This window comes from Somniosus microcephalus, chromosome 21 (genome assembly GCF_052327205.1).
Source record: "Somniosus microcephalus isolate GS21.2 chromosome 21, FLI_Smic_1.0, whole genome shotgun sequence".
NCBI lineage: Eukaryota > Metazoa > Chordata > Chondrichthyes > Squaliformes > Somniosidae > Somniosus > Somniosus microcephalus.
In genome coordinates, this window is record NC_141007.1 from 8,293,837 (window position 1) to 8,365,925 (window position 72,089).

The window sequence follows — 72,089 nt, forward strand, 5'->3', positions numbered from 1 at the left end:
AGAGAGAGTCACATCGAGGGAGAGAGAGTCACATCGAGAGAGGGAGAGTCACATCAAGTGAGAGAGTCACATCGAGGGAGAGAGAGTCACATCGAGGGAGAGAGAGTCACATCAAGAGAGAGAGTCACATTGAGGGAGAGAGAGTCACTTCGAGAGAGAGTTCGTCACATCGAGAGAGAGAGAGTCACATCGAGGGAGAGAGAGTCACATCGAGAGAGAGAGAGTCACATCGAGGGAGAGAGTGTCACATCGAGGGAGAGAGTCACTTCGAGAGAGACTTCGTCATATCGAGAGAGAGAGAGTCACATCGAGGGAGAGAGAGTCACATCGAGAGAGATAGAGTCACATCGAGGGCGAGAGAGTCACATCGAGGGAGAGAGTCACATCGACGGAGAGGTTCACATCGAGAGAGAGTCACATCGAGGGAGAGAGAGTCACATCGAGAGAGAGAGAATCACATCGAGGCAGAGAGAGTCACATCGAGGGAGAAAGAGTCACATCGAGGGAGAGAGAGTCACATCGAGGGAGAGAGAGTTACATCGAGGTAGAGAGAGTCACATCGAGGGAGAGAGAGTCACATCGAGAGAGAGAGAGTCAAAGCGAGGGAGAGAGAGTCACATCAAGAGAGAGCGAGTCACATCAAGAGGGAGCGAGTCACATCGAGGGAGAGGGAGTCACATCGATGGAGAGAGAGAATCACATCGAGGGAAAGAGACTCACAGCGAGAGAGAGAGTCACATCGAGGGAGAGAGAGTCACATTGAGGGAGAGAGCGTCACATCGAGGGAGAGAGACTCACAGCGAGAGAGAGAGTCACATCGAGGGAGAGAGAGTCACATTGAGGGAGAGGGATTCACATCGAGGGAGAGAGACTCACAGCGAGAGAGAGAGTCACATCGATGGAGAGAGAGCCACATTGAGGGAGAGAGCGTCACATCGAGGGAGAGAGAGTCACATCGAGGGAGAGGGAATCACATCGAGGGAGAGAGTCACATCGAGGGACAAAGAATCACATCGAGAGCGAGAGAGTCACATCGAGGGAGAAAGAGTCACATCGAGAGCGAGAGAGTCACATCGAGGGAGAGAGATTCATATCGAGGGAGAGAGAGTAACATCGAGGGAGAGAGATTCACATCGAGGGAAAGATAGTCACATCGAGAGAGAGAGTCACATTGAGGGAGAGAGAGAATGACATTGAGAGAGAGAGAGTCACATCGAGGGAGAGAGAGTCACATCGAGGGAGAGAGTCACATCGAGAGAGAGAATCACATCGAGAGAGAGACAGGGAGAGTCAGATCGAGAGCGAGAGAGAGAGAGTCACATCGAGGTAGAGAGAGTAACGTCGAGGGAGAGAGCGTCACATCGAGTGAGAGACTGTCACATCAAGGGAGAGAGAGTCACGTCGAGGGAGAGAGAGTCACATCGAGACAGAGAGTCACATCGAGGGAGAGAGAGTCACATCGAGGGAGAGAGTCACATCGACGGAGAGAGTCACATCGAGAGCGAGAGAGTCACATCGAGGGAGAGAGAGTCACATCCAGGGAGAGAGAATCACATCGAGGGAGAGAGAGTTACTTCGAGGGAGAGAGAGTCACATCGAGGGAGAGAGAGTCACATCGAGGGAGAGAGTCACCTCGAGGAAAGGAGTCACATCGAGGGAGAGAGAATCACATTGAGAGAGAGAGAGTCACATCGAGAGAGAGAGTCACATTGAGGGAGAGGGAGTCATATCGAGAGAGAGAGTCACATCGAGAGAGAGAGTCACATCGAGAGAGAGAGTCTCTCACGACCATCAGAGACACAAAACAGAGACAGACCCTCACCAGGTACAGACTAAGCGACCACCAACTGGAAATTGAAAAAGGCAGATACAAGAAATCCTGGCAGCCTAGAGAGAATAGAATATGCGATCAATGTCTGGCTGGCGAGGTTGAAACAGAAATGCATTTCCTCCTAAAATGCGAAAAATTCAACACATCAAGAAACATATTATTCAACAAGCTAAGCCAAACAACCCCAGATTTCAAGGAATTGGATGATCTGTCAAAATTGAGATTAGTCCTAGGAGAAGGAGACAGACCATACCTTGGGGCTAAATATGTAACAACATGTCACAACCTGAGGACTGTTTAAAAGTAAGACTGTTTAAAATTAATATTGAACGTACCAAATGAAGTAGAAAGACTGTTTAAAATTAATATTGTTTAAAAGTAATATTGTATATACCCAACAAATGTCAAATCGATTGACACCTACAGAATGTTGGAAAACTGTACCTTTTTGCTATGTAAGCTTTGGCAATATGGTTCTCTGTAAACTTTCATGCCAATAAAGCATTTGAACTGAACTGAACTGAACTGAACTGAACTGAGTCACATCGAGAGAGAGAGTCACATCGAGGGAGAGAGAGTCACATCAAGGGAGAGAGAGTCACATCGAGGGATAGAGAATCACATCGAAAGCGAAAAAGTCACATCGAGGGAGAGAGAGTCACATCGAGGGAGAGAGTCACATCGAGGGAGTGAGGGTCACATTGAGGGAGAGAGAGTCACATTGAGAGAGAGAGAGTCACATCGAGGGAGAGAGAGTCACATCGAGGGAGAAAGAGTCACATCGAGAGCGAGAGCGTAACATCGAGGAAAAGGGAGTCACATCGAGAGAGAGAGAGTGACATCGAGGGAGAAAGAGACACATCGAGAGCGAGAGAGTAACATCGAGTAAAAGGGAGTCACATCGAGAGAGAGAGAGTCACATCGAGGGAGAGAGAGGCACATCGAGGAAGAGAGAGTCACATCGACAGAGAGAGTCACATCGAGAGAGAGAGTCACGTCGAGAGACAGAGTCACATCGAGAGAGAGAGTTTCACGTCGAGGGAGAGAGATTCAAATCGAGGGAGAGAGAGTCACATCAAGGGAGAGAGAGTCACATCGAGGGAGAGAGTCACATCGAGGGAGAGAGAATCACATCGAAAGCGAGACAGTCACATCGAGGGAGAGAGAGAGACATCGAGGGAGAGAGGGTCACATTGAGGAAGGGAGAGTCAAATCGAGGGAGAGAGAGTCACATCGAGGGAGAAACAGTCACATCGAGAGCGAGGGAGTAACATCGAGGGAGAGAGAGTCACGTCGAGGGAGAGAGTCACATCGAGGGAGAGAGAGTCACATCGAGAGCAAGAGAGTCACAACAAGGGAGCGAGAGTCACATCGAGGGAGAGAGTCTCACATCGAGAGAGAGAGAGAGGGGGAATCCTGGTGTGGTATAAAGGAGAACTGAACAAACACATCTCACCGATAAAACAGAGAAAATCACACGTATGGCTAAAATTAGATAAAAATATAGGAATAGCAAAAAACGATGTTTACTTATGTGCGATCTACATACCTCCAATAGAATCGCCATATTTTGAAGAGGAGATATTTGACACTCTCCACATGGAAATCAGCCATTTCCAGGCCCAAGGAAAGGTGCTACTATGTGGGGACCTAAATGCAAGGACAGGATGTGAACCTGACTTCATAGACCCACAGGGCAACAACCATGTGTTTGGCCAGACCCCTCTATATGTCACACCAGCCATCGCAAACCGAAACAACCTCGATTGTGTAATAAATAAAAGCGGTAGGGAGGTAGTGCAACTCTGCCGAGCCTTAGGCCTGTACATAGTTAACGGTAGGTTCAGAGAGGACTCCTTAGGGAGACTCACATATTCCTCAACTCTTGGGTCTAGTGTGGTGGATTATACAATCACTGACCTGGACCCCTGCGATATCAACGCATTCACTGTCAGGCAGCAATCCCCCCTCTCAGACCATAACCAAATAAATGTGTACCTTAAACTTTCTGCCCAAACTACAGACACAAAAAAGGAACCCAGTAAGCTACATAAAATAAACCAGACATACAGATGGGCCCCAGACAGTGGAGATAAATTCATCACAGCACTAAATTCACCTGATCTCACAAGTAAAATTTCAAAATTTAAAGAAAATCTATATGAGATCACCAGAGATGGTGTAAACATGGCCATAGAGGATATAAATATGATCTTCCATGAGGCAGCTGTAAAAGCCGACCTCGTGAAACAGAAGAGGAAGAGTCACAAAAGACAAAATAAAAATAAGAAATGGTTTGACCACGAATGCAAAAATGCCAGAAAAGACCTGAGAAAAATATCAAACCAAAAGCATCGGCAACCAAACAATCCGGACCTACGTACTAGATACAATGAAACCCTCAAAAGATATAAACACACCATTAGGAACAAAACACAAAACTATACCCACAAAATACTCGAAGAAATTGAAAACTCCACCAATCCAAAACAATTCTGGGAAATGTGGAATAACCTGAGTACAACACAATTGCAAGCATTACCAATCCAAGATGGCGACATCTGGAGAACACATTTTGAAAACCTCTACAAAGACATCCCAATAAACGAAACAAACCCAAGTCAACATCAGGTCACAGAAAAACTCCACACATTAGAAGCAACAATTAAAGACAACCAAAACCCTCTAGACTCCCCAATCACATGGAAAGAACTGGCCACAAAAACAAAATCTCTCCACCTAAAGAAAGCCTGTGGCCCAGACAACATCAAAAATGAAATGCTCAAGTTCAGCAATATGGAGATGCAGGGTGCGGTACTCAATTTATTCAACATCATATTACGTTCAGGCTGTTTTCCCGATATCTGGTGCCAAGGACTAATCTCCCCCATATATAAAAGCGGAAACAAATCAGACCCAAATAACTACCGCGGCATCTGTGTCAACAGTTGTCTAGGGAAGTTATTCTGCAGTATTCTAAACAGTAGATTACTTGATTTTCTTAACAAACATAATATCCTCAGAAAAAACCAAATAGGCTTTCTTCCAAAACACCGCACCGCCGACCATATCTATACCCTTCACACCCTCATTGAAAAACATATACACCAAACAAAAAATGGGAAAATATTCGCCTGTTTCATCGACTTCAAGAAAGCCTTTGACTCTATATGGCACGAAGGGCTCTATTATAAACTTCTTCAGTGTGGAATAGGGGGCAAAGTCTATGACCTTATTAAATCAATGTATCTGAAAAACAAATGCGGGGTCAAAATTGGAGACAAACGCACCGATTTCTTCACCCAGAGAAGAGGCGTCCGACAGGGCTGCAATTTGAGCCCGACCCTGTTCAACATATACATAAATGAATTAGCAGACATGCTGGAGCAAAGCGAGTCACCAGGTCTCCGTCTCCTTGATGGAGAAGTGAAATCCCTGTTCTATGCGGACGACCTGGTTCTGCTGTCTCCCACAGAACAGGGATTACAGCAACAACTAGACCTACTCGACAAATACTGCCAAAATTGGGCTCTAACAGTAAATCTAAAGAAAACCAACATCATGATTTTTCAAAAAAGGCCCAGATGTCAGGAAAACAAATACCAATTTACCCTCAGTGATACCGCTATAGGACACACTATGAGCTACACCTACCTTGGTCTAACTATTACAGCATCAGGGAGCTTCAGCATAGCAGTGAATGCACTAAAAGAAAAAGCCCGAAGAGCCCTATATGCAATAAAAAGAAAATTCTACAACATCCAAATCCCAATCAAAATCTGGCTCAAAATATTTGACAGCATAATCCTGCCCATTGCACTGTACGGTAGTGAAGTATGGGGCCCGCTAAATCACCAAAGCTACACTAAATGGGAAAAACACACAATAGAAGCCCTACATGCAGAATTCTGCCGAAGCATCCTTCGCACCCAAAGAAAAATGCCAACAAATGCATGCAGAGCCGAACTAGGCAGATACCCACTGATAATAAACATCCAAAAACGAGCACTAAACTTCCTAAATCACCTCAAATCTAGCTCCCCAGACACCCTTCATTTCAAAGCCTTTCAGACCCAAGAGCTAAACCCAGAAAAGAGTCCCCTGAGTCAGCTGCTACTGAAACTAAGTACTCAGCCGGACCCTGACCAGCCCCAGACCAACACAGCCGTCCAAACACCAATCCGAGTGAACCAAATCATTAAACAATGCAAAGAAACCTACCTGGAACATTGGAACAAAATAACCGAAAGCCAAAGCAGATTAGAATGTTACCGGGCCCTAAAAAGAGATTATAAACTGGCAGACTACCTCACGACCATCAGAGACACAAAACAGAGACAGACCCTCACCAGGTACAGACTAAGCGACCACCAACTGGAAATTGAAAAAGGCAGATACAAGAAATCCTGGCAGCCTAGAGAGAATAGAATATGCGATCAATGTCTGGCCGGCGAGGTTGAAACAGAAATGCATTTCCTCCTAAAATGCAAAAAATTCAACACATCAAGAAACATATTATTCAACAAGCTAAGCCAAACAACCCCAGATTTCAAGGAATTGGATGACCTGTCAAAATTGAGATTAGTCCTGGGAGAAGGAGACAGACCATACCTTGGGGCCAAATATGTAACAACATGTCACAACCTGAGGACTGTTTAAAAGTAAGACTGTTTAAAATTAATATTGTTAAAAGTAATATTGTATGTACCCAACAAATCTCAAATCGATTGACACCTACAGAATGTTGGAAAACTGTACCTTTTTGCTATGTAAGCTTTGGCAATATGGTTCTCTGTAAACTTTCATGCCAATAAAGCATTTGAATTGGAATTGGAATTGGAGTCACATCGAGGGAGAGAGATTCACATCGAGAGAGAGAGTCACATCAAGGGAGAGGGAGTCACATCGAGGGAGAGAGAGTCACATCGAGAGAGAGAGTCACACCGAGAGAGAGAGTCACATCGAGGGAGAGAGACTCACATCGAGAGAGAGAGAGTCACATCGAGGGAGAGAGAGTCACATCGAGAGAGAGAGAGTCACATCGAGGGAGAGAGAGTCACATCGAGGGAGAGAGGCTCACATCGAGAGAGAGAGAGTCACATCGAGGGAGGGAGAGTCACATCGAGAGAGAGAGAGTCACATCGAGGGAGAGAGAGTCACATCGAGGGAGAGAGGCTCACATCGAGAGAGAGAGAGTCACATCGAGGGAGGGAGAGTCACATCGAGAGAGAGAGAGTCACATCGAGAGAGAGAGCATCATATCGAGAGAGAGAGTCACATTGAGCGAGAGGGAGTCATATCGAGAGAGAGAATCACATCGAGAGAGAGAGTCACATCGAGAGAGAGAGTCACATCGAGAGAGAGAGTCACATCGAGGGAGAGGGAGTCATATCGAGAGAGAGAGTCACATCGAGAGAGTCACATCGAGAGAGAGGGTCACATCGAGAGAGAGAGTCACATCGAGGGAGAGAGAGTCACATCAAGGGAGAGAGAGTCACATCGAGGGATAGAGAATCACATCGAAAGTGAAAAAGTCACATCGAGGGAGAGAGAGTCACATCGAGGGAGAGAGTCACATCGAGGGCGTGAGGGTCACATTGAGGGAGAGAGAGTCACATTGAGAGAGAGAGAGTCACATCGAGGGAGAGAGAGTCACATCAAGGGAGAAAGAGTCACATCGAGAGCGAGAGAGTAACATCGAGGAAAAGGGAGTCACATCGAGAGAGAGAGAGTCACATCGAGGGAGAGAGAGTCACATCGAGAGAGAGAGAGGCACATCGAGAGCGAGAGAGTAACATCAAGGAAAAGGGAGTCACATCGAGAGAGAGAGAGTGACATCGAGGGAGAAAGAGTCACATCGAGAGCGAGAGAGTAACATCGAGTAAAAGGGAGTCACATCGAGAGAGAGAGAGTCACATCGAGGGAGAGAGAGGCACATCGAGGAAGAGAGAGTCACATCGACAGAGAGAGTCACATCGAGAGAGAGAGTCACGTCGAGAGACAGAGTCACATCGAGAGAGAGAGTTTCACGTCGAGGGAGAGAGAGTCACGTCGAGGGAGAGAGATTCAAATCGAGGGAGAGAGAGTCACATCAAGGGAGAGAGAGTCACATCGAGGGAGAGAGTCACATCGAGGGAGAGAGAATCACATCGAGAGCGAGGGAGTAACATCGAGGGAGAGAGAGTCACGTCGAGGGAGAGAGTCACATCGAGGGAGAGAGAGTCACATCGAGAGCAAGAGAGTCACACCAAGGGAGCGAGAGTCACATCGAGGGAGAGAGAGTCACATCGAGGGAGAGAGATTCACATCGAGAGAGAGAGAGTCACATCAAGAGAGAGAGAGTCATATCGAGAGAAAGTCACATCGAGAGAGAGAGTCACATCGAGGGAGAGGGAGTCACATCGAGGGAGAGAGACTCACATCGAGAGAGAGAGAGTCACATCGAGGGAGAGAGAGTCACATCGAGGGAGAGAGAGTCACACCGAGAGAGAGAGTCACATCGAGGGAGAGAGACTCACATCGAGAGAGAGAGAGTCACATCGAGGGAGAGAGAGTCACATCGAGAGAGAGAGAGTCACATCGAGGGAGAGAGAGAGTCACATCGATAGAGAGAAAGTCACATCGAGAGAGAGAGAGTCACATCAATGGAGAGGGAGTCACATCGAGGGAGAGAGAGTCACATCGATAGAGAGAAAGTCACATCGAGAGAGAGAGAGTCACATCGAGGGAGAAAGTCACATCAAGGGAGAGAGAATCACATCGAGGGAGAGAGAGAGTCACATCGAGAGAGAGAGTCACTGTTAAGTCTGTGTGTTATAGTGAGAATTACTACACAGACCACAAGAGTAAATTCAACAGGTCTTTACTGGTTGGAGGTCGGACTATACTGAATACAATATTATTACACTGTGCTTATATGCCGGTGTGGTCACCACCGGTATTACGTATACAGCAGCCAAAGAAAGTAGTACCTTTCTTAAGGTGGACCAGGCTTAAGTTCTCTTAAGGTGGAACAGGTTACATACACCACAATCCTCCCTTTTTAGCTTAACAGTCATATCCCCAAATAAACATAACATATATACATATATAACTTCAGGTATGACAGTTCAAAGGTTCAGTCTCTCAGGAGGCTTTCTGATTCGGCTTGGATAACGCCTTTCAGTGGTCTCTGATTCTTGTTGTTGAGGTGCCTCCTCTAGTTGGTTGCCAATGTATTGGGTGTCATCATCATCAAATACATTCTCGGCCGAGGTAGCTGCTTCAGGTTCATGAACGTCTTCCACAGCTGTCTCTGTCACAACCATGGGTTCGACCCTTGCTCTCGACTCTACCAGTTGATCCGCATGACGCCTTATCACATTATGACCAATATCTACGGTGTACATCAGAGGTCCTTGTCTGGCCCGGATTGTTCCGGACTGCCATTTGTCGTTTCCATAGCCCCTTGCCATCACTGGTTGTCCTACGTCGAAAGTTCGAGTGGTCTTGCTGTTAATATGCCGAAACTGTTTGTTTTCCACTTCCCTCCGCACATTTGGTTTTAACAAGTCCAACTTGGACCGCAACCTCCTGTTATAAAACATCATAGCAGGACTTTGGTTAGTCACGGCATGATCGGCGTTTCTATATGACATCAGGAACTTATCGATCTTGTGTTGCAGCGGAATCTGATCATCATTCATGGCCTTAATAGCCTTTTTGAATGTCTGGACAAATCTTTCAGCCAACCCGTTTGTCGCCGGATGATATGGGGCAGAGGTATAATGTTTAACTCCATTCTTCTTTCAGAATTGTTGGAATTCTTCCGATACAAACTGTGGTCCATTGTCCGAACAGATCTGTTCTGGCAATCCGTTCCTTGCGAATATTGTTCTTAACACCGCAATTGTCTTTTCTGAAGTAGTGGTATTCATCTTGATGACTTCTGGCCATTTGGAATGTGCGCCCACCGCGATTAGGAACATGGAGTCCATGAATGGACCAGCAAAGTCAATGTGTACGCATTGCCATGGGGCTGAAGGCCATTCCCATGGGTGTAGTGGTGCTATCGGAGGTGCATTTTGCACTTTTTGACACCCAGCGCAGCTTTTCGTTAACTCCTCAATCTGTTGGTCAATACCCGGCCACCATACATAAGCCCTAGCAAGGCTTTTCATTTTAACTCCCCCCAGATGACCTTCATGTAGTTCTTTTAAAACTCTTTCCCTTAACTTGGGAGGAATAATCACTCTTGTCCCGTACATCAAAGTACCATGGCAGACGGACAGCTGGTCTCGCCTTGCCGAGAATGCCGGTAACAGAGGATCACCCCGTGTTGGCCATCCTTTCACTGTCACCTCGTAGACTCTGGACAGTGTTGGGTCGTTCCTGGTTTCTCTTTCAATACTTGCGTTGGTGACAGGTAAACACTCGATAATGGTCGAATGAAATAACTCAACAGGGTCAACTTCCGTCGTGTCTTCATCTTCAGGTAGTGGCAGGCGCGACAGGCCATCAGCATTGCCATGCTGCTTCGTACCTTTGAATTCTATCTGATATTGATGTGCCCCTAAGAAAAGAGACCATCTCTGGAGACGCTGTGCTGTCATCACCGAAACACCCTTCTTAGGGTTAAAAATGGACACCAACGGTTGATGGTCCGTCAGAAGTGTGAATTTTTGGCCCTGTAGGTAATGATTAAACTTCTTCACTCCCCATACAAGGCTAAGGGCCTCCCTATCGATCTGCGCATAGTTGCGCTCAGCGGAGGTCAATGATCTGGATGCAAACGCGACTGGCCTTTCCGTGCCATTTGGCAATTTATGTGAGAGTACTGCCCCAATACCATATGGAGAAGCATCACAAGCCAACCGAATAGGCAGTGTCGGGTTGAAGTGAGCCAACACTTCCTCTGAGGTGATCAATTCTTTGCTTTTGCGAAATGCCTTCTTACAGTTTTCGCCCCAGTCCCATGGTACCCCTTTCTGTAAAAGTGCGTTCAACGGATGCAGCACCGTGGATAGATTTGGCAGAAATTTATGGTAGTAGTTAATTAATCCTAGAAACGACCTCAACTGAGAGACATTCTCCGGAGCGGGAGCCTTTACAACTGCCGCTATCTTGTCAGGAGACTTATGAAGCCCCTCCTGGTCAATGACATGACCACAGTACGAGATCCGCTTCTGGAAGAACTCACATTTCTGCCGATTTACCCTAAGTCCATACTCTTTCAGTCTGTTGAGCACCAGTTCCAAGTTAGCGAGATGCTGTTCATCACCATCACCTGTGATCAGAATGTCGTCCAGGTAACATTGTGTGCCTGGAATTCCCTGTAATACCTGCTCCATGGCCCTCTGCCAAATTGCTGGAGCCGATGCCACACCAAAAACCAGCCTATTGTACCGGTACAACCCTCGATGCGTGTTGATCGTGAGGTATTGGCGTGACTCTTCTTCAACCTCCATCTGCAAGTACGCCTGCGCCAGGTCTATCTTGGCGAAGTGTTTCCCGCCAGACAGTGAAGCGAAAATATCCTCAATCCGTGGAAGCGGATACTGCACCGTGTGAAGCACCGGATTAACGGTGATCTTGAAATCTCCACAGATGCGAACCTTCCCTGGACCTCCTGGCTTATTGTTCGCAGGACGTTTCATAACGGGAACAATGGGCATAGCCCACTCACTCCAATCTACTTTAGACAGTACCCCTGAACGTTCTAGTTCTTCCAGCTCCGCTTCAACCGCAGGTCGTATTGCATAGGGTACCGGTCTGGCTTTAAAAAATTTTGGTTGTGCATGTTCATCAATCTTGATGTTTGCCGTAATTCCTCTCAGTGTTCCCAGTCCTGGCTGGAACACCTCTTTAGCCTCATCCAATATTCTGGACAATCGTTTAGGTTTGACAGCTGTTTCCCCGGAATCTACCGTTAGTGCTTTCAAGGAGTGCCAGTCCATATTCATTTTTCTAATCCACTCCCGTCCTAGTAGTGGTGGACCTCCTTCAGGTAGCACATATAAGTCCATTACTTGGCTTCCTTCGCCCTTGTGGACCACTTCTACCTCTATTTTTCCGATGGGGTACACTCTTTGCCCCGTGTACGTTTTCAATATAATCTCCGTATCCTGTAAGGGAATGTGTTGGAATAACCTTCTGTAATCTTTCTTATTCATGACCGTCAATGCCGATCCAGTGTCCAATTCCATTTTTACTTGGACTCCTGCTATCTTAAGAGTGACCCAAATTGTCTGGAGGTCTGTATCCTTACCAACGTTGTGTATTCTTAAGCTATCCAGTTCATTACTGCTAGCGTCTGAATCTGACTTCTGTTCAGTCAAACTGTTCTTTGTCACCTTGTGTACCTTTGCATATTTTCCTTGCGGTGACTTTTTATTGCTGGTCTTCTTTCCTGACCGGCATACTTTAGCTATGTAGCCAAACCTGCCACACGTTCTGCATTCTTGGTTTTTAAACCAACACTGGTTCTGATCGTGCGTTGTCTTTCCACAACGATAACATTTGACAGAACTCAAACCCAATTTGTTTGTACCGAGTTCCGGTGGCCGTAGCTGCATTACTGCCGTGCCTCTTGCTGCGGCCTCGTGTGCTGCTGCCATAGTGACCGCCTTCTCGAGAGACAGCTAATTCTCCTTGAGCAGTCGCCTTTGTGTATCCTGTTTAAATAAACCACACACAAATCTATCTCGAAGTGCCTCTGTCAGTCCCGTTCCAAACTGACAATATTTTGCTAGCTTATGTAATTCCATCAAATATTCAGCATTGCTTTCATTTTGCCGCTGTCTTCTATCGTAAAATTTAAATCGTTCCGCTAGCATCAGCGGCGTGGGGCTAAGATGATTTTTTAGGACAGTAACAATCTGTTCGAACGTCTTATCCGCCGGTTCATCTGGTGATAACAGGTGTTTCAATTGCCCGTATGTCTTCGCACCCATTAAGTTTAGTAATGTTAGTGCTTTATCTGTCGCAGAAATTTTATTTGCCTTACAATAGTTTTGTATGTGTTCTACATACATAGCCCAGTCTTCTATATCACTGTCGAAGGCATTAATGTTCCCATGTTTAGGCATCGTAGCAATTTATCGTATTTTTAATGTTATCTAAGATGGCGGCTTCCCGCTCTTGCCGTCGTCCTCCGCCCACAAAATGGCGGTTTTCCCGCACTTGGCGGTCTTCACCCATCCCCCGACGCTGTCTCCGCTTCACCGCGGCTCTCGCGTCTTCAGTTTCCCCAGACGCTGCGCCTTTAGCCCGAAAGCGGCTCGGCCCTTATCTCTGGTCGCGATCGACCTCACCGCCATTATTCCTCCGTCTTCCCAGCCCCGTCTGTACAGCCAACGCGGTTGACTTTCTGTCGCGTCGCTGCCCGGCTTACCCACCACGAGGTAGTAGAAGAAGCTGACAGTCGCTGATGGAGGCTTTGAGATCAGGATGTCTTCTGCACTCCGGTTGCTCGATGCCTGCCGCTCGACATGTCTTCCCGTAGGTGATGAGGGTGGAAACCTCTCTTCGACGTCCTGTCTGTGGACGAAGTCGCCGTGGAAATTACTGCAGCAGGGTAAGAATCGGCCTCGTCGCCACTGTTAAGTCTGTGTGTTATAGTGAGAATTACTACACAGACCACAAGAGTAAATTCAACAGGTCTTTACTGGTTGGAGGTCGGACTATACTGAATACAATATTATTACACTGTGCTTATATACCGGTGTGGTCACCACCGGTATTACGTATACAGCAGCTAAAGAAAGTAGTGCCTTTCTTAAGGTGGACCAAGCTTAAGTTCTCTTAAGGTGGAACAGGTTACATACACCACAGTCACATTGAAGGAGAAAGTCACATCAAGGGAGAGAGAGTCACATCGAGGGAGAGAGAGAGTCACATCGAGGGAGAGAGAGTCACATCGAGAGAGAAAGAGAGAGTCACATCGAGGGAGAGAGAGTCACATCGAGGGAGAGAGAGAGTCACATCGAGGGAGAGAGAGTCACATCGAGGGAGAGAGAGTCACATCGAGGGAGAGAGAGAGTCACATCGAGGGAGAGAGAGTCACATCGAGAGAGAGAGGGTCACATCAAGAGAGAGAGAGTCACATCAAGGGAGAGAGAGTCACATCGAGGGAGAGAGAATCACATCGAGGCAAAGAGAGTCACATCGAGGGAGAAAGAGCAACATCGAGAGAGAGAGAGTCACATCGAGGGAGAGAGAATCACATCGAGGGAGAGAGAGTCACATCGACGAAGAGAGTCACGTCGAGAGAGAGTTCGTCACATCGAGAGAGAGCGAGTCACATCGAGGGAGAGAGAGTCACATCGAGGGAGAGAGCGTCACATCGAGGGAGAGAGAGTCACATCGAGGGAGAGGGAATCACATTGAGGCAGAGAGAGTCACATCGAGGGAGAAAGAGTCACATTGAGGGAGAGAGATTCACATCGAGGGAGAGAGAGTCACATCGAGGGAGAGAGATTCATATCGAGGGAGAAACAGTCACATCGAGATAGAGAGTCACATTGAGGGAGAGAGAGAATGACATTGAGAGAGAGAGAGGGAGAGTCAGATCGAGAGCGAGAGAGAGAGAGTCACATCGAGGGAGAGAGAGTCACGTCGAGGGAGAGAGAGTAACGTCGAGGGAGAGAGCGTCACATCGAGTGAGAGACTGTCACATCGAGGGAGAGAGAGGCACATCGAGGGAGAGAGAGTCACGTCGAGGGAGAGAGAGTCACGTCGAGACAGAGAGTCACATCGAGGGAGAGAGAGTCACATCGAGGGAGAGAGTCACAGCGACGGAGAGAGTCACATCGAGAGCGAGAGTGTCACATCGAAGCAGAAAGAGTCACATTGAGAGAGAGAGTCACATCTAGGGAGAGAGAGTCACATCGAAGGAGAGAGAGTTACTTCGAGGGAGAGAGAGTCACATCGAGGGAGAGAGAGTCACATCGAGGGAGAGAGTCACCTCGAGAGAGAGAGTCACATCGAGGGAGAGAGAGTCACATCGAGAGAGAGAGTCACATCGAGAGAGAGAGAGTCACATCGAGAGAGAGAGTCACATCGAGCGAGAGGGAGTCATATCGAGAGAGAGAGTCAGATCGAGGGAGAGAGAGTCATATCGACAGAGAGAGGCACATCGAGAGAGTCACATCGAGAGAGAGAGTCACATCGAGAGAGAGAGAGTCACATCTAGGGAGAGAGTCACATCGAGGGGGAGAGAATCACATCGAAAGCGAGAAAGTCACATCGAGGGAGAGAGAGTCACATCGAGGGAGTGAGAGCCACATTGAGGGAGAGAGAGTCACATCGAGAGAGAGAGAGTCACATCGAGGGAGAGAGGGTCACACCGAGGGAGAAAGAGTCACATCGAGAGCGAGAGAGTAACATCAAGGAAAAGGGAGTCACATCGAGGGATAGAGTCACATCGAGGGAGAGAGAGTAACATCGAGGGAGAGAGAGTCACCTTGAGGGAGAGAGTCACATCGAGGGAGAGGGAGTCATATCGAGGGAGAGAGTCAGATCGAGGGAGAGAGAGTCACATCGAGAGAGAGAGTCACATCGAGAGAGCGTCACATCGAGAGAGAGAGTCACATCAAGAGAGAGAGTCACATCGAGGGAGAGAGAGTCACATCGAGAGCGAGAGAGTAACATCGAGGGAGTGAGGGTCACATTGAGGGAGAGAGAGTCACATTGAGAGAGAGAGAGTCACATTGAGGGAGAGAGAGTCACATCGAGGGAGAAAGAGTCACATCGAGGGAGAAAGAGTCACATCGAGAGCGAGAGAGTAACATCGAGGAAAAGGGAGTCACATCGAGGGATAGAGTCACATCGAGGGAGAGAGAGTAACATCGAGGGAGAAAGAGTCACATCGAGGGAGAAAGAGTCACATCGACAGCGAGAGAGTCACATCGAGGGAGAGAGAGGCACATCGAGGAAGAGAGAGTCACATCGACAGAGAGAGAGTGACATCGAGAGAGAGAGTCACGTCGAGAGACAGAGTCACATCGAGAGAGAGAGTTTCACGTCGAGGGAGAGAGAGTCACGTCGAGGGAGAGAGAGTCAAATCGAGGGAGAGAGAGTCGCATCAAGGGAGAGAGAGTCACATCGAGGGAGAAACAGTCACATCGAGAGCGAGGGAGTAACATCGAGGGAGAGAGAGGCACATCGAGGGAGAGAGAGTCACATCGAGGGAGAGAGAGTCACATCGAGAGAGAGAGTCACATTGAGGGAGAGGGAGTCATATCAAGAGAGAGAGTCAGATCGAGGGAGAGAGAGTCACATCGAGAGAGAGAGTCACATCGAGAGAGAGAGTCACATCGAGAGAGAGAGTCACATCGAGAGAGAGAGAGTCACATCTAGGGAGAGAGAGTCACACCGAGGGAGAAAGAGTCACATCGAGGGAGAAAGAGTCACATCGACAGCGAGAGAGTCACATCGAGGGAGAGAGAGGCACATCGAGGAAGAGAGAGTCACATCGACAGAGAGAGAGTGACATCGAGAGAGAGAGTCACGTCGAGAGACAGAGTCACATCGAGAGAGAGAGTTTCACGTCGAGGGAGAGAGAGTCACGTCGAGGGAGAGAGAGTCAAATCGAGGGAGAGAGAGTCGCATCAAGGGAGAGAGAGTCACATCGAGGGAGAAACAGTCACATCGAGAGCGAGGGAGTAACATCGAGGGAGAGAGAGGCACATCGAGGGAGAGAGAGTCACATCGAGGGAGAGAGAGTCACATCGAGAGAGAGAGTCACATTGAGGGAGAGGGAGTCATATCAAGAGAGAGAGTCAGATCGAGGGAGAGAGAGTCACATCGAGAGAGAGAGTCACATCGAGAGAGAGAGTCACATCGAGAGAGAGAGAGTCACATCTAGGGAGAGAGAGTCACACCGAGGGAGAAAGAGTCACATCGAGGGAGAAAGAGTCACATCGACAGCGAGAGAGTCACATCGAGGGAGAGAGAGGCACATCGAGGAAGAGAGAGTCACATCGACAGAGAGAGAGTGACATCGAGAGAGAGAGTCACGTCGAGAGACAGAGTCACATCGAGAGAGAGAGTTTCACGTCGAGGGAGAGAGAGTCACGGCGAGGGAGAGAGAGTCAAATCGAGGGAGAGAGAGTCACATCAAGGGAGAGAGAGTCACATCGAGGGAGAGAGAGTAACATCGAGGGAGAAACAGTCACATCGAGAGCGAGGGAGTAACATCGAGGGAGAGAGAGGCACATCGAGGGAGAGAGATTCATATCGAGGGAAAGATAGTCACATCGAGAGAAAGAGTCACATTGAGGGAGAGAGAGAATGACATTGAGAGAGAGGGAGAGAGAGTCACATCGAGGGAGAGAGTCACCTCGAAGGAGAGAGTCACATCGAGGGAGAGAGAGTCACATCGAGAGAGAGAGTCACATCGAGGGAGAGGGAGTCATATCGAGAGAGAGAGTCAGATCGAGGGAGAGAGAGTCATATCGACAGAGAGAGTCACATCGAGAGAGTCACATCGAGAGAGAGAGTCACATCGAGAGAGAGAGAGTCACATCTAGGGAGAGAGAGTCACATCGAGGGAGTGAGAGTCACATTGAGGGAGAGAGAGTCACATCGAGGGAGTGAGAGTCACATTGAGGGAGAGAGAGTCACATCGAGAGAGAGAGAGAGTCACATCGAGGGAGAGAGGGTCACATCGAGGGAGAAAGAGTCACATCGAGAGCGAGAGAGTAACATCGAGGAAAAGGAGTCACATCGAGGGATAGAGTCACATCGATGGAGAGAGTAACATCGAGGGAGAGAGAGTCACCTCGAGGGAGAGAGTCACATCGAGGGAGAGAGTCACATCGAGAGAGAGAGAGTCACATCGAGAGAGAGAGTGACATTGAGGGAGAGGGAGTCATATCGAGAGAGTCAGATCGAGGGAGAGAGAGTCACATCGAGAGGGAGAGTCACAGCGAGAGAGTCACATCGAGAGAGAGAGTCACATTGAGAGAGAGAGTCACATCGAGAGAGAGAGTCACATCCAGAGAGAGAGTCAGATCGAGGGAGAGAGAGTCACATCGAGGGAGAGAGAGTCACATCGAGAGCGAGAGAGTAACATCGAGGGAGTGAGCGTCACATTGAGGGAGAGAGAGTCACATCGAGGGAGAGAGAGTCACATCGAGGGAGAAAGAGTCACATCGAGAGCGAGAGAGTAACATCGAGGAAAAGGGAGTCACATCGAGGGATAGAGTCACATCGAGGGAGAGAGAGTAACATCGAGGGAGAAAGAGTCACATCGAGGGAGAAAGAGTCACATCGAAAGCGAGAGAGTAACATCGAGGAAAAGGGAGTCACATCGAGGGATAGAATCACATCAAGGGAGAGAGAGGCACATCGAGGAAGAGAGAGTCACATCGACAGAGAGAGAGTGACATCGAGAGAGAGAGTCACGTCGAGAGACAGAGTCACATCGAGAGAGAGAGTTTCACGTCGAGGGAGAGAGAGTCAAATCGAGAGCGAGGGAGTAACATCGAGGGAGAAAGAGGCACATCGAGGGAGAGAGATTCATATCGAGGGAAAGATAGTCACATCGAGAGAGAGAGTCACATTGAGGGAGAGAGAGAATGACATTGAGAGAGAGAGAGCGAGAGTCAGATCGAGAGCGAGAGAGAGAGAGTCACATCGAGGGAGAGAGAGTCACGTCGAGGGAGAGAGAGTCACGTCGAGGGAGAGAGAGTCACGTCGAGGGAGAGAGAGTCAGGTCGAGGGAGAGAGAGTCACATCGAGGGAGAGAGAGTCACATCGAGGGAGAGAGTCACCTCGAAGGAGAGAGTCACATCGAGGGAGAGAGAGTCACATCGAGAGAGAGAGTCACATCGAGGGAGAGGGAGTCATATCGAGAGAGAGAGTCAGATCGAGGGAGAGAGAGTCATATCGACAGAGAGAGTCACATCGAGAGAGTCACATCGAGAGAGAGAGTCACATCGAGAGAGAGTCACATCTAGGGAGAGACAGTCACATCGAGGGGGAGAGAGTCACATCGAGGGAGTGAGAGTCACAATGAGGGAGAGAGAGTCACATCGAGAGAGAGAGAGTCACATCGAGGGAGAGAGAGTAACATCGAGGGAGTGAGAGTCACCTCGAGGGAGAGAGTCACATCGAGGGAGAGAGTCACATCGAGAGAGAGAGAGTCACATCGAGAGAGTCACATCGAGAGAGAGATTCACATCGAGAGAGAGAGTCTCATCGAGAGAGAGAGTCACATCGAGAGAGAGAGAGTCAGATCGAGAGAGAGAGTCACATCGAGAGAGAGAGTCACATCGAGAGAGAGAGTCACATCGAGAGAGAGAGTCACATTGAGGGAGAGGGAGTCATATCGAGAGAGTCAGATCGAGGGAGAGAGAGTCACATCGAGAGAGAGGGTCACATCGAGAGAGAGAGTCACATCGAGAGAGAGAGTCACATCGAGGGAGAGAGAGTCACATCGAGGGAGAGAGAGTCACATCGAGAGCGAGAGAGTAACATCGAGGGAGTGAGCATCACATTGAGGGAGAGAGACTCACATTGAGAGAGAGAGAGTCACATCGAGGGAGAGAGAGTCACATCGAGGGAGAAAGAGTCACATCGAGAGCGAGAGAGTAACATCGAGGTAAAGGGAGTCACATCGAGGGATTGAGTCACATCGAGGGAGAGAGAGTAACATCGAGGGAGAAAGAGTCACATCGGCAGCGAGAGAGTCACATCGAGGGAGAGAGAGGCACATCGAGGAAGAGAGAGTCACATCAACAGAGAAAGAGTGACATCGAGAGAGAGAGTCACGTCGAGAGACAGAGTCACATCGAGAGAGAGAGTTTCACGTCGAGGGAGAGAGAGGCACATCGAGGGAGAGAGAGTCAAATCGAGGGAGAGAGAGTCACATCAAGGGAGAGAGGGTCGCATCGAGGGAGAGAGAATCACGTGGAAAGCGAGACAGTCACATCAAGGGAGAGAGTCACATCGAGGGAGAGAGGGTCACATCGAGGGAGAGAGAGTCACATAGAGGGAGAAACAGTCACATCGAGAGCGAGGGAGTAACATCGAGGGAGAGAGAGGCACATCGAGGGAGCGAGAGTCACATCGAGGGAGAGGGTCACATCGAGGGAGAGAGAGTCACATTGAGAGAGAGAGTCACATCGAGGGAGAGGGAGTCATATCGAGAGAGAGAGTCAGATCGAGGGAGAGAGAGTCATGTCAACAGAGAGAGTCACATCGAGAGAGTCACATCGAGAGAGAGAGTCACATCGAGAGAGAGAGAGCCCTATATGCAATAAAAAGAAAATTCTACAACATCCAAATCCCAATCAAAATCTGGCTCAAAATATTTGACAGCATAATCCTGCCCATTGCACTGTACGGTAGTGAAGTATGGGGCCCGCTAAATCACCAAAGCTACACTAAATGGGAAAAACACACAATAGAAGGCCTGCATGCAGAATTCTGCCGAAGCATCCTTCGCACCCAAAGAAAAACGCCAACAAATGCATGCAGAGCCGAACTAGGCAGATACCCACTGATAATAAACATCCAGAAACGAGCACTAAACTTCCTAAATCACCTCAAATCTAGCTCCCCAGACACCCTTCATTTCAAAGCCTTTCAGACCCAAGAGCTAAACCCAGAAAAGAGTCCCCTGAGTCAGCTGCTACTGAAACTAAGTACTCAGCCAGACCCTGACCAGCCCCAGACCAACACAGCCGTCCAAACACCAATCCGAGTGAACCAAATCATTAAAAAATGCAAAGAAACCTACCTGGAACATTGGAACAAAATAACCGAAAGCCAAAGCAGATTAGAATGTTACCGGGCCCTAAAAAGAGAATATAAACTGGCAGACTACCTCACGACCATCAGAGACACAAAACAGAGACAGACCCTCACCAGGTACAGACTAAGCGACCACCAACTGGAAATTGAAAAAGGCAGATACAAGAAATCCTGGCAGCCTAGAGAGAATAGAATATGCGATCAATGTCTGGCTGGCGAGGTTGAAACAGAAATGCATTTCCTCCTAAAATGCGAAAAATTCAACACATCAAGAAACATATTATTCAACAAGCTAAGCCAAACAACCCCAGATTTCAAGGAATTGGATGATCTGTCAAAATTGAGATTAGTCCTAGGAGAAGGAGACAGACCATACCTTGGGGCCAAATATGTAACAACATGTCACAACCTGAGGACTGTTTAAAATTAAGACTGTTTAAAATTAATATTGAACGTACCAAATGAAGTACAAAGACTGTTTAAAATTAATATTGTTTAAAAGTAATATTGTATGTACCCAACAAATGTCAAATCGATTGACACCTACAGAATGTTAGAAAACTGTACCTTTTTGCAATGTAAGCTTTCGCAATATGGTTCTCTGTAAACTTTCATGCCAATAAAGCATTTGAATTGAATTGAATTGAATTGAGTCACATCTAGGTAGAGAGTCACATCGAGGGGGAGAGAATCACATCGAAAGCAAGAAAGTCACATCGAGGGAGAGAGAGTCACATCGAGGGAGTGAGAGTCACATTGAGGGAGAGAGAGTCACATCTAGAGAGAGAGAGTCACATCGAGGGAGAGAGGGTCACATCGAGGGAGAAAGAGTCACATCGAGAGCGAGAGAGTAACATCGAGGAAAAGGGAGTCACATTGAGGGATAGAGTCACATCGAGGGAGAGAGAGTAACATCGAGGGAGAGAGAGTCACCTCGAGGGAGAGAGTCACATCGAGGGAGAGAGTCACATCGAGAGAGAGAGAGTCACATCGAGAGAGAGAGTCACATTGAGGAAGAGGGAATCATATCGAGAGAGAGAGTCAGATCGAGGTAGAGAGAGTCACATCGAGAGAGAGAGTCACATCGAGAGAGAGAGTCACATCGAGAGAGAGAGTCACATCGCGAGAGAGAGTCACATCGAGAGAGAGAGTCACATCAAGAGAGAGAGTCACATCGAGAGCGAAAGAGTAACATCGAGGGAGTGAGGGTCACATCGAGGGATAGAGTCACTTCGAGGGAGAGAGAGTAACATCGAGGGAGAAAGAGTCACATCGAGGGAGAAAGAGTCACATCGACAGCGAGAGAGTCTCATCGAGGGAGAGAGAGGCACATCGAGGAAGAGAGAGTCACATCGGCAGAGAGAGAGTGACATCGAGAGAGAGAGTCACGTCGAGAGACAGAGTGACATCGATAGAGAGAGTTTCACGTCGAGGGAGAGAGAGTCATGGCGAGGGAGAGAGAGTCAAATCGAGGGAGAGAGAGTCACATCAAGGGAGAGAGAGTCACATCGAGGAAGAGAGAATCACATCGAAAGCGAGACAGTCACATCAAAGGAGAGAGTCACACCGAGGGAGAGAGGGTCACATCGAGGGAGAGAGGGTCACATTGAGGAAGGGAGAGTCAAATCCAGGGAGAAACAGTCACATCGAGAGCGAGGGAGTAACATCGAGGGAGAGAGAGGCACATCGAGGGAGAGAGATTCATATCGAGGGAAAGATAGTCACATCGAGAGAGAGAGTCACATTGAGGGAGAGAGAGAATGACATTGAGAGAGAGAGAGGGAGAGTCAGATCGAGAGCGAGGGAGAGAGCGTCACATCGAGTGAGAGACTGTCACATCGAGGGAGAGAGAGGCACATCGAGGGAGAGAGAGTCACGTCGAGGGAGAGAGAGTCACATCGAGACAGAGAGTCACATCGAGGGAGAGAGAGTCACATCGAGGGAGAGAGTCACATCGACGGAGAGAGTCACATCGAGAGCGAGAGTGTCACATCGAAGCAGAAAGAGTCACATTGACAGAGAGAGGCACATCGAGAGAGAAAGTTTCACGTCGAGGGAGAGAGAGTCACGGCGAGGGAGAGAGAGTCAAATCGAGGGAGAGAGAATCACATCAAGGGAGAGAGAGTCACATCGAGGAAGAGAGAATCACATCGAAAGCGAGACAGTCACATCAAGGGAGAGAGTCACATCGAGGGAGAGAGGGTCACATCGAGGGAGAGAGGGTCACATTGAGGAAGGGAGAGTCAAATCGAGGGAGAAACAGTCACATCGAGAGCGAGGGAGTAACATCGAGGGAGAGAGATTCATATCGAGGGAAAGATAGTCACATCGAGAGAGAGAGTCACATTGAGGGAGAGAGAGAATGACATTGAGAGAGAGAGAGAGTCAGATCGAGAGCGAGAGAGAGAGAGTCACATCGAGGGAGAGAGAGTCACGTCGAGGGAGAGAGAGTAACGTCGAGGGAGAGAGCGTCACATCGAGTGAGAGACTGTCACATCGAGGGAGAGAGAGGCACATCGAGGGAGAGAGAGTCACGTCGAGGGAGAGAGAGTCACATCGAGACAGAGAGTCACATCGAGGGAGAGAGAGTCACATCGAGGGAGAGAGAGTCACATCGAGAGCGAGAGAGTAACATCGAGGGAGTGAGGGTCACATTGAGGGAGAGAGAGACACATTGAGAGAGAGAGAGTCACATCGAGGGAGAGAGAGTCACATCGAGGGAGAAAGAGTCACATCGAGAGCGAGAGAGTAACATCGAGGAAAAGGGAGTCACATCGAGGGAGAGAGAGTAACATCAAGGGAGAAAGAGTCACATCGACAGCGAGAGAGTCTCATCGACAGAGAGAGAGTGACATCGAGAGAGAGAGTCACGTCGAGAGACAGAGTCACATCGAGAGAGAGAGTTTCACGTTGAGGGAGAGAGAGTCACGGCGAGGGAGAGAGAGTCAAATCGAGGGAGAGAGAGTCACATCAAGGGAGAGAGAGTCACATCGAGGGAGAGAGAGTCACATCGAGTGAGAAACAGTCACATCGAGAGCGAGGGAGTAACATCGAGGGAGAGAGAGGCACATCGAGGGAGAGAGATTCATATCGAGGGAAAGATAGTCACATCGAGAGAGAGAGTCACATTGAGGGAGAGAGAGTGACATTGAGAGAGAGAGAGGGAGAGTCAGATCGAGAGCGAGAGAGAGAGAGTCACATCGAGGGAGAGAGAGTCACGTCGAGGGAGAGAGAGTAACGTCGAGGGAGAGAGCGTCACATTGAGTGAGAGACTGTCACATCGAGGGAGAGAGAGGCACATCGAGGGAGAGAGAGTCACGTCGAGGGAGAGAGAGTCACATTGAGAGAGAGAGTCACATCTAGGGAGAGAGAGTCACATCGAAGGAGAGAGAGTTACTTCGAGGGAGAGAGAGTCACATCGAGGGAGAGAGAGTCACATCGAGGGAGAGAGTCACCTCGAGGGAGAGAGTCACATCGAGGGAGAGAGAGTCACATCGAGAGAGAGAGTCACATCGAGAGAGAGAGAGTCACATCGAGAGAGAGAGTCACATCGAGAGAGAGAGTCAGATCGAGGGAGAGAGAGTCATATCGACAGAGAGAGTCACATCGAGAGAGTCACATCGAGAGAGAGAGTCACATCGAGAGAGAGAGAGTCACATCTAGGGAGAGAGAGTCACATCGAGGGAGTGAGAGTCACATTGAGGGAGAGAGAGTCACATCGAGAGAGAGAGAGTCACATCGAGGGAGAGAGGGTCACATCGAGGGAGAAAGAGTCACATCGAGAGCGAGAGAGTAACATCGAGGAAAAGGAGTCACATTGAGGGATAGAGTCACATCGATGGAGAGAGTAACATCGAGGGTGAGAGAGTCACCTCGAGGGAGAGAGTCACATCGAGGGAGAGAGTCACATCGAGAGAGAGAGAGTCTCATCGAGAGAGAGAGTCACATTGAGGGAGAGGGAGTCATATCGAGAGAGAGAGTCAGATCGAGGGAGAGAGAGTCACATCGAGAGAGAGAGTCACATCGAGAGAGAGAGAGAGATACCGTGGGATCGGAGACCGGGAGGAGCGGCCCGAACCGGGAAAACGAGTAAGAGGCCTGGGGAGGGTGAACCCGAGACCGCGAGGTCGGAGAACGGGAGGAGCGGCCCGAACCGGGAAAACGAGTAAGAGGCCTGGGGAGGGTGAACCCGAGACCGCGAGGTCGGAGAACGGGAGGAGCGGCCCGAACCGTGAAAACGAGTAAGAGGCCTGGGGAGGGTGAACCCGAGACCGCGAGGTCGGAGAACGGGAGGAGCGGCCCGAGCCGGGAAAACGAGTAAGAGACCTGGGGAGGGTGAACCCGAGACCGCGAGGCCCAGAGACCGCGGGAACGGAGACCGGGAGACCAGGGCAGAAAACAGCCTGGTGAGTCAAAAAACCCGGGGGCCTGAGACCGACACGACGACGCGAGGAGATCCGCCCAGAGCGCGGAGAGCGAATGAGTCCGGGGCACGGAGAGTGGACGAGTTTGGAGCACGGAGAGAGAGAGCGAGTCCGAGACCCGGAGAGCGAGTGAGAGAGTCGGAAGAGGAAAAAAAACCGGAGAAATAAGTTTTACCTAATTCTACCTAAGTTTCATTTTAGTTAAAGTTAGTTCGGAAAAAGTTTAATTTTATTTAAATTTAGTTCGAAAAAAACCTGAAAAAAGAACAACAAACCCGCGAGGAAAAGGAATAGAAACCCGAGAGAAACGATAAACTACCCGAACCAAGAGCCTGTGAGAGAAAGAGAAAGATAAACCTTTAAGAGCAGCTATATCAAAGATGAACCCCTGAAAAACTCCCAATTTTGGACCTAAAAGTGGGCTAAGGTGGAACACGACACAAAAAAGAGAAAAAAAAAAGTTATCTATCTGAGACAAAAAACAAACGACTACAATGAGCAGGGAAATGATATATCCTGAGCAATGCACAAAAAATAAAGCAAAGGAAAAATACAAGTACACAACACTAAAAAATAACCCAGAGATCCTCTACGTTGACTATACCACACACAAAGGGACTAAGCTGAAGAACAACCTCATATTCTACACCGAATACGTCACCTCCTGGAAGGAGACTTTACAAAAACACTACGCATACGTCTCCAGTGAAGGTATTGGCAGTGGAGGCAGACTGAAAATATGTAAAGATGGAAACCTAGATAAAGATGACCCCCTGCTATCCATAAGCTACTACAACAAAAATAGAAAGATCATGATACAGGGGAATGTGGAAAATCTGGACTCCTTCGAAAAGGAATTCCCCCAGTTGAAAACTAAGGCAGACACAAAGAGGACCAATGGACAGGAAGCAAAAGAGAGTCGAACAGAGGATGATGAGAGCCAAGTGGAGGAAGAAGAAGAGAGACCAGCAGAGGAAAACACCTCCCTGTCCATCTCCACCCCCCCCCCACACCTCTCAACGAAAACAAAATGATGAAAGAGAATCTGGCCAAACTAGAACTTGATTTCAATGAATACAGAGAAACACTGGCCAAGAATTTGAAGGAGGAATTCAAACAGCTAAAAACGGAACACGAGTCCACCATCCACAAGCTGAGAAAGACCATAGAGGAGCAAAGAAATGAGATCAAAGAACTCCGTACTCAACTAAACAAAACGAAGGAGACCGTAGAAAGGCTCAGCAGGCAACACAAACCTCTTAAGGTCCAAAAACCTGAGGACACAAAAACAACACACACAAGGACACAGAACCCGCCGGATGCCACCCCACACGAAGACACACCGAAAGCCACAAACCCCGCTCTTACCACACAACCTAGACCAGAAACCCAGCCAACAACCAGCCCTCAGTCGAGTCATGCCCAGACTACTGCTACCCAGTCCTCACACACAGGAACACAAAAACCGTCAGATACGCCCCAAACGAGGACACACCGAAAGCCCCAAACCCCGCTCCTGCCACACAACATATCCCAGAAACCCAGCCAACAACCAGCCACCAGGCGAGTCCTACCCAGACTACTGTTACCCAGTCTGAAAAACCAGCCCCTCAGGCGGTCCTGCTGACCGACTCCAACGGAAAGTTTCTGGACCCCCAGAGGCTGTTCCCAGACCATCAAGTCCTGAAAAAATGGTGCAGCAACACAGACCAAGCAATGAAGATCCTGAACAAAGAATCCCTTGGAAGCCCCAAATGGATTGTGATCCACACAGGCACGAACGACCTACGCACCCTACAGGAAGGCACTGCTAGGGCGGTGAGCAGGATGGCGGAAAAGGCCAGCAGGGAATTCCCCGAGGCGCGGATCGTGATCTCCACACTACTGCCCAGAAAGGACACCCCAGCCTATATAATCCACAACACCAACAGGGAGATCGACACGAGATGTTCTGTCTTCCCCAACGTCTCCCTGGCCCATCATCCAAACATCAACACAAGGGACCTCTATGACGAAATACATCTACTCAAACAGCGGATGTGGGTCTTCGCAAGAAACCTCATAAACACTGCCAAAAGACGCAGCCCTCCCACCCCCTCTACCATTGGGAGCCCAAACCCAAACAGGACCACCAATGTCCCCCACCCCCCTATACAAAACCAACAACAGAACCGTGCTTTTATACCTGACCCAAGACCCCCCTCTAGACCACAGACTGTAGACCAAGAACTGAGAAAGATCATGACGATGATGAACAGCCTGATAGAAAGCCGGAGAGGAATGCACTAAATTATTAATATTGTTATTTATCATTATCATTATTGTTATCTTATCAGTATTATTACTATTATTAGATAGCTATATGTGCATGCCTCATGAAATTTATACTAAATCATCATTTAGCATTATAGAAAATAGTGTTCCCACACTCATCCCACAAAATAGGTCCATTTTATTTCGTTTTTTTGAACTATATAAATGCGTTCTTTCCACATAAGCTGCTGGAATATCCAGGGCCTCCGCTCCTCAACTTTTGGGATGAAGAGTACAGACCCTGAATTCCTAAAAGCTATAAAAGACATTGATATAATTGTGTTAACAGAAACATGGTGCCAAAAGGACGTGCCGACCCACTGTCCTCCAATGTACCATGAAATCATTGTGCCCTCAGTAAAGAACACTAAAACACGCAAGGGCAGAACCTCCGGGGGAATATTGGTGTGGTATAAGGGAGAACTGGACAAACACATCTCACCGGTAAAACAGGGAAAATCACACGTATGGCTAAAACTAGATAAAAATATAGGAATAGCAAAAAAAGATGTTTACTTATGTGCGATCTACATACCTCCAATAGAATCGCCATATTTCGAAGAAGAGTTATTTGATACTCTCCACATGGAAATCAGCCATTTCCAGGCCCAAGGAAAGGTGATAATATGTGGGGACCTAAATGCAAGGACTGGTTGTGAACCTGACTTCATAGACCCACAGGGAAACAACCATGTGTTTGGCCAGACCCCTTTAGGTGTCATACCAGCCATCGCAAATCGGAACAACCTTGATCGTGAAATAAATAAAAGCGGTAGGGAGGTAGTGCAACTCTGCCGAGCCTTAGGCCTGTACATAGTTAACGGTAGGTTCAGAGGGGACTCCCTAGGGAGACTCACATACTCCTCAACTCTTGGGTCTAGTGTGGTGGACTATACAATCACTGACCTGGACCCCTGCGATATCAACTCATTCGCTGTCAGGCAGCAATCCCCCCTCTCAGACCATAACCAAATAAATATGTACCTTAAACTTTCTGCCCAAACTACAGACACAAAAAAGGAACCCAGTAAGCTCCATAAAATAAACCAGACATACAGATGAGCCCCAGACAGTGGAGAAAAATTAATCACAGCACTAAAGTCACCTGATCTCACAAGTAAAATATCAAAATTTAAAGAAAACCCATACGAGATCACCAGAGATGGTGTAAACATGGCCATAGAGGATATAAATATGATCTTCCAAGAGGCAGCTGTAAAAGCCGACCTTGTGAAACAGAAGAGGAAGCGTCACAAAAGACAAAATAAAAAGAAGAAATGGTTTGACCACGAATGCAAAAATGCCAGAAAAGACCTGAGAAAAATATCAAACCAAAAGCATCGCCAACCAAACAATCCGGACCTACGTACTAGATACAATGAAACCCTCAAAAGATATAAACACACCATTAGGAACAAAACACAAAACTATACCCACAAAATACTCGAAGAAATTGAAAACTCCACCAATCCAAAACAATTCTGGGAAATGTGGAATAACCTGAGTACAACACAATTGCAAGCATTACCAATCCAAGATGGCGACATCTGGAGAACACATTTTGAAAACCTCTACAAAGACATCCCAATAAACAAAACAAACCCAAGTCAACATCAGGTCACAGAAAAACTCCACACATTAGAAGCAACAATTAAAGACAACCAAAACCCTCTAGACTCCCCAATCACATGGAAAGAACTGGCCACAAAAACAAAATCTCTCCACCTAAAGAAAGCCTGTGGCCCAGACAACATCAAAAATGAAATGCTCAAGTTCAGCAATATGGAGATGCAGGGTGCGGTACTCAAATTATTCAACATCATATTACGTTCAGGCTGTTTTCCCGATATCTGGTGCCAAGGACTAATCTCCCCCATATATAAAAGTGGAAACAAATCAGACCCAAATAACTACCGCGGCATCTGTGTCAACAGTTGTCTAGGGAAGTTATTCTGCAGTATTCTAAGTAGTAGATTACTTGATTTTCTTAACAAACATAATATCCTCAGAAAAAACCAAATAGGCTTTTTCCAAAACACCGCACCACCGACCATATCTATACCCTTCACACCCTCATTGAAAAACATATACACCAAACAAAAAATGGGAAAATATTCGCCTGTTTCATCGACTTCAAGAAAGCCTTTGACTCTATATGGCACGAAGGGCTCTATTATAAACTTCTTCAGTGTGGAATAGGGGGCAAAGTCTATGACCTTATTAAATCAATGTATCTGAAAAACAAATGCGGGGTCAAAATTGGAGACAAACGCACCGATTTCTTCACCCAGAGAAGAGGCGTCCGGCAGGGCTACAATTTGAGCCCAACCCTGTTCAACATATACATAAATGAATTAGCAGACATGCTGGAGCAAAGCGAGTCACCAGGTCTCCGTCTCCTGGATGGAGAAGTGAAATCCCTGTTCTATGCGGACGACCTGGTTCTGCTGTCTCCCACAGAACAGGGATTACAGCAACAACTAGACCTACTCGACAAATACTGCCAAAATTGGGCTCTAACAGTAAATCTAAAGAAAACCAACATCATGATTTTTCAAAAAAGGCCCAGATGTCAGGAAAACAAATACCAGTTTACCCTCAGTGATACCACTGTAGGACACACTATGAGCTACATCTACCTTGGTCTAACTATTACAGCATCAGGGAGCTTCAGCATAGCAGTGAATGCACTAAAAGAAAAAGCCCGAAGAGCCCTATATGCAATAAAAAGAAAATTCTACAACATCCAAATCCCAATCAAAATCTGGCTCAAAATATTTGACAGCATAATCCTGCCCATTGCACTGTACGGTAGTGAAGTATGGGGCCCGCTAAATCACCAAAGCTACACTAAATGGGAAAAACACACAATAGAAGCCCTACATGCAGAATTCTGCTGAAGCATCCTTCGCATCCAAAGAAAAACGCCAACAAATGCATGCAGAGCCGAACAAGGCAGATACCCACTGATAATAAACATCCAAAAACGAGCACTAAACTTCCTAAATCACCTCAAATCTAGCTCCCCAGACACCCTTCATTTCAAAGCCTTTCAGACCCAAGAGCTAAACCCAGAAAAGAGTCCCCTGAGTCAGCTGCTACTGAAACTAAGTACTCAGCCGGACCCTGACCAGCCCCAGACCAACACAGCCGTCCAAACACCAATCCGAGTGAACCAAATCATTAAACAATGCAAAGAAACCTACCTGGAAAATTGGAACAAAATAACCGAAAGCCAAAGCAGATTAGAATGTTACCGGGCCCTAAAAAGAGAATATAAACTGGCAGACTACCTCACGACCATCAGAGACACAAAACAGAGACAGACCCTCACCAGGTACAGACTAAGCGACCACCAACTGGAAATTGAAAAAGGCAGATACAAGAAATCCTGGCAGCCTAGAGAGAATAGAATATGCGATCAATGTCTGGCCGGCGAGGTTGAAACAGAAATGCATTTCCTCCTAAAATGCGAAAAATTCAACACATCAAGAAACATATTATTCAACAAGCTAAGCCAAACAACCCCAGATTTCAAGGAATTGGATGACCTGTCAAAATTGAGATTAGTCCTGGGAGAAGGAGACAGACCATACCTTGGGGCCAAATATGTAACAACATGTCACAACCTGAGGACTGTTTAAAAGTAAGACTGTTTAAAATTAATATTGTTAAAAGTAATATTGTATGTACCCAACAAATGTCAAATCGATTGACACCTACAGAATGTTGGAAAACTACCTTTTTGCTATGTAAGCTTTGGCAATATGGTTCTCTGTAAACTTTCATGCCAATAAAGCATTTGAATTGGAATTGGAATTGGAGAGTCACATCTAGGGAGAGAGTCACATCGAGGGGGAGAGAATCACATCGAAAGCGAGAAAGTCACATCGAGGGAGAGAGAGTCACATCGAGGGAGTGAGAGTCACATTGAGGGAGAGAGAGTCACATCGAGAGAGATAGAGTCACATCTTGGGAGTGAGGGTCACATCGAGGGAGAAAGAGTCACATCGAGGGCGAGAGAGTAACATCGAGGAAAAGGGAGTCACATCGAGGGATACAGTCACATCGAGGGAGAGAGAGTAACATCGAGGGAGAGAGAGTCACCTCGAGGGAGAGAGTCACATCGAGGGAGAGAGTCACATCGAGAGAGAGAGAGTCACATCGAGAGAGAGAGTCGCATTGAGGGAGAGGGAGTCATATCGAGAGAGAGAATCAGATCGAGGGAGAGAGAGTCACATCGAGAGAGAGAGTCACATCGAGAGAGAGAGTCACATCGAGAGAGAGAGTCACATCGAGAGAGAGACTCACATCAAGAGAGAGAGTCACATCGAGGGAGAGGGAGTCACATCGAGGGAGAGAGAGTCACATCGAGAGCGAGAGAGTAACATCGAGGGAGTGAGGGTCACATTGAGGGAGAGAGAGTCACATTGAGCGAGAGAGAGTCACATCGAGAGAGAGAGAGTCACATCGAGGGAGAAAGAGTCACATCGAGAGCGAGAGAGTAACATCGAGGAAAAGGGAGTCACATCGAGGGATAGATTCACATCGAGGGAGAGAGAGTCACATCGAGGGAGAAAGAGTCACATCGAGGGAGAAAGCGTCACATCGACAGCGAGAGAGTCACATCGAGGGAGAGAGAGGCACATCGAGGAAGAGAGAGTCACATCGACAGAGAGAGAGTGACATCGAGAGAGAGAGTTTCACGTCGAGGGAGAGAGAGTCACGGCGAGGGAGAGAGAGTCAAATCGAGGGAGAGAGAGTCACATCAAGGGAGAGAGAGTCACATCGAGGGAGAAACAGTCACATCGAGAGCGAGGGAGTAACATCGAGGGAGAGAGAGGCACATCGAGGGAGAGAGATTCATATCGAGGGAAAGATAGTCACATCGAGAGAGAGAGTCACATTGAGGGAGAGAGAGAATGACATTGAGAGAGAGAGAGGGAGGGTCAGATCGAGAGCGAGAAAGAGAGAGTCACATCGAGGGAGAGAGTGTCACGTCGAGGGAGAGAGAGTAACGGCGAGGGAGAGAGCGTCACATCGAGTGAGAGACTGTCACATCGAGGGAGAGAGAGTCACGTCGAGGGAGAGAGAGTCACATCGAGACAGAGAGTCACATCGAGGGAGAGAGAGTCACATCGAGGGAGAGAGTTACATCGACGGAGAGAGTCACATCGAGAGCGAGAGTGTCACATCGAAGCAGAAAGAGTCACATTGAGAGAGAGAGTCACATCTAGGGAGAGAGAGTCACATCGAAGGAGAGAGAGTCACATCGAGGGAGAGAGTCACCTCGAGGGAGAGATTCACATCGAGGGAGAGAGAGTCACATCGAGAGAGAGAGTCACATCGAGAGCTAGAGAGTCACATCGAGAGAGAGAGTCACATCGAGGGAGAGGGAGTCATATCGAGAGAGAGATTCAGATCGAGGGAGAGAGAGTCATATCGACAGAGAGAGTCACATCGAGAGAGTCACATCGAGAGAGAGAGTCACATCTAGGGAGAGAGTCACATCGAGGGGGAGAGAATCACATCGAAAGCGAGAAAGTCACATCGAGGGAGAGAGAGTCACATCGAGGGAGTGAGAGTCACATTGAGGGAGAGAGAGTCACATCGAGAGAGAGAGAGTCACATCGAGGGAGAGAGGGTCACATCGAGGGAGAAAGAGCCGCATTGAGAGCGAGAGAGTAACATCGAGGAAAAGGGAGTCACATCGAGGGATAGAGTCACATCGAGGGAGAGAGAGTAACATCGAGGGAGAGAGAGGCACATCGAGGGAGAGAGAGTCACGTCGAGGGAGAGAGAGTCACATCGAGACAGAGAGTCACATCGAGGGAGAGAGAGTCACATCGAGGGAGAGAGTCACATCGACGGAGAGAGTCACATCGAGAGCGATAGTGTCACATCGAAGCAGAAAGAGTCACATTGAGAGAGAGAGTCACATCGAGAGAGAGAGTTTCACGTCGAGGGAGAGAGAGTCACGGCGAGGGAGAGAGAGTCAAATCGAGGGAGAGAGAATCACATCAAGGGAGAGAGAGTCACATCGAGGAAGAGAGAATCACATCGAAAGCGAGACAGTCACATCAAGGGAGAGAGTCACATCGAGGGAGAGAGGGTCACATCGAGGGAGAGAGTCACATCGAGAGAGAGAGTCACATCGAGAGAGATAGTCAGATCGAGGGAGAGAGAGTCATATCGACAGACAGAGTCACATCGAGAGAGTCACATCGAGAGAGAGAGTCACATCGAGAGAGAGAGAGTCACATCTAGGGAGAGAGTCACATCGAGGGGGAGAGAATCACATCGAAAGCGAGAAAGTCACATCGAGGGAGAGAGAGTCACATCGAGGGAGTGAGAGTCACATTGAGGGAGAGAGAGTCACATCGAGAGAGATAGAGTCACATCGAGGGAGTGAGGGTCACATCGAGGGAGAAAGAGTCACATCGAGAGCGAGAGAGTAACATCGAGGAAAAGGGAGTCACATCGAGGGATACAGTCACATCGAGGGAGAGAGAGTAACATTGAGGGAGAGAGAGTCACCTCGAGGGAGAGAGTCACATCGAGGGAGAGAGTCACATCGAGAGAGAGAGAGTCACATCGAGAGAGAGAGTCGCATTGAGGGAGAGGGAGTCATATCGAGAGAGAGAGTCACATCGAGAGAGAGAGTCACATCAAGAGAGAGAGTCACATCGAGGGAGAGAGAGTCACATCAAGGGAGAGAGAGTCACATCGAGAGCGAGAGAGTAACATCGAGGGAGTGAGGGTCACATTGAGGGAGAGAGAGTCACATTGAGCGAGAGAGAGTCACATCGAGGGAGAGAGAGTCACATCGAGGGAGAAAGAGTCACATCGAGAGCGAGAGAGTAACATCGAGGAAAAGGGAGTCACATCGAGGGATAGATTCACATCGAGGGAGAGAGAGTCACATCGAGGGAGAAAGAGTCACATCGAGGGAGAAAGAATCACATCGACAGCGAGAGAGTCACATCGAGGGAGAGAGAGGCACATCGAGGAAGAGAGAGTCACATCGACAGAGAGAGAGTGACATCGAGAGAGAGAGTTTCACGTCGAGGGAGAGAGAGTCACGGCGAGGGAGAGAGAGTCAAATCGAGAGAGAGAGAGTCACATCAAGGGAGAGAGAGTCACATCGAGGGAGAGAGAATCAGATCGAAAGCGAGACAGTCACATCAAGGGAGAGAGTCACATCGAGGGAGAGAGGGTCACATCGAGGGAGAGAGGGTCACATTGAGGAAGGGAGAGTCAAATCGAGGGAGAGAGAGTCACATCGAGGGAGAGAGAGACACATCGAGGGAGAAACAGTCACATCGAGAGCGAGGGAGTAACATCGAAGAGAGAGAGGCACATCGAGGGAGAGAGATTCATATCGAGGGAAAGATAGTCACATCGAGAGAGAGAGTCACATTGAGGGAGAGAGAGAATGACATTGAGAGAGAGGGAGGGTCAGATCGAGAGCGAGAAAGAGAGAGTCACATCGAGGGAGAGAGTGTCACGTCGAGGGAGAGAGAGTAACGTCGAGGGAGAGAGCGTCACATCGAGTGAGAGACTGTCACATCGAGGGAGAGAGAGGGACATCGAGGGAGAGAGAGTCACGTCGAGGGAGAGAGCGTCACATCGAGTGAGAGACTGTCACATCGAGGGAGAGAGAGTCACATCGAGGGAGAGAGTCACATCGACGGAGAGAGTCACATCGAGAGCGAGAGTGACACATCGAAGCAGAAAGAGTCACATTGAGAGAGAGAGTTACATCTAGGGAGAGAGAGTCACATCGAAGGAGAGAGAGTTACTTCGAGGGAGAGAGAGTCACATCGAGGGAGAGAGAGTCACATCGAGGGAGAGAGTCACCTCGAGGGAGAGAGTCACATCGAGGGAGAGAGAGAGTCACATCGAGAGAGAGATTCACATCGAGAGCTAGAGAGTCACATCGAGAGAGAGAGTCACATCGAGGGAGAGGGAGTCATATCGAGAGAGAGAGTCAGATCGAGGGAGAGAGAGTCATATCGACAGAGAGAGTCACATCGAGAGAGTCACATCGAGAGAGAGAATCACATCGAGAGAGGGAGAGTCACATCTAGGGAGAGAGTCACATCGAGGGGGAGAGAATCACATCAAAAGCGAGAAAGTCACATCGAGGGAGAGAGAGTCACATCGAGGGAGTGAGAGTCACATTGAGGGAGAGAGAGTCACATCGAGAGAGAGAGAGTCACATCGAGGGAGAGAGGGTCACATCGAGGGAGAAAGAGTCACATTGAGAGTGAGAGAGTAACATCGAGGAAAAGGGAGTCACATCGAGGGATAGAGTCACATCGAGGGAGAGTAGCATCGAGGGAGAGAATCACCTCGAGGGAGAGAGTAACATCGAGGGAGAGAGTCAGATCGAGACAGAGAGAGTCACATCGAGAGAGAGAGTCACATTGAGGGAGAGGGAGTCATATCGAGAGAGAGAGTCAGATCGAGGGAGAGAGAGTCACATCGAGAGAGAGAGTCACATCGAGAGAGAGAGTCACATCGAGAGAGAGAGTCACATCGAGAGAGAGAGTCACATCGAGAGGGAGAGTCACATCAAGAGAGAGAGTCACATCGAGGGAGACAGAGTCACATCGAGGGAGAGAGAGTCACATCGAGAGCGAGAGAGTAACATCGAGGGAGTGAGGGTCACATTGAGGGAGAGACAGTCACATTGAGAGAGAGAGAGTCACATCGAGGGAGAGAGAGTCACATCGAGGGAGAAAGAGTCACATCGAGAGCGAGAGAGTAACATCGAGGAAAATGGAGTCACATCGAGGGATAGAGTCACATCGAGGGAGAGAGAGGCACATCGAGGAAGAGAGAGTCACGTCGAGAGACAGCGTCACATCGAGAGAGAGAGTTTCACGTCGAGGGAGAGAGAGTCACGGCGAGGGAGAGAGAGTCAAATCGAGTGAGAGAGAGTCACATAAAGGGAGAGAGAGTCACATCGAGGGAGAGAGAATCACATCGAAAGCGAGAGAGTTACATCAAGGGAGAGAGTCATATCGAGGGAGAGAGGGTCACATCGAGGGAGAGAGGGTCACATTGAGGAAGGGAGAGTCAAATCGAGGGAGAGAGTGTCACATCGAGGGAGTGAGAGTCACATCGAGGGAGAAACAGTCACAGCGAGAGCGAGGGAGTAACATCGAGGGAGAGAGAGGCACATCGAGGGAGAGAGATTCATATCGAGGGAAAGATAGTCACATCGAGAGAGAGAGTCACATTGAGTGAGAGAGAGTCACGTCGAGGGAGAGAGAGTCACGTCGAGGGAGAGAGAGTCACGTCGAGGGAGAGAGAGTCACATTGAGAGTCACAGCTAGGGAGAGAGAGTCACATCGAAGGAGAGAGAGTTACTTCGAGGGAGAGAGAGTCACATCGAGGGAGAGAGAGTCACATCGAAGGAGAGAGAGTCACGTCGAGGGAGAGAGAGTCACGTCGAGGGAGAGAGAGTCACGTCGAGGGAGAGAGAGTCACGTCGAGGGAGAGAGAGTCACATTGAGAGAGAGTCACAGCTAGGGAGAGAGAGTCACATCGAAGGAGAGAGAGTTACTTCAAGGGAGAGAGAGTCACATCGAGGGAGAGAGAGTCACATCGAGGGAGAGAGTCACCTCGAGGGAGTGAGTCACATCGAGGGAGAGAGAGTCACATCGAGAGAGAGAGAGTCACATCGAGGGAGAGGGAGTCATATCGAGAGAAAGAGTCAGATCGAGGGAGAGAGAGTCATATCGACAGAGAGAGTCACATCGAGAGAGTCACATCGAGAGAGAGAGTCACATCGAGAGAGAGAGAGTCACACCTAGGGAGCGAGTCACATCGAGGGGGAGAGAATCACATCAAAAGCGAGAAAGTCACATCGAGGGAGAGAGAGTCACATCGAGGGAGTGAGAGTCACATTGAGGGAGAGAGAGTCACATTGAGGAAGGGAGAGTCAAATCGAGGGAGAGAGAGAGTCACATCGAGGGAGAGAGAGTCACATCGAGGGAGAAACAGTCACATCGAGAGCGAGGGAGTAACATCGAGGGAGAGAGAGGCACATCGAGGGAGAGAGAGTCACACCGAGGTAGAGAGAGTCACATCGAGAGCAAGAGAGTCACAACAAGGGAGCGAGAGTCACATCGAGGGAGAGAGTCACATCGAGGGAGAGAGAGTCACATCGAGAGAGAGAGTCACATCGAGAGAGAGAGAGTCACATCGAGAGAGAGAGACACATCGAGGGAGAGGGAGTCATATCGAGAGAGAGAGTCAGATCGAGGGAGAGAGAGTCATATCGACAGGGAGAGTCACATCGCGAGAGTCACATCGAGAGAGAGAGTCACATCGAGAGAGAGAGAGTCACATCTAGGTAGAGAGTCACATCGAGGGGGAGAGAAGCACATCGAAAGCGAGAAAGTCACATCGAGGGAGAGAGAGTCACATCGAGGGAGTGAGAGTCACATTGAGGGAGAGAGAGTCACATCGAGAGAGAGAGAGTCACATCGAGGGAGAGAGGGTCACATCGAGGGAGAAAGAGTCACATCGAGAGCGAGAGAGTAACATCGAGGAAAAGGGAGTCACATTGAGGGATAGAGTCACATCGAGGGAGAGAGAGTAACATCAAGGGAGAGAGAGTCACCTCGAGGGAGAGAGTCACATCGAGGGAGAGAGTCACATCGAGAGAGAGAGAGTCACATCGAGAGAGAGAGTCACATTGAGGGAGAGGGAGTGATATTGAGAGAGAGATTCAGATCGAGGGAGAGAGAGTCACATCGAGTGAGAGAGTCACATCGAGGGAGAGAGTCACATCGAGAGAGAGAGTCACATCGAGAGAGAGAGTCACATCGAGAGAGAGAGTCACATCGAGAGAGAGAGTCACATCGAGAGAGTCACATCAAGAGAGAGAGTCACATCGAGGGAGTGAGAGTCACATTGAGGGAGAGAGAGTCACATTGAGAGAGAGAGTCACATCGAGGGAGAGAGAGTCACATCGAGGGAGAAAGAGTCACATCGAGAGCGAGAGAGTAACATCGAGGAAAAGGGAGTCACATCGAGGGATAGAGTCACATCGAGGGAGAAAGAGTAACATCGACAGCGAGAGAGTCTCATTGAGGGAGAGAGAGGCACATCGAGGAAGAGAGAGTCACATCGGCAGAGAGAGAGTGGCATCGAGAGAGAGAGTCACGTCGAGAGACAGAGTGACATCGAGAGAGAGAGTTTCACGTCGAGGGAGAGAGAGTCACGGCGAGGGAGAGTCAAATCGAGGGAGAGAGAGTCACATCAAGGGAGAGAGAGTCACATCGAGGAAGAGAGAATCACATCGAAAGCGAGATAGTCACATCAAGGGAGAGAGTCACATCAAGGGAGAGAGGGTCACATCGAGGGAGAGAGGGTCACATTGAGGAAGGGAGAGTCAAATCGAGGGAGAAACAGTCACATCGAGAGCGAGGGAGTAACATCGAGGGAGAGAGAGGCACATCGAGGGAGAGAGATTCATATCGAGGGAAAGATAGTCACATCGAGAGAGAGAGTCACATTGAGGGAGAGAGAGAATGACATTGAGAGAGAGAAAGGGAGAGTCAGATCGAGAGCGAGAGAGAGAGAGTCACATCGAGGGAGAGAGAGTCACGTCGAGGGAGAGAGAGAAACATCGAGGGAGAGAGCGTCACATCGAGTGAGAGACTGTCACATCGAGGGAGAGAGAGGCACATCGAGGGAGAAAGATTCACGTCGAGGGAGAGAGAGTCACATCGAGACAGAGAGTCACATCGAGGGAGAGAGAGTCACATCGAGGGAGAGAGTCACATCGACGGAGAGAGTCACATCGAGAGCGAGAGTGTCACATCGAAGCAGAAAGAGTCACATTGAGAGAGAGAGTCACATCGAGAGAGAAAGTTTCACGTCAAGGGAGAGAGAGTCACGGCGAGGGAGAGAGAGTCAAATCGAGGGAGAGAGAGTCAAATCGAGGGAGAGAGAATCACATCAAGGGAGAGAGAGTCACATCGAGGAAGAGAGAATCACATCGAAAGCGAGACAGTCACATCAAGGGAGAGAGTCACGTCGAGAGAGTCACATCGAGGGAGAGAGGGTCACATCGAGGGAGAAAGAGTCACATCGAGAGAGAGAGTCACATTGAGGGAGAGGGAGTCATATCGAGAGAGAGAGTCAGATCGAGGGAGAGAGAGTCACATCAAGAGAGAGAGTCACATCGAGAGAGAGATTCACATCGAGAGAGAGTGTCACATCGAGAGAGAGAGTCACATCAAGAGAGAGAGTCACATCGAGGGAGAGAGAGTCACATCGAGGGACAGAGAGTCACATTGAGAGAGAGAGAGTCACATCGAGGGAGAGAGAGTCACATCGAGGGAGAAAGAGTCACATCGAGAGCGAGAGAGTAACATCGAGGAAAAGGGAGTCACATCGAGGGATAGAGTCACATCGAGGGAGAGAGAGTCACATCGAGGGAGAAAGAGTCACATCGAGGGAGAAAGAGTCACATCGACAGCGAGAGAGTCTCATCGAGGGAGAGAGAGGCACATCGAGGAAGAGAGAGTCACACGACAGAGAGGGAGTGACATCGAGAGAGAGAGTCACGTCGAGAGACAGAGTCACATCGAGATAGAGAGTTTCACGTCGAGGGAGAGAGAGTCACGTCGAGGGAGAGAGAGTCAAATCGAGGGAGAGTCACATGAGGGAGAGAGAGTCACATCGAGGGAGAAACAGTCACCTCGAGAGCGAGGGAGTAACATCGAGGGAGAGAGAGGCACATCGAGGGAGAAAGATTCATATCGAGAGAATGATAGTCACATCGAGGGAGAGAGTCACATTGAGGGAGAGAGAGAATGACATTGAGAGAGAGAGAGGGAGAGTCAGATCGAGAGCGAGAGAGAGAGAGTCACATCGAGGGAGAGAGAGTCACGTCGAGGGAGAGAGAGTAACATCGAGGGAGAGAGCGTCACATCGAGTGAGAGACTGTCACATCGAGGGAGAGAGAGGCACATCGAGGGAGAGAATCACGTCGAGGGAGCGAGAGTCACATCGAGACAGAGAGTCACATCGAGGCAGAGAGAGTCACATCGAGGTAGAGAGTCACATCGACGGAGAGAGTCACATCGAGAGCGAGAGTGTCACATCGAAGCAGAAAGAGTCACATTGAGAGAGTCACATCTAGGGAGAGAGAGTCACATCGAAGAAGAGAGAGTTACTTCGAGGGAGAGAGAGTCACATCGAGGGAGAGAGTCATCTCGAGGGAGAGAGTCACATCGAGGGAGAGAGAGTCACATCGAGAGAGTCACATTGAGAGAGAGAGTCACATCGAGAGAGAGAGTCACATCGAGGGAGAGGGAGTCATATCGAGAGAGAGCGTCAGATCGAGGGAGAGAGAGTCATATCGACAGAGAGAGTCACATCGAGAGAGTCACATCGAGAGAGAGAGTCACATCGAGAGAGAGAGAGTCACATCTAGGGAGAGAGTCACATCGACGGGGAGAGAAGCACATTGAAAGCGAGAAAGTCACATCGAGGGAGAGAGAGTCACATCGAGGGAGTGAGAGTCACATTGAGGGAGACAAAGTCACATCGAGAGAGAGAGAGTCACATCGAGGGAGAGAGGGTCACATCGAGGGAGAAAGAGTCACATCGAGAGCGAGAGAGTAACATCGAGGGAGAGAGAGTCACCTCGAGGGAGAGAGTCACATCGAGGGAGAGAGTCACATCGAGAGAGAGTCACATCGAGAGAGTCACATTGAGGGAGAGGGAGTCATATCGAGAGAGAGAGTCAGATCGAGGGAGAGAGAGTCACATCGAGAGAGAGAGTCACATCGAGAGAGTCACATCGAGAGAGAGAGTCACATCGAGGGAGAGAGAGTCACATCGAGGGAGAGAGAGTCACATCGAGAGCAAAAGAGTAACATCGAGGGAGTGAGGGTCACATTGAGGGAGAGAGAGTCACATTGAGAGAGAGAGTCACATCGAGGGAGAGTCACATCGAGGGAGAAAGAGTCACATCGAGAGCGAGAGAGTAACATCGAGGAAAAGGGAGTCACATCGAGGGATAGAGTCACATCGAGGGAGAGTAACAACGAGGGAGAAAGAGTCACATCGAGGGAGAAAGAGTCACATCGACAGCGAGAGAGTCTCATCGAGGGAGAGAGAGGCACATCGAGGAAGAGAGAGTCACATCGGCAGAGAGAGAGTGACATCGAGAGAGAGAGTCACGTCGAGAGACAGAGTGACATCGAGAGAGAGAGTTTCACGTCGAGGGAGAGAGAGTCACGGCGAGGGAGAGAGAGTCAAATCGAGGGAGAGAGAGTCACATCAAGGGAGAGAGAGTCACATCGAGGAGAGAGAATCACATCGAAAGCGAGACAGTCACATCAAGGGAGAGAGTCACATCGAGGGAGAGAGGGTCACATCGAGGGAGAGAGGGTCACATTGAGGAAGGGAGAGTCAAATCGAGGGAGAAACAGTCACATCGAGAGCGAGGGAGTAACATCGAGGGAGAGAGAGGCACATCGAGGGAGAGAGATTCATATCGAGGGAAAGATAGTCACATCGAGAGAGAGAGTCACATTGAGGGAGAGAGAGAATGACATTGAGAGAGAGAGAGGGAGAGTCAGATCGAGAGCGAGAGAGAGAGAGTCACATCGAGGGAGAGAGAGTCACGTCGAGGGAGAGAGAGTAACGTCGAGGGAGAGAGCGTCACATCGAGTGAGAGACTGTCACATCGAGGGAGAGAGAGGCACATCGAGGGAGAAAGAGTCACGTCGAGGGAGAGAGAGTCACATCGAGACAGAGAGTCACATCGAGGGAGAGAGAGTCACATCGAGGAAGAGAGTGTCACATCGACAGAGAGAGTCACATCGAGAGCGAGAGTGTCACATCGAAGCAGAAAGAGTCACATTGAGAGAGAGAGTCACATCGAGAGAGAGAGTTTCACGTCAAGGGAGAGAGAGTCACGGCGAGGGAGAGAGAGTCAAATCAAGGGAGAGAGAATCACATCAAGGGAGAGAGAGTCACATCGAGGAAGAGAGAATCACATCGAAAGCGAGACAGTCACATCAAGGGAGAGAGTCACATCGAGGGAGAGAGGGTCACATCGAGGGAGAGAGTCACATCGAGAGAGAGAGAGTCAGATCGAGGGAGAGAGTCATAATGACAGAGAGAGTCACATCGAGAGAGTCACATCGAGAGAGAGAGTCACATCGAGAGACAGAGAGTCACATCTAGGGAGAGAGTCACATCGAGGGGGAGAGAATCACATCGAAAGCGAGAAAGTCACATCGAGGGAGAGAGAGTCACATCGAGGGAGTGAGAGTCACATTGAGGGAGAGAGAGTCACATCGAGAGAGAGAGAGTCACATCGAGGGAGAGAGGGTCACATCGAGGGAGAAAGAGTCACATCGAGAGCGAGAGAGTAACATTGAGGAAAAGGGAGTCACATCGAGGGATAGAGTCACATCGAGGGAGAGAGAGTAACATCGAGAGCGAGAGAGTAACGTCGAGGAAAAGGGACTCACATCGAGGGATAGAATCACATCGAGAGAGAGTAACATCCAGGGAGAGAGAGTCACCTCGAGGGAGAGAGTCACATCGAGGGAGAGAGTCACATCGAGAGAGAGAGTCACATCGAGAGAGAGTCACATTGAGGGAGAGGGAGTCATATCGAGAGAGAGAGTCAGATCGAGGGAGAGAGAGTCACATCGAGAGAGAGAGTCACATCGAGAGAGAGAGTCACATCGAGAGAGAGAGTCACATTGAGAGAGAGTGTCACATTGAGAGAGAGAGTCACATCAAGAGAGAGAGTCACATCGAGGGAGAGAGAGTCACATCGAGGGAGACAGAGTCACATCGAGAGCGAGAGAGTAACATCGAGGGAGTGAGCGTCACATTGAGGGAGAGAGAGTCACATTGAGAGAGAGAGAGTCACATCGAGGGAGAGTCACATCGAGGGAGAAAGAGTCACATCGAGAGCGAGAGAGTAACATCGAGGAAAAGGGAGTCACATCGAGGGATAGAGTCACATCGAGGGAGAGAGAGTAACATCAAGGGAGAAAGAGTCACATCGAGGGAGAAAGAGTCACATCGACAGCGAGAGAGTCACATCGAGGGAGAGAGAGGCACATCGAGGAAGAGAGTCACATTGACAGAGAGAGAGTGACATCGAGAGAGAGAGTCACGTCGAGAGACAGAGTCACATCGAGAGAGAGAGTTTCACGTCGAGGGAGAGAGAGTCACGTCGAGGGAGAGAGAGTCAAATCGAGGGAGAGAGAGTCACATGAGGGAGAGAGAGTCACATCGAGGGAGAAACAGTCACCTCGAGAGCGAGGGAGTAACATCGAGGGAGAGAGAGGCACATCGAGGGAGAGAGATTCATATCGAGGGAAAGATAGTCACATCGAGAGAGAGAGTCACATTGAGGGAGAGAGAGAATGACATTGAGAGAGAGAGAGGGAGAGTCAGATCGAGAACGAGAGAGAGTCACATCGAGGGAGAGAGTGTCACGTCGAGGGAGAGAGAGTAACGTCGAGGGAGGGAGCGTCACATCGAGTGAGAGACTGTCACATCGAGGGAGAGAGAGGCACATCGAGGGAGAGAGAGTCACGTCGAGGGAGAGAGAGTCACATCGAGAAAGAGAGTCACATCGAGGCAGAGAGAGTCACATCGAGGGAGAGAGTCACATCGACGGAGAGAGTCACATCGAGAGCGAGAGTGTCACATCGAAGCAGAAAGAGTCACATTGAGAGAGAGAGTCACATCTAGGGAGAGAGAGTCACATCGAAGGAGAGAGAGTTACTTCGAGGGAGAGAGAGTCACATCGAGGGAGAGAGTCACCTCGAGGGAGAGAGTCACATCGAGGGAGAGAGAGTCACATCGAGAGAGAGAGTCACATCGAGAGAGAGTCACATCGAGAGAGTCACATCGAGGGAGAGAGAGTCACATCGAGAGAGAGAGAGTCACATCGAGAGAGAGAGTCACATCGAGGGAGAGGGAGTCATATCGAGAGAGAGAGTCAGATCGAGGGAGAGAGAGTCATATCGACAGAGAGAGTCACATCGAGAGAGTCACATCGAGAGAGTCACATCGAGAGAGAGAGAGTCACATCTAGGGAGAGAGTCACATCGAGGGGGAGAGAATCACATCGAAAGCGAGAAAGTCACATCGAGGGAGAGAGAGTCACATCGAGGGAGTGAGAGTCACATTGAGGGAGAGAGAGTCACATCGAGAGAGAGAGAGTCACATCGAGGGAGAGAGGGTCACATCGAGGGAGAAAGAGTCACATCGAGAGCGAGAGAGTAACATCGAGGAAAAGGGAGTCACATTGAGGGATAGAGTCACATCGAGGGAGAGAGAGTAACATCGAGGGAGAGAGAGTAACCTCGGGGGAGAGAGTCACATCGAGGGAGAGAGTCACATCGAGAGAGAGAGAGTCACATCGAGAGAGAGAGTCACATTGAGGGAGAGGGAGTCATATCGAGAGAGAGAGTCAGATCGAGGGAGAGAGAGTCACATCGAGAGAGTCACATCGAGAGAGAGAGTCACATCGAGAGAGAGAGTCACATCGAGGGAGAGGGAGTCACATCGAGGGAGAGAGTCACATCGAGAGCGAAAGAGTAACATCGAGGGAGTGAGCGTCACATTGAGGGAGAGAGAGTCACATTGAGAGAGAGAGAGTCACATCGAGGGAGAGAGAGTCACATCGAGGGAGAAAGAGTCACATCGAGAGCGAGAGAGTAACATCGAGGAAAAGGGAGTCACATCGAGGGATAGAGTCACATCGAGGGAGAGAGAGTAACAGCGAGGGAGAAAGAGTCACATCGAGGGAGAAAGAGTCACATCGACAGCGAGAGAGTGACATCGAGGGAGAGAGAGGCACATCGAGGAAGGGAGAGTCAAATCGAGGGAGAGAGACTCACATCGAGGGAGAAACGGTCACATCGAGGGAGAGAGGGTCAGATTGAGGAAGGGAGAGTCAAATCAAGGGAGAGAGAGTCACATCGAGGGAGAGAGAGTCACATCGAGGGAGAAACAGTCACATCGAGAGCGAGGGAGTAACATCGAGGGAGAGAGAGGCACATCGAGGGAGAGAGACGCACATCGAGAGAGACACATCGAGAGAGAGAGTCACATCAAGGGAGAGGGAGTCACATCGAGGGAGAGAGAGTCACACCGAGAGAGAGAGTCACATCAAGGGAGAGAGATTCACATCGAGGGAGAGAGTCACATCAAGGGAGAGAGAGTCACATCAAGAGAGAGAGTCACATCGAGAGAGAGAGTCACATCGAGGGAGAGAGAGTCACATCGAGGGAGAGAGTCACATCGAGCGAGAGAGCGTCACATCGAGGGAGAGAGTCACATCGAGGGAGAGAGAGTCACATCGTGGGAGAGAGTCACATCGAGAGAGAGTGTCACATCGAGGGAGAGAGAGTCACATCGAGGGAGAGAAAGTCACATTGAGGGAGAGAGAGGGAGAGTCACATCGACGGGGAGAGAGTCACTTCGAAGGAGAGAGTCACATCGAGAGAGAGAGATTCACATCGAGAGAGTGAGTCACATCGAGAGAGAGAGTTCCACATCGAGGGAGAGAGAATCACATCGAGAGAGAGAGAGTCACATCGAGGGAGAGAGAGTCACATCGAGGGAGAGAGAGTCACATCGAGGGAGAGAGAGTCACATCGAGGAAGAAAGAGTCACATCGAGGGAGAGAGACTCACATCGAAGGTGCAAGTCACATCGAGGGAGAGTCACATCGAGAGAGAGAGTCACATTGAGGGAGAGAGAGAATCACATCGAGAGAGAGAGAGGTAGAGTCAGATCGAGAGAGAGAGTCACATCCAGAGAGAGAGACTCACATCGAGGGAGTGAGAGTCACATCGAGGGAGAGAGAGTCACATCGAGGGAGAAAGAGTCACATCGAGGGAGAGAGACTCACATCGAGGGAGAGAGAGAGTCACATCGAGGGGGAGAGAATCACATCGAGAGAGAGAGAGTCACATCGAGGGAGAGAGAGTCACATCGAGGGAGAGAGAGTCACATCGAGGCAGAGAGTCACATCGAGGGAGAGAGAGTCACATCGAGGGAGAGAGAGTCACATCGAGGGAGAGAGAGTCACATCGAGGGAGAAAGAGTCACATCGAGAGTGAGTCACATTGAGGGAGAGAGAGTCACATCGAGGGAGAGAGTCACATCGAGGGAGAGACTGTCACACCAAGGGAGAGAGATCACTTCGAGGGAGAAAGAGTCACATCGAGGGAGAGAGAATCACATCGAGAGAAAGAGTCACATCGAGAGAAAGAGTCACATCGAGAGAGAGTGACATCGAGGAAGAGATAGTCACATCGAGAGAGAGAGAGTCACATCGAGAGAAAGAGTCACATCGAGAGAGAGTCACATCGAGGGAGAGATAGTCACAGCGAGAGAGATTGAGTCACATCGAGGGAGAGAGTTACATCGAGGGAGAGAGAGTCACATCGAGGGAGAGAGAGTCACATCGAGGGAGAGAGAGTCACATCGAGGGAGAGAGAGTCACATCGAGGGAGAGAGAGTCACATCGAGGCAGATAGTCACATCGAGGGAGAGAGTTTCACATCGAGGATGACAGAGAGTCACATCGAGAGAGAGAGAGTCACATCGAGGCAGATAGTCACATCGAGGGAGAGAGAGTCACATCGAGGGAGAGAGTCACATCGAGGGAGAGAGAGTCACAGCGGGAGAGAGAGTCACAGCGAGAGAGAGAGTCACATCGAGGGAGAGAGAGTCACATCGAGTGAGAGAAAGTCACAATGAGGAAGAGAGATTCACATCGAGAGAGAGAGTGTCACATCGAGGGAGAGAGAATCACATCGAGAGAGAGAGAATCACATCGAGAGAGAGAGAGTCACATCGAGGGAGAGAGAGTCACATCGAGGGAGAGAGAGTCACATAGATGCAGAGAGTCACATCGAGGGAGAGAGAGTCACATCGAGGGAGAGAGAATCACATCGAGAGAGAGAGAATCACATCGAGAGAGAGAGAGTCACATCGAGGGAGAGAGAGTCACATAGATGCAGAGAGTCACATCGAGGGAGAGAGAGTCACATCGAGGGAGAGAGTCATATCGAGGGAGTGAGAGTCACATCGAGGGAGAGAGAGTCACATCGAGGGAGAAAGAGTCACATCGAGGGAGAGAGACTCACATCGAGGGTGCAAGTCACATCGAGGGAGAGAGATTCACATCGAGGGAGAGAGAGTCACATCGAGAGAGAGAGTCACATTGAGGGAGAGAGAGAATCACATCGAGCGAGAGGTAGAGTCAGATCGAGATAGAGAGAGAGTCACATCCAGAGAGAGAATTTCACATCGAGGGAGAGAGAGAGTCTCTCTATAATAAACATCTAATAAACATCCAAAAACGAGCACTAAACTTCCTAAATCACCTCAAATCTAGCTCCCCAGACACCCTTCATTTCAAAGCCTTTCAGACCCAAGAGCTAAACCCAGAAAAGAGTCCCCTGAGTCAGCTGCTACTGAAACTAAGTACTCAGCCGGACCCTGACCAGCCCCAGACCAACACAGCCGTCCAAACACCAATCCGAGTGAACCAAATCATTAAAAAATGCAAAGAAACCTACCTGGAACATTGGAACAAAATAACCGAAAGCCAAAGCAGATTAGAATGTTACCGGGCCCTAAAAAGAGAATATAAACTGGCAGACTACCTCACGACCATCAGAGACACAAAACAGAGACAGACCCTCACCAGGTACAGACTAAGCGACCACCAACTGGAAATTGAAAAAGGCAGATACAAGAAATCCTGGCAGCCTAGAGAGAATAGAATATGCGATCAATGTCTGGCCGGCGAGGTTGAAACAGAGATGCATTTCCTCCTAAAATGCGAAAACTTCAACACATCAAGAAACATATTATTCAACAAGCTAAGCCAAACAACCCCAGATTTCAAGGAATTGGATGACCTGTCAAAATTGAGATTAGTCCAAGGAGAAGGAGACAGACCATACCTTGGGGCCAAATATGTAACAACATGTCACAACCTGAGGACTGTTTAAAATTAAGACTGTTTAAAATTAATATTGAACGTACCAAATGAAGTACAAAGACTGTTTAAAATTAATATTGTTTAAAAGTAATATTGTATGTACCCAACAAATGTCAAATCGATTGACACCTACAGAATGTTGGAAAACTGTACCTTTTTGCTATGTAAGCTTTGGCAATATGGTTCTCTGTAAACTTTCATGCCAATAAAGCATTTGAATTGGAATTGGAATTGGAATTGGAGTCACATCGAGAGAGAGAGCGTCACATCGAGGGAGAGAGAATCACATCGAGGGAGAGAGTCACATCGAGGGAGAGAGAGTCACATCGAGGGAGAGAGAGTCACATCGAGGGAGAGAGTCACATCGAGGGAGAGAGTCACATCGAGGGAGAGAGAGTCACATCGAGGGAGAGAGAGTCACATCGAGGGAGAAAGAGTCACATCGAGAGTGAGAGAGTCACATCGAGGGAGAGAGAGTCACACCGAGAGTGAGAGAGTCACATCGAGGGAGAGAGATTCACATCGAGAGTGAGAGAGTCACATCAAGAGAGAGAGTCACATCGAGGGAGAGTGTGTCACATCGAGAGTGAGAGAGTCACATTGAGGGTGAGAGAGTCACATCGAGGGAGAGAGTTTCTACTAACTACTAACAATACCAACAATAACCAGCCCCAGGACAGTGACAGGGTAACACAAGGAATTCGACCCAACACAATCGTCGCTAAGCAAAAGGAAAAATATCTGACATATTGGGCAGAAACAACAAAAACCCAAAGCAAACTTAATTGCTACTTGGCCCTAAACAGACAATACAACATAGCTGATTACCTGACCATGGTAAAGGATAACAAACTGAGAAGAACCTTGACAAGGTACAGACTTAGCGAACATAGCCTAGCGATCGAAAAGGGCAGACACAGGCAGACCAGGCTGCCAAGAGAAGATAGGATATGCTCTCACTGCAGTCAGGGAGTAGTGGAGACAGAGATGCACTTCCTCACAGCCTGCGGAAAATATCAGGGCATCAGGGAGAATTTCTACCAAAAATTCTCACAAATATGCCCTGATTTCAGAAATCTGAATGACAACCAAAAACTCCCATTCCTACTGGGAGAGGAGAGAAGCTGTGTAACACTGGCGGCACACTATGTTACAGCTTGCCATGAACAGAGGGACAACCAGTAAACTAAGAAAAGAATATATATAAACAATGCGAATGTATATTTATACACTCAGGGATATACCTGTTTATACACTGTATGAATAGAACTGCGTTTATGTGCTAAACCATAAATGTATTTTGATGCTTTGGCAACATAAGATGTAACTTATCATGCCAATAAAGCGATTTGAATTGTGAATTGTGAATTGTGTCACATCAAGGGAGAGAGATCACATCTCACAGATCTCACAGAAACCCCACAATGCAGATAGAGGCCATTTCGGCCCATCGAGCCTGCACCGACACATATCACACCCGATCCCCGTAACCCCTACACCTACACATATCCCACCCTATCCCCGTAACCCCACTTATTTAATCCCCTGTAATGATATCAGCAAATAGTGATGATATTTGTCTGTGTTTTTGATTACTTGTGCCTGACCAGCAGAGGTCATGTGAGAGACAACCAGTCCGGAGGAGTTTTACTTTCAGTTTCATTCTAGATGCATCACAGCATAGTGTGTTCTTTAAAAAGCTGTAGAAAGTCTTGAACAAGACTTTAGATTAAACAACATTCTCTTTCAGAAATGAGTCTTTATTGAACCCAAAAAGAAATCAAAACATCCCCCTAACACTAAGGGTCAATTTATCATAGCCAATCAATCTAACCCGCACATCTTTGGACTGTGGGAGGAAACCGGGACACCCGGAGAAAACCCACGCAAACACGGGGAGAATGTGCAAACTCCACACAGACAGTCACCACAGTCACATCGAGGGTGAAAGAGTCACATCGAGAGAGAGAGAGAGTCACATCGAGAGAGATAGAGGGAGAGTCACCTCAAGGGAGAGTCACATCTGTTAAGTATGTGTATTGTATTGAACAATTAACACAAAGACTTAAACGTATAACTCAAACAGGCCTTTACTGGTTGGAGGTAGGGACTGCACATAGGTCTTTACTTCATGCCCACAGGCGGGAACTGAGGGGGATCAGTACCCACAGTACTATTTATACCCCTATGGCCAGGAGTGGTACTGCGTATCACTACGCCCAACAAGTAGTGCAGTCCTGTCCATAGGTTCAAAGTAGCACACATATTACATACACAACAACATCTAGGGAGGGGGAGTCACATCGAGGGAGAGAGTCACATCGAGTGAGAGTGTGTCACATCGAGGGAGAGAGAGTCACATCGAGAGAAAGAGTCACATCGAGAGAGAGTCACATCGAGGGAGAGATAGTCACATCGAGAGAGAGAGAGCCCTATATGCAATAAAAAGAAAATTCTACAACATCCAAATCCCAATCAAAATCTGGCTCAAAATTTTTGACAGCATAATCCTGCCCATTGCACTGTACGGTAGTGAAGTATGGGGCCCGCTAAATCACCAAAGCTACACTAAATGGGAAAAACACACAATAGAAGCCCTACATGCAGAATTCTGCCGAAGCATCCTTCGCACCCAAAGAAAAACGCCAACAAATGCATGCAGAGCCGAACTAGGCAGATACCCACTGATAATAAACATCCAAAAACGAGCACTAAACTTCCTAAATCACCTCAAATCCAGCTCCCCAGACACCCTTCATTTCAAAGCCTTTCAGACCCAAGAGCTAAACCCAGAAAAGAGTCCCCTGAGTCAGCTGCTACTGAAACTAAGTACTCAGCCGGACCCTGACCAGCCCCAGACCAACACAGCCGTCCAAACACCAATCCGAGTGAACCAAATCATTAAACAATGCAAAGAAACCTACCTGGAACATTGCAACAAAATAACCGAAAGCCAAAGCAGATTAGAATGTTACCGGGCCCTAAAAAGAGAATATAAACTGGCAGACTACCTCACGACCATCAGAGACACAAAACAGAGACAGACCCTCACCAGGTACAGACTAAGCGACCACCAACTGGAAATTGAAAAAGGCAGATACAAGAAATCCTGGCAGCCTAGAGAGAATAGAATATGCGATCAATGTCTGGCTGGCGAGGTTGAAACAGAAATGCATTTCCTCCTAAAATGCGAAAAATTCAACACATCAAGAAACATATTATTCAACAAGCTAAGCCAAACAACCCCAGATTTCAAGGAATTGGATGATCTGTCAAAATTGAGATTAGTCCTAGGAGAAGGAGACAGACCATACCTTGGGGCCAAATATGTAACAACATGTCACAACCTGAGGACTGTTTAAAATTAAGACTGTTTAAAATTAATATTGAACGTACCAAATGAAGTACAAAGACTGTTTAAAATTAATATTGTTTAAAAGTAATATTGTATGTACCCAACAAATGTCAAATCGATTGACACCTACAGAATGTTAGAAAACTGTACCTTTTTGCAATGTAAGCTTTGGCAATATGGTTCTCTGTAAACTTTCATGCCAATAAAGCATTTGAATTGAATTGAATTGAGTCACATCGAGAGAGAGTGTCACATCGAGAGAGAGAGTCACATCGAGGGAGAGAGAGTCACATCGAGGGAGAGAGAGTCACATCGAGGCAGAGACTCACATCGAGGGAGAGAGAGTCACATCGAGGGAGAGAGAATCACTTCGGGGGAGAGAGAGTCACATCGAGGGAGAGAGAATCACTTCGAGGGAGAGAGAGTCGCATCGAGAGAGAGAATCACATCGAAAGAGTCACATCGAGGGAGAGAGAGTCACATCGAGGGAGAGAGTCGCATTGAGAGGGAGAGAGTCACATCGAGAGAGTCACATCGAGAGAGAGAGTGAGTCACATCGAGAGAGTCACAACAAGAGAGAGAATCACATCGAGAGAGAGAGTCACATCGAGAGAGAGAGGACTGTTTAAAATTAATACTGAATGTACCCAGTGATGTACAAAGACTGTTTAAATTAATATTGTTTAAAGTAATATTGTATGTACCCAATGAAGGTCAGTATGGCAATATGGTTCTCTGTAAACTTTCATGCCAATAAAGCATTTTAATTGGAATTGGAATTGGTCAGAATTGTTTGACACCTACAGAATGTTGGAAAACTGTACTTTTTGTTATGTAAGCTTTGGCAATATGGTTCTCTGTAAACTTTCATGCCAATAAAGCATTTGAATTGAATTAAATTGAATTGAGTCACATCGAGAGAGTGAGTCACATCTAGAGAGACAGTTGTTAGATCCGTGTATTAATGGAGACACGGAATGCAGGAGTTGATTTAACAAGTGTTTACTGAACAAAGTCTGGAGGTGAACTAACTACACAAGACGCGATGCAGGCATATATACCCGAGTGGTCACTACTGGCACTACAGTATACAGGGGCTTCAAAAACATAGTTCCTCTTAAAGGTACATACACTACAACAGTCACGTCGAGAGAGAGAGTCACATCGAGAGAGAGAGTTTCACATCGAGGGAGAGAGAGAGTCACATCGAGAGAGAGAGCGTCACATCGAGGGAGAGGGAGTCACATCGAGGGAGAGAGAGTCACATCAAGGCAGAGAGAGACACATCGAGGGAGAGAGTCACATCAAGGGAGAGAGACTCACATCGAGGGAGAGAGAGTCACATCGAGAGAGAGAGTCACATCGAGAGAGATAGTCACATCGAGAGAGAGGCAGAATTCTGCCGAAGCATCCTTCGCACCCAAAGAAAAACGCCAACAAATGCATGCAGAGCCGAACTAGGCAGATACCCACTGATAATAAACATCCAAAAACGAGCACTAAACTTCCTAAATCACCTCAAATCCAGCTCCCCAGACACCCTTCATTTCAAAGCCTTTCAGACCCAAGAGCTAAACCCAGAAAAGAGTCCCCTGAGTCAGCTGCTACTGAAACTAAGTACTCAGCCGGACCCTGACCAGCCCCAGACCAACACAGCCGTCCAAACACCAATCCGAGTGAACCAAATCATTAAAAAATGCAAAGAAACCTACCTGGAACATTGGAACAAAATAACCGAAAGCCAAAGCAGATTAGAATGTTACCGGGCCCTAAAAAGAGAATATAAACTGGCAGACTACCTCACGACCATCAGAGACACAAAACAGAGACAGACCCTCACCAGGTACAGACTAAGCGACCACCAACTGGAAATTGAAAAAGGCAGATACAAGAAATCCTGGCAGCCTAGAGAGAATAGAATATGCGATCAATGTCTGGCCGGCGAGGTTGAAACAGAAATGCATTTCCTCCTAAAATGCGAAAAATTCAACACATCAAGAAACATATTATTCAACAAGCTAAGCCAAACAACCCCAGATTTCAAGGAATTGGATGATCTGTCAAAATTGAGATTAGTCCTAGGAGAAGGAGACAGACCATACCTTGGGGCCAAATATGTAACAACATGTCACAACCTGAGGACTGTTTAAAATTAAGACTGTTTAAAATTAATATTGAACGTACCAAATGAAGTACAAAGACTGTTTAAAATTAATATTGTTTAAAAGTAATATTGTATGTACCCAACAAATGTCAAATCGATTGACACCTACAGAATGTTAGAAAACTGTACCTTTTTGCAATGTAAGCTTTGGCAATATGGTTCTCTGTAAACTTTCATGCCAATAAAGCATTTGAATTGAATTGAATTGAGTCACATCGAGAGAGAGTGTCACATCGAGAGAGAGAGTCACATCGAGGGAGAGAGAGTCACATCGAGGCAGAGACTCACATCGAGGGAGAGAGAGTCACATCGAGGGAGAGAGAATCACTTCGGGGGAGAGAGAGTCACATCGAGGGAGAGAGAATCACTTCGAGGGAGAGAGAGTCGCATCGAGAGAGAGAATCACATCGAAAGAGTCACATCGAGGGAGAGAGAGTCACATCGAGGGAGAGAGTCGCATTGAGAGGGAGAGAGTCACATCGAGAGAGTCACATCGAGAGAGAGAGTGAGTCACATCGAGAGAGTCACAACAAGAGAGAGAATCACATCGAGAGAGAGAGTCACATCGAGAGAGAGAGGACTGTTTAAAATTAATACTGAATGTACCCAGTGATGTACAAAGATTGTTTAAATTAATATTGTTTAAAGTAATATTGTATGTACCCAATGAAGGTCAGAATTGTTTGACACCTACAGAATGTTGGAAAACTGTACTTTTTGTTATGTAAGCTTTGGCAATATGGTTCTCTGTAAACTTTCATGCCAATAAAGCATTTGAATTGAATTGAATTGAATTGAGTCACATCGAGAGAGTGAGTCACATCTAGAGAGACAGTTGTTAGATCCGTGTATTAATGGAGACACGGAATGCAGGAGTTGATTTAACAAGTGTTTACTGAACAAAGTCTGGAGGTGAACTAACTACACAAGACGCGATGCAGGCATATATACCCGAGTGGTCACTACTGGCACTACAGTATACAGGGGCTTCAAAAACATAGTTCCTCTTAAAGGTACATACACTACAACAGTCACGTCGAGAGAGAGAGTCACATCGAGAGAGAGAGTTTCACATCGAGGGAGAGAGAGAGTCACATCGAGAGAGAGAGCGTCACATCGAGGGAGAGGGAGTCACATCGAGGGAGAGAGAGTCACATCAAGGCAGAGAGAGACACATCGAGGGAGAGAGTCACATCGAGGGAGAGAGAGTCACATCGAGGGAGAGAGAGTCACTTCGAGGGATGAAGAGTTACATCGAGAGTGAGAGAGTCACATCGAGTGAGAGAGAGTCACATCGAGAGTGAGAGAGTCACATCGAGGGAGAGAGATTCACATCGAGAGTGAGAGGGTCACATCGAGGGAGAGTGTGTCACATCGAGAGAGAGTCACACTGGGAGAGAGAGTCCCGTCGAGGGAGAGAGAGTCAAATCGAGAGAGAGAGTCACATCGAGGGAGAGAGAGTCACATCGAGGGAGAAAGAGTCACATCGAGAGTGAGAGAGTCACATTGAGGGAGAGAGAGTCACATCGAGGGAGAAAGTGTCACATCAAGGGAGAGAGGTCACATCGAGGGAGAAAGAGACACATCGAGAGAGAGAGAGTTACATCGAGAGAGATAGAGGGAGAGTCACCTCGAGGGAGAGAGTCACATCTAGGGAGGGAGAGTCACATCGAGGGAGAGAGAGTCACATCGAGTGAGAGTGTGTCACATCGAGGGAGAGAGTCACATCGAGAGAGACAGAGAGTCACATCGAGAGAGAGAGAGTCACATCGAGAGAGAGAGTCACATCGACAGAGTGAGTCACATCAAGGGAGAGAGAGTCACATCGAGAGAGAGAGAGAGTTACATCGAGGGAGAGAGAGTCACATCGAGGGAGAGGGAGTCACATCGAGAGAGAGAGAGAGTCACATCGAGGGAGAGAGACTCACATCGAGGGAGAGAGTGTCACATCGAGAGAGAGAGTCACATCGAGAGAGAGAGTCACTTCGAGAGAGATAGTCACATCGAGAAAGAGAGTCACATCGAGAGAGAGAGTCACATCGAGAGAGAGAATTTCACATCGAGGGAGAGAGTGGCACATCGAGGGTGCGAGAGTCACACCGAGGGAGAGAGAGTCACATCGAGGGAGAGAGACTCACATCGAGGGAGAGAGAGTCACATCGAGAGAGAGAGTCACATCGAGAGAGAGAGTCACATCGAGAGAGATAGTCACATTGAGAGAGAGAGTCACATCGAGAGAGAGAATTTCACATCGAGGGAGAGAGTGTCACATCGAGGGTGCGAGAGTCACATCGAGGGAGAGAGAGTCACATCGAGGGAGAGAGAGTCACATCGAGAGCGAGAGAGTAACATCGAGTGAGAGAGAGTCACATCGAGGGAGAGAGAGTCACATCGAGGGAGAAAGAGTCACATCGACAGCGAGAGTGTCACATCGAGGGAGAGAGAGTCACATCGAGGGAGAAAGAGTCACATTGAGAGCGAGAGAGTCACATCGAGGGAGAAAGAGTCACATCGAGGGAGAAAGTCACATTGAGGGAGAGAGTGTCACATCGAGGGAGAATGAGTCACATCGAGAGAGAAAGAGTCAAATCGAGGGAGCGAGAGCCACATCGAAGGAGATAGAGTAACTTCGAGAGAGTGTCACATCGAGGGAGAGAGAGTCACCTCGAGGGAGAGAGCGTCACATCGAGGGAGAGAGTTTCACGTCGAGGGAGAGAGAGTCTCATCGAGGGAGACAGAGTCACATCGAGGGAGAGATAGTCACATCGAGAGCGAGAGAGTAACATCGAGTGAGAGAGAGTCACATCGAGGGAGAGAGTCACATCAAGGGAGAGAGTGTCACATCGAGGGCCAGAGAGTCACATCGAGACAGAGAGTCACATCGAGGGAGAGTGATTCACATCGAGGGAGAGAGTCACATCGAGGGAGAGAGAGTCACATCGAGGGAGGGAGAGTCACATCGAGGGAGAAAGAGTCACATCGAGAGTCAGAGAGTCACATCGAGGGAGGGAGATTCAGATCGAGAGTGAGAGAGTCACATCAAGAGAGAGTCACATCGAGGGAAACTGTGTCACATCGAGAGAGAGTCACGTCGAGAGAGAGAGTCACATCGAGGGAGAAAGAGTCACATCGTCACAGGCATAACTGCAACAAACAGACAAATACTAACGGAAAACAGCTACTGCAGCTCTGTCGAAGCCTGGGTCTGTACATTGTCAATGGTAGGTTATTGGGAGACTTCCTAGGAAGATCCACCTATTGCTCACCTCTTGACTTCAGCACCTTGGAATATATGATTACAGATCTAGACCCATCCTCTTTCAGAACATTCACAGTCAAACCACAAACAACACTGTCAGACCACAGTCAAATTCCTGCATATCTTGAAAGGACAGAAACAACCAACACAGAAACACAACCCAGTAAACTGTACAACATTAAAAAATCTTACAGATGGGCCAAAAACAGCACGGAAAAATACCAGAAAGCAATTAGCAACCAAACAACTCAAGCTCTCTTGGACACCTTTCTGGAAAATACATACACACACAATAAAGAAGGCGTAAACCGGGCAGTGACTAACCTAAATAATATTTTTGATAATTTGGCATCAATGTCAAACTTGAAAGTTCGAAAGGACAAACCCAAAACAAAAAACTATGAAAAATGGTTTGACTCCGATTGCCAGAAGATGAGGAAAAAACTCAGAAAAATATCAAACCAAAAACACAGACAACCAGAAAACGAGGAATTACGCCTTACTTATTGTCAGGCACTAACACAATACAAAAGCTCACTCAGAACCAAGAAAGAGCAGTATATTAAGAATACACTCATCTCCATTGAGGAATCCATTGATTCCAATTGTTTCTGGGACAACTGGAATACATTAAACAAAAAGCAACATGATGAATTGGCCATTCAAAACGGAGACACGTGGGAAAACCATTTTGAAAAATTATACCAGAAAAACACATTAAGCCCAGAGCAATACCAAATATGCGAAAAAATGGAAAAGCTAGAACCTGCCATAAAAGATAACCAAAACCCGATAGACCCCATAATATCTGAAAAAGAGCTAATTGTAAAACTCAAGGACCTGCGACCAGGAAAAACTTGCGGGGCAGACGGCATCCTAAGCGAGATGATTAAACACACGGACGATAAAATGAGATTGGCTATACTGAAACTCTTCAACTTGGTTCTGAGTGTCGGTTACATCCCTGATATCTGGAACAAAGGACACATAACGCCCATATACAAAAGTGGGGATAAAGGTGACCCAAATAACTATCGAGGCATCTGTGTAAACAGTAACCTGGGGAAGGTTTTCTGTAGTATCATAAACAAAAGACTTATAAATTTCCTTGAGGAGCACAATGTCTTCAGTAAAAGCCAAATTGGATTCCTGCCAAACTATAGAACATCAGATCATATCTTCACCCTACAGACCCTAATTGACTAACACGTTCATCAAAACAAAAGCAAAATCTACGCATGCTTTATAGATTTCCAGAAGGCTTTCGATTCCATCTGGCACGACGGCCTATTCCTGAAACTTATCGAAAGCGAGGTAGGGGGAAAAACATATGATGTAATTAAATCAATGTATACAAACAACAAATGTGCAGTTAAAATTGGAGACAAACAAACAAAATACTTCCCACAGGGACGGGGGGTGATGCAGGGCTCGCCAATCTCACTGACACTCTTTAATATTTACATAAATGAATTGGCAAAACTACTTGAACAATCTATAGCACCCGGCCTCACCCTATATGAATCCAAGGTTAAATTCCTCCTCTATGCAGGCGACCTGGTTCTGCTGTCACCAACTAAGGAGGGTCTACAGCAGAACCTGGATCTGCTGGAGTCGGTCTGTCAGACCTGGGCCCTGACAATAAACCTCCAAAAAACCAAAGTCCTCGTGTTCCAGCAAAGATCCAGACATCAGGGACCCAAAATAAATCTCACACTAGGAACAACTAAAATCGAACAAACCACTAACTACACATACTTGGGCATAAAAATCAGCTCTACGGGAAATTTCAAACTGGCTGTGAATGAACTGAAAGAGAAAGCTAGAAGGGCTTTCAATGCCATTAAAAGATCAATCCAAATAGAAATCCCAATTAGCATTTGGCTCAAAATTTTCAAATCAGAAATTGAACCAATTGCACTCTATGGCAGTGAAGTGTGGGGGCCGCTAACACAACAAGAATTTGCAAAATGGGACAAACACCCAATTGAGATCCTACATGCAGAATTCTGTAAAAGTAACCTCCGGACTCAAAGGAAAACCGTAAACAATGCATGCAGGGCAGAACTAGGCCAATTTCCACCATTAATTACTATCCAAAAAAGAGCCACCAAATTTTGGAAACACCTAAAAATGAGCAACCCCCACTGCTATCATTACGAAGCCTTGAAATGCCAAGAGAGGACCATAAAGAAGAACTCCCTCAGTCAACTAGTCCTGGGACTCAGTGAAGCAACCACTAACAATACTAACAATAACCAGCCCCAGTACAGTGACATCGTAGCACAGAGAATTCGACCCAACACAATTGTCACTAAGCAAAAGGAAAAATACCTGTCATATTGGGCAGAAACAACAAAAACCCAAAGCAAACTCAATTGCTACTTGGCCCTAAACAGATAATACAACATGGCTGAGTACCTGACCATGGTAAAGGATTACAAACTGAGAAAAACCTTGACAAGGTACAGACTTAGTGAACATAGCCTGGCGATCGAAAAAGGCAGACACAGGCAGACCAGGCTGCCAAGAGAGGACAGGATATGCTCTCACCGCAGTCAGGGAGTGGTGGAGACAGAGATGCACTTCCTCACAGCCTGTGGAAAATATCAGGGAATCAGGGAGAATGTCTACCAAAAATTCTCACAAATATGCCCTGAATTCAGAAATTTGAATGACAACCAAAAACTCCCATACCTACTAGGGGAAGAGAGAAACTGTGTAACATTAGCGGCACACTATGTTACAGCTTACCATAAACAGAGGGACAACCAGTAAACCTAAGAAAAGAGTATATATAAATTATGCGAATGTATATTTATACACTCAGGGATATATCTGTTTATACACTGTATGAATATATCTGCGTTTATGTGGTCAACCATGAATGTATTCTGATGCTTTGGCAACATAAGATGTACCTTATCATGCCGATAAAGCAATTTGAATTGAATTGAATTGAATTGAATTGAGTCACATCGAGAGAGAGAGTCACATCGAGGGAGAAAGAGTCACATCGAGAGTGAAAGAGTCACATCGAGGGACATAGAGTCACATCGATGGAGACAGTGTCACATCAAGAGAGAGAGATCACATCGAGGGAGAAAGAGTCACATCGAGGGAAAAAGAGTCACATCGAGAGAGAGGGAGAGTCACCTCGAGGGAGAGAGTCACACCTAGGGAGGGAGAGTCAAATCGAGGGAGAGAGAGTCACATCGAGTGAGAGTGTGTCACATTGAGGGAGAGAGAGTCACATCGAGAGAGAGAGAGTCACATCGAGAGAGAGAGAGAGTCACATCGAGGGAGAGACAGTCAGATCGAGAGAGAGAGAGAGAGAGTCACATCGAGGGAGAGAGTCACATCAAGAGAGAGAGAAAGAGAGAGTCACATCGAGGGTGAGAGTCACATCGAGGGAGAGAGAGTCACATCGAGGGAGAGAGAGTCACATCGAGGGAGAGAGAGTCACATCGAGGGAGAGAGAGTCACATCGAGGGAGAGAAAGTCACATCGAGAGAGAGAGAGTAACATCGAGTGAGAGAGAGACACATCGAGGGGGAGAGTCACATCGAGAGAGTGAGAATCACATCGAGGGAGAGAGAGTCACATCAAGAGAGAGAGTTTCACATCGAGAGTCACATCGAGTGAGAGAGAGTCACATCGAGGGAGAGAGAGTCACATCGAGGGAGAGAGTCACATCGAGGGAGAGAGAGTCACAATGAGGGAGAAAGAGTCACATCGAGGGTGAGAGAGTCACATCGAGAGCGAGAGAGTAACATCGAGTGAGAGAGAGTCACATCGAGGGAGAAAGTCACATCGAGGGAGAGAGAGACATCGAGGGAGAGAGAGTCACATCGAGACAGAGAGTCACATCGAGGGAGAGAGATTCACATCGAGAGAGAGATTCACATCGAGGGAGTGAGAGTCACATCGAGGGTGAAAGTCACATCGAGGGAGAGAGATTCACATCGAGGGAGAGAGAGTCACATCGAGAGAGAGAGTCACATTGAGGGAGAGAGAGAATCACATCGAGAGAAACAGTCACATCGAGAGAGAGAGTCACATCGAGAGAGAGAGTTTCACATCGAGGGAGAGAGAATCAGATCGAGAGAGAGAGAGTCACATCGAGGGAGAAAGAGTCACATCGAGGGAGAGAGAGTCACATCGAGGCAGAGAGATTCACATTGAGAGCAAGAGAGTCACATCGAGGGAGAGAGAGTCACATCGAGGGAGAGAGAGTCACAGCGAGAGAGAGAGGGAGAGTCAGATCGAGAGAGAGAGAGTCACATCGAGGGAGAGAGAGTCACATCGAGAGTGAGAGTGTCACATCGAGGGAGAGAGAGCCACATCGAGAGAGAGAGTCACATCGAGGGAGAGAGAGTCACATCGAGGGAGAGAGAGTCACATCGAGGGAGAGAAAGTCACATCGAGGGAGAGAGTCACATCGAGGGAGAGAGAGGCACATCGAGAGAGAGAGTGTCACATCGAGAGAGAGAGAGGTAGAATCAGATCGAGAGAGAGTCACATCCAGAGAGAGAGACTCACATCGAGGGAGAGAGAGTCACATCGAGAGAGTGAGTCACATCTAGAGAGACAGTTGTTAGATCCGTGTGTTAATGGAGACACGGAATGCAGGAGTTGATTTAACAAGTGTTTACTGAACAAAGTCTGGAGGTGAACTAACTACACAAGACGCTATACAGGCTTATATACCCGAGTGGTCACTACTGGTAATACAGTATACAGGGGCTTCAAAAACAAAGTTCCTCTTAAAGGTACATACACTACAGCAGTCACCTCGAGAGAGAGAGAGAGAGAGAGAGTCACATCGAGGGAGAAAGAGTCACATCGAGAGTGAAAGAGTCACATCGAGGGACATAGAGTCACATCGATGGAGACAGTGTCACATCAAGAGAGAGAGATCACATCGAGGGAGAAAGAGTCACATCGAGGGAAAAAGAGTCACATCGAGAGAGAGGGAGAGTCACCTCGAGGGAGAGAGTCACACCTAGGGAGGGAGAGTCAAATCGAGGGAGAGAGAGTCACATCGAGTGAGAGTGTGTCACATTGAGGGAGAGAGAGTCACATCGAGAGAGAGAGAGTCACATCGAGAGAGAGAGAGAGTCACATCGAGGGAGAGACAGTCAGATCGAGAGAGAGAGAGAGAGAGTCACATCGAGGGAGAGAGTCACATCAAGAGACAGAGAAAGAGAGAGTCACATCGAGGGTGAGAGTCACATCGAGGGAGAGAGAGTCACATCGAGGGAGAGAGAGTCACATCGAGGGAGAGAGAGTCACATCGAGGGAGAGAGAGTCACATCGAGGGAGAGAAAGTCACATCGAGAGAGAGAGAGTAACATCGAGTGAGAGAGAGACACATCGAGGGGGAGAGTCACATCGAGAGAGTGAGAATCACATCGAGGGAGAGAGAGTCACATCAAGAGAGAGAGTTTCACATCGAGAGAGAGTCACATCGAGTGAGAGAGAGTCACATCGAGGGAGAGAGAGTCACATCGAGGGAGAGAGTCACATCGAGGGAGAGAGAGTCACAATGAGGGAGAAAGAGTCACATCGAGGGTGAGAGAGTCACATCGAGAGCGAGAGAGTAACATCGAGTGAGAGAGAGTCACATCGAGGGAGAAAGTCACATCGAGGGAGAGAGAGACATCGAGGGAGAGAGAGTCACATCGAGACAGAGAGTCACATCGAGGGAGAGAGATTCACATCGAGAGAGAGATTCACATCGAGGGAGTGAGAGTCACATCGAGGGTGAAAGTCACATCGAGGGAGAGAGATTCACATCGAGGGAGAGAGAGTCACATCGAGAGAGAGAGTCACATTGAGGGAGAGAGAGAATCACATCGAGAGAAACAGTCACATCGAGAGAGAGAGTCACATCGAGAGAGAGAGTTTCACATCGAGGGAGAGAGAATCAGATCGAGAGAGAGAGAGTCACATCGAGGGAGAGAGAGTCACATCGAGGGAGAGAGAGTCACATCGAGGCAGAGAGATTCACATTGAGAGCAAGAGAGTCACATCGAGGGAGAGAGAGTCACATCGAGGGAGAGAGAGTCACAGCGAGAGAGAGAGGGAGAGTCAGATCGAGAGAGAGAGAGTCACATCGAGGGAGAGAGAGTCACATCGAGAGTGAGAGTGTCACATCGAGGGAGAGAGAGCCACATCGAGAGAGAGAGTCACATCGAGGGAGAGAGAGTCACATCGAGGGAGAGAGAGTCACATCGAGGGAGAGAAAGTCACATCGAGGGAGAGAGTCACATCGAGGGAGAGAGAGGCACATCGAGAGAGAGAGTGTCACATCGAGAGAGAGAGAGGTAGAATCAGATCGAGAGAGAGTCACATCCAGAGAGAGAGACTCACATCGAGGGAGAGAGAGTCACATCGAGAGAGTGAGTCACATCTAGAGAGACAGTTGTTAGATCCGTGTGTTAATGGAGACACGGAATGCAGGAGTTGATTTAACAAGTGTTTACTGAACAAAGTCTGGAGGTGAACTAACTACACAAGACGCTATACAGGCTTATATACCCGAGTGGTCACTACTGGTAATACAGTATACAGGGGCTTCAAAAACAAAGTTCCTCTTAAAGGTACATACACTACAGCAGTCACCTCGAGAGAGAGAGAGAGAGAGAGAGTCACATCGAGGGAGAAAGAGTCACATCGAGAGTGAAAGAGTCACATCGAGGGACATAGAGTCACATCGATGGAGACAGTGTCACATCAAGAGAGAGAGATCACATCGAGGGAGAAAGAGTCACATCGAGGGAAAAAGAGTCACATCGAGAGAGAGGGAGAGTCACCTCGAGGGAGAGAGTCACACCTAGGGAGGGAGAGTCAAATCGAGGGAGAGAGAGTCACATCGAGTGAGAGTGTGTCACATTGAGGGAGAGAGAGTCACATCGAGAGAGAGAGAGTCACATCGAGAGAGAGAGAGAGTCACATCGAGGGAGAGACAGTCAGATCGAGAGAGAGAGAGAGAGAGTCACATCGAGGGAGAGAGTCACATCAAGAGACAGAGAAAGAGAGAGTCACATCGAGGGTGAGAGTCACATCGAGGGAGAGAGAGTCACATCGAGGGAGAGAGAGTCACATCGAGGGAGAGAGAGTCACATCGAGGGAGAGAGAGTCACATCGAGGGAGAGAAAGTCACATCGAGAGAGAGAGAGTAACATCGAGTGAGAGAGAGACACATCGAGGGGGAGAGTCACATCGAGAGAGTGAGAATCACATCGAGGGAGAGAGAGTCACATCAAGAGAGAGAGTTTCACATCGAGAGAGAGTCACATCGAGTGAGAGAGAGTCACATCGAGGGAGAGAGAGTCACATCGAGGGAGAGAGTCACATCGAGGGAGAGAGAGTCACAATGAGGGAGAAAGAGTCACATCGAGGGTGAGAGAGTCACATCGAGAGCGAGAGAGTAACATCGAGTGAGAGAGAGTCACATCGAGGGAGAAAGTCACATCGAGGGAGAGAGAGACATCGAGGGAGAGAGAGTCACATCGAGACAGAGAGTCACATCGAGGGAGAGAGATTCACATCGAGAGAGAGATTCACATCAAGGGAGTGAGAGTCACATCGAGGGTGAAAGTCACATCGAGGGAGAGAGATTCACATCGAGGGAGAGAGAGTCACATCGAGAGAGAGAGTCACATTGAGGGAGAGAGAGAATCACATCGAGAGAAACAGTCACATCGAGAGAGAGAGTCACATCGAGAGAGAGAGTTTCACATCGAGGGAGAGAGAATCAGATCGAGAGAGAGAGAGTCACATCGAGGGAGAGAGAGTCACATCGAGGGAGAGAGAGTCACATCGAGGCAGAGAGATTCACATTGAGAGCAAGAGAGTCACATCGAGGGAGAGAGAGTCACATCGAGGGAGAGAGAGTCACAGCGAGAGAGAGAGGGAGAGTCAGATCGAGAGAGAGAGAGTCACATCGAGGGAGAGAGAGTCACATCGAGAGTGAGAGTGTCACATCGAGGGAGAGAGAGCCACATCGAGAGAGAGAGTCACATCGAGGGAGAGAGAGTCACATCGAGGGAGAGAGAGTCACATCGAGGGAGAGAAAGTCACATCGAGGGAGAGAGTCACATCGAGGGAGAGAGAGGCACATCGAGAGAGAGAGTGTCACATCGAGAGAGAGAGAGGTAGAATCAGATCGAGAGAGAGAGAGTCACATCCAGAGAGAGAGACTCACATCGAGGGAGAGAGAGTCACATCGAGAGAGTGAGTCACATCTAGAGAGACAGTTGTTAGATCCGTGTGTTAATGGAGACACGGAATGCAGGAGTTGATTTAACAAGTGTTTACTGAACAAAGTCTGGAGGTGAACTAACTACACAAGACGCTATACAGGCTTATATACCCGAGTGGTCACTACTGGTAATACAGTATACAGGGGCTTCAGAAACAAAGTTCCTCTTAAAGGTACATACACTACAGCAGTCACCTCGAGAGAGAGAGAGAGAGAGAGAGAGAGTCACATCGAGAGAGAGAGTTTCACATCGAGGGAGAGAGAGAGGCACATCGAGAGAGAGAGCGTCACATCGAGGGAGAGAGAATCACATCGAGCGAGAGAGAGTCACATCGAGGGTGAGAGAGTCACATCGAGGCAGAGAGAGTCACATCGAGGGAGAGAGTCACATCGAGGGAGAGAGAGTCACATCGAGGGAGAGAGAGTCACATCGAGGGAGAGAGAGTCCCATCGAGAGTGAGGGAGTCACACCGAGAGAGAGAGTCACGTCGAGGGAGAGAGAGTCACATCGAGAGAGAGAGTGTCACATCTAGGGAGGGAGAGTCACATCGAGGGAAAGAGAGTCACATCGAGAGAGAGACAGTCAGATCGACTGTTTAAATTAATACTGGCTGTACCCAACGAGTGTCAAAAACGTTTGACACCTACAGAATGTTGGAAACCTGTACTTTATGTTATGTAAGCTTTGGCAATATGGTTCCCTGTAAACTTCCATGCCAATAAAGCATTTGAATTTGAATTTGAGAGAGTCACATCGAGGGAGAGAGTCACATCGAGAGAGAGAGAGAAAGAGAGATTCACATCGAGGGAGAGAGTCACATCGAGGGAGAGAGAGTCACATCGAGGGAGAGAGAGTCACATCGAGGGAGAGGGAGTCACATCGAGGGAGAGAGAGTCACATCGAGGGAGAGAAAGTCACATCGAGAGAGAGAGAGTAACATCGAGTGAGAGAGAGTCACATCGAGAGAGAGTCACACCGACGGAGAGAGTCACATCAAGGGATAGAGAGTCACATCGATAGCGAGAGAGTAACATCGAGAGCGAGAGAGTAACATCGAGAGAGTGAGAATCACATCGAGGGAGAGAGAGTCACATCGAGAGAGAGTTTCACATCGAGAGAGAGTCACATCGAGTGAGAGAGAGTCACATCGAGGGAGAGAGAGTCACATCGAGAGCGAGAGAGTAACATCGAGTGAGAGAGAGTCACATCGAGGGAGAGAGTCACATCGAGGGAGAGAGAGACATCGAGGGAGAGAGAGTCACATCGAGACAGAGAGTCACATCGAGGGAGAGAGATTCACATCGAGAGAGAGATTCACATCGAGAGAGAGAGTCACATCGAGGGTGAAAGTCACATCGAGGGAGAGAGATTCACATCGAGGGAGAGAGAGTCACATCGAGAGAGAGAGAATCACATCAATGTAGAGAGAGTCATATCGAGGGAGTGAGAGTCACATCGAGAGAGACAGTGACATCGAGAGAGTGAGTCACATCGAGACAGACAGTCACATCGAGAGAGAGAGTCACATCGAGAGAGAGAGTTTCACATCGAGGGAGAGAGAATCACATCGAGAGAGAGAGAGTCACATCGAGGGAGAGAGAGTCACATCGAGGGAGAGAGAGTCACATTGAGGTAGAGACTCAAATCTAGGGAGAGAGTCACATCGAGGGAGAGAGAGTTACATCGAGTGAGAGAGTGTCACATCGAGAGAGAGAGAGGTAGAATCAGATCGAGAGAGAGAGAGAGAGTCACATCCAGAGAGAGAGACTCACATCGAGAGAGAGAGAATCACATCGAGAGAGAGAGAGTCACATCGAGGGAGAGAGAAAGAGAGAGTCACATCGAGAGAGTGAGAATCACATCGAGAGAGAGAGAGTCACGTCGAGGGAGAGAGAGTCACATCGAGAGAGAGAGTCACATCGAGGGAGAAAGAGTCACATCGAGAGTGAGAGAGTCACATCGAGAGTGAGAGAGTCACATCGAGGCAGAGAGAGTCACATCGAGGGAGAGAGTGTCATATCAAGGGAGAGAGATCCCATCGAGGGAGAAAGAGACACATTGAGATTCCATCTGGCACGACGGTCTATTCTTGAAACTTATTGAAAGTGGTGTAGGGGGAAAAACATATGATGTAATTAAATCAATGTATACAAACAATAAATGTGCAGTTAAAACTGGAGACAAACAAACAAAATACTTCCCACAGGGGCGTGGTGTGACGCAGGGCTCGCCCATCTCACCGACACTCTTTAATATTTACATAAATGAGTTGGCAAAACTACTTGAACAATCTACAGCACCCGGCCTCACCCTATATGAATCCAAGGTTAAATTCCTCCTCTATGCAGTCGACCTGGTTCTGCTGTCATCAACTAAGGAGGGTCTACAGCAGAACCTGGATCTGCTGGAGTCATTCTGTCAGACCTGGGCCCTGACAATAAACCCCCAAAAAACCAAAGTCCTTGTGATCCAGCAAAGATCCAGACATCAGGGACCCAGAATAAATTTCACACCAGGAACAACTAAAATCGAACAAACCACTAACTACACATACTTGGGCATAAAAATCAGCTCTACGGGAAATTTTCATCTGGCTGTGAATGAACTGAAAGAGAAAGCTAGAAGGGCTTTCTATGCCATTAAAAGATCAATCCAAATAGAAATCCCAATTAGCATTTGGCTCAAAATTTTCAAATCAGTAATTGAACCAATTGCAATCTATGGCAGTGAGGAGTGGGGACCGCTAACACAACAAGAATTTGCAAAATGGGACAAACACCCAATTGAGATCCTACATGCAGAATTCTGTAAAAGTATCCTCCGGACTCAAAGGAAAACCATAAACAATACATGCAGGGCAGAACTAGGCCAATATCCATTAATAATTACTGTCCAAAAAAGAGCCACCAAATTTTGGAAACACCAAAAATGAGCAACCCCCACTGCTATCATTACGAAGCCTTGAAATGCCAAGAGAGGACCATAAAGAAGAATAGCCTCAGTCAACTGGTCCTGGGACTCAGTGAAGCACTACTAACAATAACCAGCCCCAGGACAGTGACATCGTAGCACAGAGAATTCGACCCAACACAATTGTCACTAAGCAAAAGGAAAAATACCTGTCATATTGGGCAGAAACAACAAAAACCCAAAACAAACTCAATTGCTACTTGGCCCTAAACAGACAATACAACATGGCTGAATACCTGACCATAGTAAAGGATAGCAAACTGAGAAAAACCTTGACAAGGTACAGACTTAGTGAACATAGCCTGGCGATCGAAAAAGGCAGACACAGACAGACCCGGCTGCCAAGAGAGGACAGGATATGCTCTCACTGCAGTCAGGGAGTGGTGGAGACAGAGATGCACTTCCTCACAGCTTGTGGAAAATATCAGGGCATCAGGGAGAATTTCTACCAAAAATCCACACAAAAATGCCCTGAATTCAGAAATTTGAATGACGACCAAAAACTCCCATACCTACTGGGGGAACAGAGAAACTGTGTAACCTTAGCGGCACACTATGTTACAGCTTGCCATAAACAGAGGGACAACCAGTAAACCTAAGAAAAGAGTATATACAAATTATACGAATGTATATTTATACACTCAGGGATATATCTGTTTATACACTGTATGAATAGATCTACGTTTATATGTTCAACCATACATGTTTTTCGATGCTTTGGCAACATAAGATGTACCTTATCATGCCAATAAAGCGATTTGAATTGAATTGAATTGAATTGAGAGAGAGAGAGAGTCACATCGAGAGAGATAGAGGGAGAGTCACATCGAGGGAGGGAGAGTCACATCGAGGGAGAGAGAGTCACATCGAGGGAGAGAGAGTCACATCGAGTGAGAGTGTGTCACATCGAGGGAGAGAGAGTCACATCGAGAGAGAGAGAATCACATCGAGAGAGAGAGAGAGTCACATCGAGGGAGAGAGAAAGAGAGAGTCACATCGAGGGAGAGAGAGTCACATCGAGAGACAGAGAGTAACATCGAGTGAGAGAGAGTCACATCGAGGGAGAGTCACATCGAGGGAGTTAGAGTCACATCGAGTGAGAGTGTGTCACATCGAGGGAGAGTCACATCGAGAGAGAGAGAGAATCACATCGAGAGAGAGAGAGTCACATCGAGGGAGAGAGAAAGAGAGAGTCACATCAAGAGAGTGAGAATCACATCGAGAGAGAGAGAGTCACATCGAGGGAGAGAGAGTCACATCGAGGGAGAGAGAGTCACATCGAGAGCGAGAGAGTAACATCGAGTGAGAGAGAGTCACATCGAGGGAGAGGGTCACATCGAGGGAGGGAGAGACATCGAGGGAGAGAGAGTCACATCGAGACAGAGAGTCACATCGAGGGAGAGAGATTCACATCGAGAGAGAGAATCACATCGAGACAGACAGTCACATCGAGAGAGAGAGTCACATCGAGAGAGAGAGTCACATCGAGAGAGAGAGCGTTACATCGAGGGAGAGAGAGTCACATCGAGGCAGAGAGTCACATCGAGGGAGAGAGAGTCACATCGAGAGCAAGAGAGTCGCATCGAGGGAGAGAGAGTCACATCGAGGGAGAGAGTCACATCGAGGGAGATATAATCACATCGAGAGTGAAAGAGTCACATCGAGGGAGAGAGAGTCATATCGAGGGAGAGAGTGTCAGATCAAGGGAGAGACATCACATCTAGGGAGAAAGAGTCACAGCGAGAGAGAGAGAGTCACATCGAGAGTGAGAGTCACATCGAGAGAGGGAGTCACATCGAGAGAGAGAGATTCACATCGAGGGAGAGAGTGTCACATCGAGGGAGAGAGAGTAACATCGAGGCAGAGAGTCACATCGAGGGAGAGGGTCACATCGAGGGAGAGAGAGTCACATCGAGGCAGAAAGTCACATCGAGGGAGAGAGAGTCACATCGAGAGAGAGAGAGTCACATCGAGGAAGAAGGAGTCACATCGAGAGAGAGAGATTCACATCGAGGGAGAGAGAGTTACATCGAGGGAGAGAGTCACATCGAGGGAGAGAGAGTCACATCGAGAGAGAGAGAGTCACATCGAGGAAGAAGGAGTCACATCGAGAGAGAGAGATTCACATCGAGGGAGAGAGAGTTACATCGAGGGAGAGAGTCACATCGAGGGAGAGAGAGTCACATCGAGGGAGAGAGAGTTACATCGAGGGAGAGAGTCACATCGAGAGAGAGAGATTCACATCGAGGGAGAGAGAGTTACATCGAGGGAGAGAGAGTCACATCGAGGGAGAGAGAGTCACATCGAGGGAGAGACTCACATCGAGGGAGAGAGTGTCACATCGAGGGAGAGAGAGTCACATCGAGAGAGTGAGTCACATCGAGAGAGAGAGAGAGTCACATCGAGGGAGAGAGAATCACATCGAGGGAGAGAAAGTCACATTGAGGGAGAGAGAGTCACATCGAGGGAGAGAGATTCACACCGAGAGAGTCACATCAAGGGAGAGAGAGTCACATCGAGAGAGAGTCACATCGAGAGAGAGTCACATCGAGGGAAAGAGAGTCACATCAAGGGACAGAGAGCCCGAGCGGCGAAAGAGACACGGCCCGATCGGCGGCCGCAGTCCAGCAGCCGAGCGACGGCCGCAGTCCAGCACCCGAGCGACGGCCGCAGTCCAGCACCCGAGCGACGGCCGCAGTCCAGCACCCGAGCGACGGCCGCAGTCCAGCACCCGAGCGACGGCCGCAGTCCAGCACCCGAACGGCGAACGAGGCACAGCCCGAGCGGCAGCTGGGATAGAAAGCCCGGGAAAGGCCCGAGGAGCCAGGCCCAGAGACCTCGGAGGAGAAGGGGAGGAACCAGAAGGCCCCCAGAAGCAATCCAAGACTGTGAGTACAGGGCCCAGGGAGGGAGACTGAAGCCAGGGAAAGGCCCGAGGAGCCAGGCCGAGACAGAGGCCCAGAGACCTCTGAGGGGGAGGGGAACAGCCCGAAGGCACCGGGAAACAGCGGCTCACAGACTCAGACCTGAGCAGGGTGAACTCAGGAGCCGAGGCTCAGGGACCACGGGGTCGGAGAGGGGGACCGGGAAAGTTCGCGAACTGGGAGAGGGAAACACCAAACCCGGGGCCCCAGAAAAGCTTATTCTAAGATCAACAATACTTTACCAAAAATGAGCGAATCAGAAGATCCACCACAGCCCCGCTGCCAGATTCCCCCCAACACCGCAAAAAAAGCTATAAAAGCGATCAAGCATGATCAGATGAGAGAAAAACCAGAAACTCTTTTTGCTGACTGTTACAACAATGGGACAAAAAGTAACCTCATTTTCTACTCACATCAGCCAGCGGCTTGGATCACAGCAATAAAATCACACTATACCAATGTTAAGCTAGAAAATACTGCAAATGGGTCCATAATGAAAATTAACACACCAGGAGACAGTTCAACCACGACGGTCAACGCGTACAATACCGGAACAATATTAGTGCAAGGCAACCTCGACAGATTTGCAACGGCCTTCAGGACACTGAAAAGATTAACTAAGGGGGGAAGGAACAGCCCCAGAGTGGCCCGCACTCCCCCCAACATTGACAACTTACCAGGAGAAAATCTGCCTGGTCAGGAGGTGAACGAGCCACACAGTTCAAATCAGACACTAACCCCGGGGAACCACAGCCACACGATACAACTGACAAACCCCAACATAACTACCAGGGAGGAAGCCACACA